Genomic DNA, 69,219 nt, shown 5'->3' on the forward strand with positions numbered 1-69,219 from the left:
AGAAACCAAAAGCAGCACAAACCAGATGGATGGGCCAAACATACCAAAACCTAAAGCGGAACCAACAAGGGAGATGCTTTTTTTCTTCCTTCTAGGAAGCCCTGGGTCAAAGCTCATATTTTTTTGTTTTTGGAACAAAATGTCCCTCTTAAAAATGGAAGAATTAAAAACAAAACAATAAAACCAGTGCAGGAATGCAGGGAAGAGAAAAAAAGAGTGATGAGGATCTCTTTGTAGATGACTGTTTAACAGGCAGCAGCAACTATAAAACAATCGCACATGAATCAGGTTTACTGTACTTAGGTGACCAAGCTGTGCAAAACATACTTTGTAGCTGGCTCCTGTGACCTGCTACTCCAGATGCAAGATCCAATAGGGCTCTGAATTTTGTAAGATGGGTCATAATGTTGGGCAACTGAAGGGTGTGGTTGACTCGCAAATTGCACTGAGCGCGACAGCCGGTGTTACGGTTAGGCTGAAAGGAATGAATAAGAAAAGCACAAAGGAAGAGGAAATCTGCAACCCAGTTCAACAAGAATATCTGGATTTGTGGCCATTTAATAGCTTTGGCTTTGACAGGATAAACATTGGTTTGAAACCAGGTCCTCCACTTCAGCAGGCTGTCAACTGTGCAGTAAGTCTAAAGGAAATGCTTTGCAATTTTGCATAGATCAGAGGGGCCCCATCTCTCTCTCTCTCTCTCTCTCTCTCTCTCTCTCTCTCTCTCTCTCTCACACACACACACACACACACACACACACACACACACACACACAGCGCAACGTTTTTGGAGTACCAATTAAACCCATTACTGGTTTTTTACCTGGTACCTGTGCCAACTTTGAATCAGAGAAGACTCAGTGGGCGGTATTCAATGCTAGCCCTACTCAGAGAAGGCCCACTGAAATTGATTGACATGAGTAACTTAGGTTCATTAATTTCAATGCATCTACTCTGAGTAGGACTTGCATACCATCCACAGAATCATAGAATTGCAGAGCTGGAAGGGACCTCGGGGGTCCACACACCCACCCACCCCCGGCAATGCTGCAATCTCAACAATAGCATCTGTGACAGATGGCATACCTCACTTAGAAAGAGGATCTGACAACACCACGTATGGAATTTTGAAAATGTTAACATGTTCAAAATGTTGGCTTCCTCTGCCCATTATAGGGAGACTGCTGTAATAAATTTCGAAAATGAGAGGTTGTCAAATGTTAAAAATGTGCCAATGTGTACATGCATTGCCCCAAAGTGATTTTATCGTGAGTTAGCAACTTTTTCACCTCTCTCTTTGAAAATTTTCACATCTTTAAAATTCATTACATGACAGAAAAGTTGGCAGGTACTTTATACCTTTTGGTTAAAGGCCAAAGTGTTACTGAGTCCTAGTTGCAAGCAAATGTCATGTCTGTCTGTCTAGTACAGTATGCAAGCAGAGTATCGCAAATTACTTTACACAGATATTGGGCATGTGGTGAAGACAGAAACAGAAACATGAAACGATATAAACTCAGCCATATATCTTTTAATGGCTTTGCATTATACTGCCCTGTGGAACTCCCTTGCATCAGATGTCAAAGAAATAAACAACTACCGGTATCTGATGTTTAGAAGACATCTGAAGGCAGCCTGTTTAGGGAAGTTTTTAATGACTGATGTTTTAATGTATTTTTTAATCTTTTTTGGGAAGCTGCCCAGAGTGTCTGGGGAAACCCAGACGGGCAGGGTTATAATTATAATTATTAATTATTATTATTACTACTACTACAGGAAGTTTGCTGCTTTTATAACTATGACTCTTGAGGCATCCAAGTAAAAATTTACTTCAGACCTATGAGCACCTTTCAGCAAACTGTCACCAGATTTTTCACCAGCTGCCAAGTATTTATTGTTGTTGATTGATTGATTGATTGATTTTCTATACCACTCTTCATCAGAGGAACACAGGTCAGTTTACATCAAGCAAGTTCAAATGTAAGATTTGAGCCTTTACAACATTTGGTTGGAAAGTGTGCACACAGCATTATCATACGCCAATAAAACAAAACTTGTAAAATTGCAAAGAATAATTAATTGTTATAAAACTCATAATAACACACAGGCTTTGCAACTCACCCACCCACCTCTGACTAGTGTAGCAATGAAACTGCTGGCACATTTGCAAAGCTAAGCAGGGTCCAGTATGGTTTCAAATTGGATGGGAAACCCGCATGTTGAGATTCCTACATGGCAGGCAGTTGGACTTAGATGACCACCAGGGCCCCTCCCAACAATTCTATGAGTCTAAGACTGTGAGACAAGGGGCTCCACTGTGCACAACTTGTCCCACAGCCCCACAACAGCCTAAGCTAGCACTGACTCAGAAACAAACCCAGTTGTGCCGCTGCATAATGTGCAAAGCAGCAAGCTGAAAGTCCCAGGTTCGAAATGGTATATACGTAATGAACTAAAGAAAATGCTTTAAAATACTTTTGTTAAAAAACCAGAAGCCTTTTTACTGGGTATAGTGAATGAAGAGATACCAAGGGAAGATAAAATACTGTTTATGTATGCAACAACTGTGGCAAGAATTCTTTTAGCCCAAAATGGAAACAAGAAGTACCAACGAAAGAAGCGTGGCAGATAAATATGATGGACTTTGCAGAACTGGCGAAGCTGACAGGAAAAATCCGAAACAAGCAAGATCAAGTATTCCAAAAGGAGTGGAGTAAATTTCTACAATATTTGAAAGAATACTAGCAGGGTTGTCTGAAGACTTGTAACGAGAAACTTTCCATCTTTCTATATTTACTTCAATTTTGAGCCATTTTGTAATGAGAGTAATTAGAATTGGAAAACGTACAAAATGCAATGAATTATAAAGGTTAATTTTGAAAGCCATGAGGCAGGAGGGAAGTCAATAGGCTCTAAAGAGCCAAAGCAGTAAAGTGGATAATGATGATGTGAATGTAATATTAAATGGAATACACACACACACATACAGCATCTTCAGGTAGGCTTGAGGGCATAGGAACTCACTCGTAGGGGCTTTGGCCCCCACAAAGTTGATGGACATTTTCATTCTCATGGTGTGTGTGCATTTCTGTAAAATTTCAATCTGAAAAACCAAATAAATAAATTTCTTTTTTTAAAAAAAAGATTATGTGGGGCAGGGCTTACGTGCCCCCCCAATATTTTTTATTCAAGTTGTCACCACCCTTGTTTGGGAGATGCCCCTGTCTGAAATCCTGGAGAGCCCTGTAGACAACAATGAGCTATGTGGACCAATGCCCTGACTCGGAACAAGTGGGAGATACTTATGTTTTGCATCTCTTCGTTACCGCTGCTTCTTTTCCTATACTGTAACTTTCTCTCCAAAGGAGACTAGTAGAACGCACTACTGCAGTCTCCTCGGGGCCGAGACCCAACCTTTTGCTTCTTCTGTTCTCCTGCAAAGCGCTGGAGAACAGCAGCATCGCTCAAGAGGAGGAAAACTCTCCGGAGACTCTTATCTTTCCGCTTAGAGAGCGCTAGTCCCTAAGTAAGGGGAGGAGAGAGAGTCTCTCCCCGCGAAACTTCCTCCCTCTCGGTGCAAAGCGACCTCTCCAACCCGCCCCTGGGGCTGTTGCCGGAGTGATCCGGGAGGAGGAGGAGGAGTGGGGTGGGGAGGAGTTAATAACTTTCAGTTTGGGGCATTATGGGAAAGCAGGGCGAGCGGCTGGGAGTTCACCTGTGCCTGCGGGGGGGAGGGGGGAAGACCCGCACAGGGCACGACACGGGGCTTCGAGCCACCCGGGGTGGGGAGCGGCTCTCTAGCAGCCATGGTGAGTACCCCCGAGGGGGAGCGCGGGTTGGTTGGGCTGACACAGCTCCGAGGCTCCGGGGAGCCAGGAGGAGGAACTACCTGCTGGCGCCAGGTGAAGCAGCCTCCGCGCGGGAGAGAGGCAGGTCGGGCTAGGCTCGCCCTTGAAAAGCGCACAGAACACCTGCTTGGCTTTTCCTGGTCCTTTTATTTTTTTGCAAGGAAACGGCACCCGGACGCGCAGTTTACAGGAGTTGAGGGGTCGGTCGGTTGCCCAGTGGGCTTTTCTCTCTCTTTCTGGGCTTGAACCGGCAGTTATAGAGTTAAGAAGGCCTCCCCCCTTCCCTCCCCTTGCGCGGGTATTGAACGCGCGCGCCCTCCCTTTCTGACATTGCAAGGGAGGAGAGGGCAGGAGTTGGGTGGCGGATATCTTCCTCCACCTGTTGCTGGTTCAGGGTCAAGGGGGCGGGGAGATAAGAGCCAAGTGCTGCAGGAACCGGGACCACCGCGCCCAGTTTCTGTGTTCAAGCCCAGCCCCCATTCCCTTCCGCTCAATTCGAAGGAGGGATGTTGGGAACAAACTTTGCTGGAGCAGTGGTCAACACAAGGTACTGTCCCTTAAATAAATCACCTGGACCACTGCCAACAATAGGGGAACGAAACATGATTTAAACTTGCCCCAAAGGACCAAGGGCGTACCCACCATGCGGCAAGTTAGGGCAGCTGCCCTACTCTAGAAGCAGGGCTGGTGGGCAGAGGCGGAGCACAGCCCGGCGGAGCGCGAGTTCGCCATTCCCGCCGCACCGCGCCGCACCCTCCCTCCAGCTCCCCGGCGCGCCCTCTGGCAAGGCCAAGCGCGGCGAGGAACCAGAGAGCGCGGCGCCTCCGCCCACCAGCCCTGCTTCTAGGGAGGGGCACAGCCCGGCGGAGCGCGAGTTCGCTGTTCCCGCCCACTTTGTGGCCCCTCCCCTTCCGTGCCTTGGCCCCTCCCCTTGCCCCCCCCTAGTTTTGATCCTGGGTACGCCCATGCAAAGGACTAAAGCAATCAAGTGCCACTTGGAAGTTGTGCAAGGGGTATCAGGAGAGGGGCTGCCGGCTTTTAGCAGCTGTGTGATAGGCAGGTTTCCATCAGGGGCAGTCCCCCCCTTCAGCTTTGAATATACAGGGATGGTGAAAGCTGTACCTGACAGGTTTCTACCTATCATGCAGGTAAGAAGAGCAGGGGGATGCCACACCTATGTTAGAAAAAAAAAGTTAGCAAAGGGTTTCTCCCCCTCTCCTGCTAAGGTTTGGATGGGTTATTTTATTCTCTTTGTACTTTGGGACACTAGAAACTGCTATACAAAGATACAGGAATTTATTGGAATAAAACTTCCCTGGTTGGGAGTGGGATTAATTGGGAAGATCTTATTTCACTACCTGGGTTTGGGAAATCACCACAGGTCAGAAAGGAACCTTCTTCTAGCTAGAAATGCCTCACAACCTCAAATAGTTTTCTGACAGTGGTGCCGTGTGCCTTGTCTCACTCGCTCCAGACATCTACACCTGTCTGATTTGCATGCACCTTGGTGTGGTGGCTCCTCATTCACTCTGAGCTTCTGCTTGTGATATGCTGTGGCCTGCATATGCTGTGGCCTGCTTGTGATATGCTGTGGCCCTTCAGAGTTTGGACCTCTGTGGCGACCTTCTGACTCCAGATGCAACCCTAACCCCACTTACCTGAGCGGATGTGGTTTAGTTATTTGCTAAAACTAAAATCCATTTTGTCTGCAAAGATTGGGGGGGGGGGCAGGGGCAGAACGGGGCCAATGCATTAATACTGCTCAGGGTGAAAATGTTCAAGGATGAGCAAGTAAAAAGAGCTTATTTGTTGAGCAATGAATGAGGCAGCCAAGAGTTTAGGGTGCCTGACGACATTCCTGAGCTCAAATCAGGTTCCTCCTGGTTCCACTCTTAATGGGCGACCCCTTGGCCTATCCACTTCATGGGTATGTGTAGTACATTTCCTTTGTAGGTTTACTGTCAGGTGGATTTTGACCCTCGATTTGCATGTGGTTTCACTTGCCTCTCCCTTTTCATATTGACTTTGCTTTGTGTAGTTCAAACAGGCCCTTCAATTAATGGTAATGCGAGTAGCTTTATCTAAAATACTAAATACTAAGTGGAGCCTACTTATTTGCTTTTCTAAAGCAGCAGCCTGGTGACGGCTTTCCAAGAGATTTCATCCACGCCCTTGGTTAGATTGTTCCACTTCTCTTCGGAAGGGACTCAGCGCAGTCGTAGAACACCTGCTGTGTGTATAGAAGGCCCCAGGTCCCGTCTCCTGGTCTGACTGGGAATGCCCCCAGTTTGAAATCATGGAATGCTACCAGCCAGCCAGTATACGGCAGCTTCCTACTTTTTCCTCTTTCACGGTTAGGAATGGGAGAGAAGGCAATCACGTTCCTCTGTTTGCGAAGCTGCCTGATAGCAAGCCAGATCATTTGTTCATCTAGCTCAGTGCGTCTCAAACTTGTTGTTGGACTACAACTCCTATCATCCCTGTCCTGCTAGCTGGGGATGATGGGAGTTGTAGTCCAACAACAGCTGAGAATCCTCTATACCAGGCACAGGCAAACTCGGCCCTCCAGATGTTTTGGGACTACAACTCCCATCATCCCTGACCACTGGTTTTGTTAACTAGGGATGGTGGGAGTTGCAGTCCCAAGACATCTGGAGGGCTGAGTTTGCCTAGCCTGCTCTATACACTGGTCCTTTCAGATGTTGTTGGACTCCTTTTCCCTGACCATGGACTCTGCTGTTGATGGGGTTGAGTGGAGAAGTAGTCTAACAAGTTCTTGAGGGCCACAGCTTCTCCATCCTTGGCAGCAGCTCCCCACGGCCTCAAGCAGCAGTTTCTCTCTACTTGGAGATGTCAACGATTGAACTCAGGACCTTCTGTGTGTTTCACCATTGAAAAATGGGCCCTCTCTGCTGTTACATGTAGGCCTGAAGTCCCAATGTGGTGTCTCTCCCAGTTTTTGTCTTTTGTGTAGTTTGGTTGGGGGGGGGACACTTGGGTGTTTGGTCCTTGTGGTTTTTTGTGGGGGAGGCATGTATAGGTATGTTTCTTGTTGCTTTTTCAAGTGTGTGTGTGACTGTCTAAGCATCATCCATTTGTTCTTCTGTGAAATGGGTATTTTAGGTTTCCAGCTGTGCCCCATGGCTCAAAACTCTGCAGACCCTGGATGTAAATTGGATAAAAATGGTTGCTGGTGCAGTTTGTGTGGGGAGGAAGAGACCACCCTTCCTCACTAAGTTGCTTCTACCTTTCCAACTGCAGAGAATCACCCAAGGTTGTATTTAAACTCTCTGCCGTTGGGTGCTCCAGAAGTCCAGTGTGACCCCAGAAACTGTGATTAGCTGAGTCTAGAGGGGAGGATTTACAAAAAAACCATATATATTTTTTCTGTATGCATTGACCCCGTGTCAACTCCTCATCCCATTAGTTATGTTCTAAATGCTCCCCATCCTTAAGCAGCTGCCAAAGATGTGGGGCAAAGCATTGTGTGATGAAATCGGGACATGGGCTACATTTTATGATGTGCTTTATGGCATGGAGAGCTAGTGTGGCAGAATGATTAGACTGCCAGACTAGGACCTGGGAGACCAGGGTTCAAATCCCCACGTGATCATGAAGCTCACTGGGTGACCTTGGGCCGGACACAGCCTCTCGGCCTTGCTTACCTACCTCACAGGGCTGTTGTGGGAAATAACTGCAGAAGGGTGAACCGTGTGTGCTACCTTGAGCTCATTACGGGTGTGGAAAGTGGGTACAAATGCAATGCAACCGATCAGTGTCACAGAGAGGGTGCATATGGCATGGGGCCAGTGCTTTTTTTCCTGGGGGTACGCAGGGGTATGTATACCCCTAAACATTTTGTGAATCTTTGTACTTTTGTGCATTTACTGTAATTATTTCCCCCGATTTGAACTATAAAATGGTGATTTTCTTGAGTCAAAATGAGAGTACCCCTAAACATTTTTTTGAAAGAAAAAAAAGCACTACATGGAGCTTTTGTCAAAAAACAGCAGCCTTCGTATTTTACTGTTGTAAATGTGTACTCTTCTCCGAGAAGCACATATTTTCTGAGCAACTCCGTACTTAAGCTAATATTTGAACCCAAGTCCGGTTCAAACACATGGATTTCTCATTTCATCTGCTTCTCTCTGGGCAACGTAGCACAGTGCTTTCAGGAAAGTGAACTTGCAAGAAAATTTCCTAAGAATTTGCTGATCACTAGTTGTGCCATAAAACATCTAAATGATACATTTTCCAAAAAAAAAACCACCCACTTGATCGATGACTCAGATTGAAAGCTTCCGAACAACTGTGTGAAACTTTGCAAGCTAATAGAAGAGGAAAGGTGGTCATGTTGGTCTGTAGGGGCAACTCACAAAGTCTATATTAGAGCAACCAAAATGTCATCAAAATAGTGTGAAAGCTTTCAAGTTTTGGGTGGGGTTTTTTATTATAGAACTCTTGATCTGGCTACATGTTGACAGGATGCAAAGGGTAAGAATGAGAAAAAGGTTGTTGGTGTTAGTCAAGCTATCCATGTCTGCATCTGGGTAGGTTTTAAGAAGGAGTGACAGGGAGGGGAGAATGAAGCACTTTGCCAGCCCTATACTCACCACTTCCCAAAGTGCCAAGCATGGGGCTGGCAATGCCTCCAACGCTGTGGTTCCCATGCGCTTGGCAGCCAACTGGTGGGTGGGGCAATCCATCTCAGGTGACGTGACATCATAACAATTCCAAGTGGTTGACAGGTGGGTTGTCTTGCCCTCCTGTCAAAGTTGGCATATGAGGTACGTCAAAGAAAACTTCCCTGCCCCTGATCTAGCCTGATGAAAAGTTCTGGCGAACCCCAAAGCTTGCTGGCTATTTTGTGACACTTAGCTCATCCTAATAAAGGTCTTGTTCTAATGTGAATGTTGAAATTTTGCAGACACGTAAACTTTTATTAAAATAAATCAGAATGCGCACGTTGGCTTATGAAGTGTCGACTCTTTTTTGGAAAAGGTGAGCCTCAGGGGAGGCTAAAGCAATCCCAGACATTTTCTGGAGAGATGTAGCAAGGGATTTATTTCCACTCGAGAGTGAGAACCATTGAACTTACTGGGAACTTGCTGCCAAGGAAGCATGCATAGGATCAGGTTGTTGGTTAAGTAATGTTTATATCCTCGCGGTTATAAGAACATCAGAAGAGCCCTGCGGGATCAGACCAATCGCCCATCTAGTCCAGCACACTGTTCTCACAGTGTCTGACCTATGGGAAGCTCACAAGCACTCCCCCATTGCCCCGCGACGTGAAATTCTGATATTCAGAGGCATGCTGCCTATGACAGTAGAAGCAGAACATAATTATTGTGGCCACAGATAGCCACAGGTATCCTTATCCTTTTGTCTATAGAGCCATCCCTGCATCATGTAGGAGCAAAGTCCATAGTTTAATTTTCTCCATACTGTTCCCATGCGCCTGGCAGCCAACTGGTGGGTGGGGCAATCCATACTGCTTGGCAGGGGGTTGGATTGGATGGTCCTTGTGGTCTCTTCCAACTCTATGATTCTATAATGTATACATGCCATTCATGGTTGCCCTTACTCTCATTTTTCCCACCCCTAAAGTAATACCCACATGCCACCCCCCCAACTCCAAACCTTTCCTCACAAGGAGTTCCAGCCTCACGGTCATTTTGGTTGCCCATCTCTTTTTCCCCAGTGTTTCTCAAACTTGGGTCCCCAGCTGTTGTTGGACTACAACTCCCATCATCCCTGACCACTGGTCTTGCCAGCTATGGATGATGGAAGTTGTAGTCCCACAACAGCTGGGGACCCAAGTTTGAGAAACACTAACACAAGTGTTGTGTCTTTTTGTGTCAGGCTCCATCCTCAGACCTTAGTCAGCCAAGGAGAGGAGAAAAATCAGGCCTCCTCCTCTTCCTGTTTGCTCACAGCACCAGGTAGTCAGTGGTACTGAAGGTGGAGATTTGTCTTAATGTAAATTTCATTTAGGGAAAGGCTGGAGAAAACCCTTCTGGTCTGCCTGCTTGATAATTCACAGCTTTATATTCGGTAATTATTTGCCCTTTTACAAATCAGCTGCCTGCCCTTTGATTATTCAAATAAATTTAGATTGACAAGAAGACATGGCCCTTTAGCTCCAGGGAACATGCAATCTCTGTAGGAGAGATAACAGAACTGGAACATACCATAATAGGGGGGAAAGGTGTATGTGTGCGGGAGAGATGGAAGGACAACATAGCCCTGTTGAATAAAACAGTTGCTGCTAGGTAGTGCGATATGGCAATGGCAGTCTGTATATAACGTAGTTGCAATGATCTGATCTTCTGTTATCAGGAACAGTTTATTATCTGAATTTACTGTGTCCTTTGATCCATATGACTCTTTTATTAAAAAACCTCTCTAATGTATCAAAGCATATGTTCATTTGCCTGTTGTTCTTGATTTTTGCTTTGCTAACTTCTGTCTTCCTGCAGACGACATACAGTCCCCCTCGTCCCTGGGCCCTGTGTGAGGTTTTGCTGCCAGCCAAATGGCTTCTTCGCTTTTCTCAAGGGTTTTGCAGCATTTAGTATGACCTTCCCTGGAAGGGAGCCACATGCCTTGCTATATCCCAGTTGTTGATTGTTAAAATTCCCCTTGCATGTACCCAATTTCCACGGGAATCTTGCCTGTCCTTCACTCTGTCATGGAAACATTATCTAATAAAAAAAAAATCTGTTACTGAGCCTGGCCCTCTTTGAGGAGGCCCGAGTTATGCACCAGATCAGCCAGTGAAGGTGGGTTGGGTGGGAGAGGAAGGTCAGACTCTGCAGGCAGGCAAGAGCTTTTGAAAAAAGCAAATATGATATATGTGAAGTGGTAGCAGGAATCCAGAGGGTTCCAGGTCCTCACCCAAGGTTGTGTCTCTGTTGCGAATTGGAGGCACATTGGACGCCTTTAAGAGATATGGTTTATTTTACATACATTTACACCTAGAGCCTTTCCTGGAGGGGGTGCAGAACATTACACCCCAAGCAGCATTCAAAATTTGCCAGGTGCCAGGAGCATTTTGCATCTGGCTATCAGCCACTTGTTAACAAGTGAAGATACCCAGGAGCTAAAATGGCTGCCAAGTCTCCCGCTGAAAAATGCGGGATCAGCAGCGGCGCGGCACCAGAAGCAACTTCCGGGGCCGCTCTGCCCATGTGTGGGCACTGGAAATAGGGCAGAGCGGCATCAGAAGTCGCTTCTACACATGCCTGGTGGCCATCTTGGTGGTGGCCGCATGGTGGCTGCGATCTTGGTGATGGCCGCCGGGCATGCATAGAAGTGACTTCTGATGCCGCTCTGCCCTATTTCCAGTGCCCACACATGGGCAGAGCAGCACCCAAAATAGAGGCTCCCTGACAGGTAGGAAATCCGGATTTCTGGGATTTTTCTCCATTCGGGAGAACAGCGGGAAATGGATTAAAATCCAGAGGTTTCCCGCAAAACACGGGATACTTGGCAGCTAAGCCCTGGGGATCCTTGGATCTTGACTGTTTCCGCACACTTAACAACGCATCCTATAGAACTCTATCTGTTATAGATTATCTGCGCAATCAGAATGAATTTCAGGAACCAGTTGTTTTGAAGTATTTATTTTGTACTCATTGTGTTTCTAGCACTAGGTTTTAAATCCATAATAAAAAAAAATTCCTTCCAGTAGCACCTTAGAGACCAACTAAGTTTGTCATTGGTATGAGCTTTCGTGTGCATGCACACTTCTTCAGATACACTGAAACTGAAGTAACCAGAAGGGTGGTGGGAATGGGTGATTGGCTGATAGGTGTGGTAAACCTGTCGAAGACTGTTAACGACTGCAATTGGTCTTACAGGAAAAAGCAAGGGGTGAGATGGCTAAAAATAGCTTTATCATGTATAATGAGATAAGAATCCAATGTCTCTATTCAGACCAGGCCTCTCCATGGTTTTAAGTTTGGTAATAAGTTGCAATTCAGCAACTTATCTTTCCAGTCTATTTCTGAAATTCTTTTGTAATAAGACAGCTACTTTGAGATCTTGTATAGAATGTCCTGGGAGATTGAAGTGTTCTCCTACTGGTTTCTCTGTCTTGTGATTCCTGATGTCAGATTTATGTCCATTTATCCTTAGGGGTTTGGGTTATCCTTAGGGGTTTGGGTTATTATCCTTAGGCGTAGGGTTTGGCCTGTTTGTCCAATATAGAGAGCTGAAGGGCCCTGTTGGCATTTGATGGCATACACAATGTTAGAAGATGAGCAATTAAATAGTCCTGAGATGGTATGTTTGATGTTGTTGGGGCCAGTAATGATGTTGTCCAGGTGTATGTGACAGCAAAGTTGGCATCTGGGTTTATTGCAGGCTTTGGTACCAGTGTCTGTGTTAAGTCTGGTGGTGGTATTATTGTGGGTGAGGAGTTGTTTAAGATTGGGTGGCTGTCTGTAGGCAATGAAAGGTCTTCCTCCCAGAGCTTGAGAAAGAGAACTGTCATTGTCTAGGAGAGGTTGTAGATCTCTGATGATGCGTTGAACTGTTTTAACTTGGGAGCTGTATGTGATTACTAGTGGTGTTCTGTTCTGTTATTTTCTTTTCTTTTCTTTCTTCTTTATTTTTAAATCCATGTTCACAATGCATATGTATCTTGTACTTTGCTATAAAATACTATCTGATACATTGCTTCTCAATCCGGCTTCAGGCTGATTGGGGTCCTTCCAAATGCATCTCTAGCTAAGGTGCGAACAGTTGTGTGTGTAAGGTCAGACAATCCCCACTGTAAACACTAACAAAAACTAATCCGACACTAGTGAAGTTGCACTGATTAGAGCAGCTGGGAAGGGGAAACTGAAACACACTAAAACCGCACACATCTCCACTGTACTCTAAGGTGCTGATGTGAGCACACTCCTGTAGGTCAGGATTCTTCCAGGCTGTGAGCCTGGCAAACCTATATCTCTCTGATATAGGTATGCCAGTTTCCTTTGCCTCTTCACCCCCTTCTTGCTATTTCCTTAAGCCCCTGCTTTGGTGTGTGTTGTCCTGGTTTAAGGTGTGTTCAGACATAAAGACCAACTCTGATGTTGTTGTTAAAAGAGCATGCTGTAAAAGTGAGCTTCAGACTTGCCTGCCCCCCCTTTTTTACATACAAGGGGGAGAAGAGCTGAGACTTCCACTTGCAGTTTGAACAAAAGCACAAAAACTACAAACAAATGCAGGAAACCGTGGTTTGCGCAAACTATGGACTTTGCTAGATTGGTAAAGAAAAGGCTTTTTATATGCATTGTATATGCATTATAACATTGTGACACCAGATGGTGCAGCGGAGCTCCGTTTTGGCCAACACAATTTCTCATACAGAACAAAGTTTAAAATGTGTTTAACTGAAATGTTTCTTTGCTGTGTCTAGATGCAGCCTGTGTTTAAGTAGGAAGCCAGGAAACCACAGTTTGCTCCTGGAGTGATATCCTGGCTTGTTAACAAAAGCACAAAAACTACAAACAAATGCAGGAAACCGTGGTTTGCGCAAACTATGGACTTTGCTAGATTGGTAAAGAAAAGGCTTTTTATATGCATTGTATATGCATTATAACATTGTGACACCAGATGGTGCAGCGGAGCTCCGTTTTGGCCAACACAATTTCTCATACAGAACAAAGTTTAAAATGTGTTTAACTGAAATGTTTCTTTGCTGTGTCTAGATGCAGCCTGTGTTTAAGTAGGAAGCCAGGAAACCACAGTTTGCTCCTGGAGTGATATCCTGGCTTGTTAACAACTGCTGCCTGTGAAAATTGAAGTTTCCTTGTCGCCGTCCCACTGACCTATTCAAGGCCTCCTTCTCCTTCTCTTGCCATGACAGCTGATCTTGACCCTATGCTCTAGGAGGGTTTCCATAGCTATTGACTCTTTCACTTCAACCTACAAAGTCAGAATGTTGCAATCATTCTAAGGCTGGCCACTTCCCCCAGCAGATGGAATGCTTATGAAAATTTTACACTGCTGAAAGTGGCGCTGGAAAAATATAAAAATAACTTGTTGTGTAGCAGGGATAACGAAATTCTAGTCCTGCCTTTAGAGCTTGTTGATGTGCTGCTTGTACTAATAATGTGAAATGATCTGGAGAAAAAAAAAATAGTGTTAACAGCAACAACAAAAACCTTGATTTTTTTTTGCTGCCCTGGTGGCTTTACTATAAGTAGCTGCTGTGTGTCTCCCATGGCAACAAGTGCACTCTTCCTCCTCCTCCTCCTATGGCTTATGCTCTCTTCCTCCTCTCACCACCCACCTTCCGTATACACAGCATATTGCAAGCAGATAGTGTTACTTCTGTTTCAGAAACGCAAGGTGAAAGTATCCCGTGTAGATGGATGAGCAATCTGACTGAGAGCCAGGAGGCCAAATTAATTTTGACGACTGTTACTTTATTAAGCCACTTGTATCTCCCTTTAAATTATGTCACTGTGATGCACGCTAGGAGAGGGAACAAGAAAGCACACGGTGTTCTCTTGTTCGCTGCTTTGAACCTTTCCTCTTGGACCACACATTGATCGCCTCAGGCTGAGAAATATTGTCAAACAGGTGAAATGTCACCAAACCCAAAGTGACTCAGTTCTTTCAATCAACAGAAACTTTTGCTCAGGTCCAGGGAGACTGAGGCCTAGAGCACAATGCAAGCTTAAGATAGCCAAGAACTCTTGAGGCTTATGCTGCTGGTGTCTTTGAACTCAGGACTGAGCGGAAGATAGACAGGGATTTATGGGTATCTGCTGTAGATCAGAAAGTGGGAAGTGACCACATCCTCTTCAGATGGGCTTCTTGTTATATGCACCTACAGTAATTCTGTCTATCTTCCTGAAAAGCTGAAACAATCTCGTCATGTGCTTCGTTCATCTTGGAGCAGATAGTGGCCTTTGTCATCATTAGACTAGAGCAGCAGTGCACAGCCTCTGGCCCGTGGCAGGGGTCCAAATTTGGCCCACTTGGTTATTTCCACAAACCACACCCACTTGTCTTGTCCCGGATGTTGTATGTGATACGAAGTGGGAGATAGATAAAGTTACAGCCTTCACTTCAATATAAACCACATGGAAACACATTTCAAAAGGTTTGTTGTCACCTGCTGTCATAAGGACATTTGGTGATGGATGGGTAGCCCATGGGGCTTGTGGAGATAAGGATCCAACCTGCGAGGTTGGAAAAGTTCCCCATCCTTGGAATAAAATCTACATTCGGGATGGGGAACCTATGATCCTACAGTTGTTGTTGGACCACAACTCCCATCGTTGCCATTGACCATGTTGGCGAGGGCAAATGGAAGTTGCAGTCTGACAGGTTCCCATTCCTGGTTTATGTCATGTAACAGCCAGTGTCCCCGCTTAGCCATGAAACCTATTGCATGACCTTGAGCCAGTCACAATCAACCTAACTCCAAAGTGTTTTGGTAAGCGGACAATCCCAATGAATAACACACAGACCTTTGTGTAAGCAGGTTGGGATGGAAAAGTGATTTGCTGGGGGTTTTTTTGTACATCATTATGTGTTTTCCACTTGGGAAGTCATGCAAGATATGTTGCTCCTGGAGAAAAAAAGTGGCATCCTCCATGGCTCTAACTGTATATTAAATAAAATGCATTCAATGAAATCCCAAATCCTGCAACTTTAGGTGGCCCGCCCCACTCTGATTGAGGTGCATTCCGAACAATCCTGTTCAAAATCTGGCATCATCTTTTGATAATTGCAGTGTTGGCACTGGGGGTATTTGGGTTTACCCAGATAGGTGTGTTCAGCAGTCACAGGTACGCACTGTTTTTCTGTTCTTTTATGGTGGTGTTTTGTTACTGCAGGCATGAACCTGATAAATAAGGCCATAGCAGGATCTTCACCTGCAGCCTGTGTAAAAAAAACAGCACAGTTGGTTACATGGAAAAATGATAAGCTGAAGATCTTTTGAAGGACTCCGACTACTGTCATGGCTCTGACTGGAAGCAACCAAATGTAGCTGAACTTGCACAACACATGACAATTGCTTGTTTAAAAGTTCAGGAAGACAGGTAGTTGTGTTTGGTTAAAGTACGCAGTCTATGCTATGATTTAACATTACACCTGAACCAACCCATGGCAACCCTAGCGTCTCTTGAAGCTATTATTATTCATCATTTCCTGACCTTTAAGTGTTTTCCTTGAGATCAGGGCAGATATTTTTCACTCAAATGCAGTTTTGTTAATGCAAGTTGTGTTGGTCTTTGTCTCAATATTACCCCAAATGGTTTTGTTTACTCTAGATGCAGTTTATACTGCTCTTCAGCCGACAAGGGAAATTAAGACTCCAGAAATGGTTTATTACACTGCCTGAAAAAGAGAAGAAGAAGATCACCCGAGAAATTGTGCAGATTATTTTGTCTCGCAACCAGAAAATGAGCAGTTTTGTTGACTGGAAAGACCTCAAGCTTGTTTACAAAAGGTGTGAGTAGTTTTACAAGTTGGCTTTTTACACAAAGCATGTCGCTTCCCATAGAAGCAGCGCAAAGTAACAACAAAACAAAATCAATCTAGTTTGTCTGCATTGGCGGGGTGAACTGACAAACAAGAGGAACACCATTCAAAATGTCTGTATTACTTACCACTAGTAGAAAAAAAGGCAGCAGCGTGATCTCTTGAAGGAAGCCTGTGCCCAGTGAAGCCACTGTCCATTCTGGGCAATCTTCTGGGGCTGCATGCCAATGGATGGGACCAGAAGCAGAAGTTGATAATGGAGCAATAAATGTAAAAATGTTAGGCTAGTTTCTATGCAAACTCTCACACACCTCTGTCCTGCATCCAGGCAAGCAAAAGGCACAATTGGGATTTCAAGGACACATTCCAACCATGCAGAAACACTTGAGCGTGCAAAGTAGGGCTGGTGAGGCATGTGGTTTGGGAGAGAAGAGTCCCAAGGGCCAGAGAAAGAAGTCTGGAGGGGTGCATCCCTGTTATAGTTCTAATTTTAAGGAGCATTATTCAAGATAGTGGGGGTGGCAGATGCATCAAGGGAATGGAGTATCAAACAGGAAATTGAAGCTGGAGCCAACTAATTTGGCTAGAGGAGGTACATTGACATCCTCTGGCAGGATGACCCGTGGAGAGGGTATAATATGGAGAGAGTCTCAAGGGCCAGATTTTTAAAAAGGCCACATTTTGCACCCGGGCCTCGGGTCCCCCACTCCTGCTTTACATCACTTAATTGGAGCCAGCATTTGAGACGAGGAATGAACATGGAGAGCACCTCCCTGAGATAATAAAATCTACTGAAGTGCCTTTTAAATGAATGGGCATCAAGAGTTGCCATTATATGCTGGACTCACAATGATTTTCATGGGATGCCAGTGCATTGATCTTCCTCTGTATTGTTCCACTGGGTATTTCTAAATGCTGGAGGCTGTCCCAGTTTTAAAGGAAAGTACAGAAATGTTCAAACTTTCTGAAGCTGTCTTTCTGAACATTGCGTGTGAAAGAACGTTTGGAAGATCATAGCTTGGTGAAACCTTGAAGGCGATATGATAAGACCATTGTTGCTTGTGGCTATAAAACAGATCAATCCCCTCCATATGTTAGGGCCAAATTAACAGGTTATGGTAAACACAGTTTTTGCCCTGTGTTGCTTGTGTTTCCCTTTCTAATTCGGGGGTTGGGGGGGTGGGATGAAGACTGAGGAAACTGCTGTTTATTCTCCAGCACTGGGATGGCGGTGGTGAAATTTGTCAGGGCGATTGTCCAGAAAAAGACAAGTTAAACACACTCCACAGACCTGATCCATGAATACCCCTCATCCATATGCTATTTTGAAAGGGAAAACCAGACCCACAAGGAAAAGGACATATTTAATATAATTTGGAGTTTGATCCTTGGTATGAAGCACTACAAAAACGTATAAAACTTTTGTGTCCATATTGTGTAATGCAACAGGGTGGGGAACAGCCCCCCAGGGCCAAATCAGCCCTCTAGCCTCTCTGCCCTACCACCAGTCCTTGGCCCACCCATGGTGCATCCCTCACTGACCCTCCTGGGCACCTTCCCCTAGCTATTCCGCCTGGCTGGAATGTGTCCTTGAACTGTGATCACTCTTGCTTGCAGAATGGAGGGTAGAGAGTGGTGTTGTCTGGCCTTTCCTACTTTTCCCACACCCACCACTGATATATGGCCCTCAGAAGGCCCCACCCCCATGAGGGAATGTGGCCCTTGGATTGAAAAATGTTCCCCTTCCCTCCTATAACGGGATAGAAAATACGTACGTCGGTGCTTGTAGCAAGGGGGAAATGTTTTTCTGTGACACAGCCTTCAGTTCTTTCAACAGCTGTTGTCTGTATCCAAACTTAAGGTCACAGAAAAGATGTGTGAGGACCAGTGCTTTTTTTTCTTTCTAAAAAATGTTTAGGGCAGGCATCCCCAAACTTTGGCCCTCCAGATGTTTTGGCCTACAACTCCCATGATCCCTAGCTAACAGGACCAGTGGTCGGGGAAGATGGGAATTGTAGCCCAAAACATCTGGAGGGCCGAAGTTTGGGGATGCCTGGTTTAGGGGTACTCTCATTTTCCTACTCATATTGAAATACTGCCCCTCAATGAGGCCAAGCTTTGATTCACAAAATGTTTAGGGGTAAGCATACCCCCGCGTCTGCCCAGAAAAAAAAAGCACAATTATAATAGCATCGGATGCAGAGCTGTGAGAGATTTTGTGATAAAAAGCAAGCTTTTATTTCCTATTCCATTATCTTCTGATTATTGCACAAAAAACTGCCCACGTTTGCATATCTGAAATGATGTTCATCCTGTCATTTTCATTAGTGCTGGCAAGGAAGTCAGATGGATTTATATGAAAGGCCTAATTAATTAAGGGCTATTCTCATTGCTTTTGAGATAAATTGACTCATTATGTGAAAAAGCAACCGGGGAAAAAATATTTCAGGGTAACTGACCATGTAAAGAGCATTAATATTAATCCTGATAGGTCTCAGCTATTTTCATATTTTTAAATTTCAGGTATGCTAGTTTATATTTCTGCTGTGCAGTTGAAGAGCAGGATAACGAACTCTTGACCCTAGAAGTTGTCCATCGTTATGTAGAGCTATTGGACAGATATTTTGGCAATGTAAGTTTACTGTTTCCCCCAGAAACACCCGCCTCCACTTGTTTTCCTTGTCAGATATTTGTCGAGTGTTGTCTGTTGTTTCTTCTGTCCACAGAGCTGACTCAAGATTCCCTGCAAGGTTTGTTTGTGTTTTGTTTTCAGGATAACAGTTTTCGGCCGTTTTCTGTAAAGATATTCTGTTTCAACTGAAAAGAGTTCTTGGAAAAACTTTCCTTTCCCAAGTCTGAAATGTAGGAAGCCCAGTGATTCTCAACCTGCTGTTTTTCTTGGACAGAGACAACCTGGCCACAGTTATCTGTGCTCTGGTAATCTCTAGAGCAGGCATCCCCAAACTGCAGCCCTCCAGATGTTTTGGCCTACAACTCCCATGATCCCTAGCTAACAGGACCAGTGGTTGGGGAAGATGGGAATTGTAGTCCAAAACATCTGGAGGGCCGAAGTTTGGGGATGCCTGTTCTAGAGCATTGACTTGTTGTTGTTTAGTCGTTTAGTCGTTTCCGACTCTTCGTGACCCCATGGACCATAGCACGCCAGGCACTCCTGTCTTGCACTGCCTCCCGCAGTTTGGTCAAACTCATGTTCGTAGCTTCGAGAACACTGTCCAACCATCTTGTCCTCTGTCGTCCCCTTCTCCTAGTGCCCTCAATCTTTCCCAACATCAGGGTCTTTTCCAAGGATTCGTCTCTTCTCATGAGGTGGCCAAAGTATTGGAGCCTCAGCTTCACGATCTGTCCTTCCAGGGAGCACTCATGGCTGATTTCCTCAAGAATGGATAGGTTTGATCTTCTTGCAGTCCATGGGACTCTCAAGAGTCTCCTCCAGCACCATAATTCAAAAGCATCAATTCTTCGGCGATCAGCCTTCTTGATGGTCCAGCTCTCACTTCCATACATCACTACTGGGAAAACCATAGCTTTAACTATACGGACCTTTGTAGGCAAGGTGATGTCTCTGCTTTTTAAGATGCTGTCTAGGTTTGTCATTGCTTTTCTCCCAAGAAGCAGGCGTCTTTTAATTTCGTGACTGCTGTCACCATCTGCAGTGATCAAGGAGCCCAAGAAAGTAAAATCTCTCACTGCCTCCATTTCTTCCCCTTCTATTTGCCAGGAGGTGATGGGACCAGTGGCCATGATCTTGGTTTTTTTGATGTTGAGCTTCAGACCATATTTTGCGCGCTCCTCTTTCACCCTCATTAAAAGGTTCTTTAATTCCTCCTCGCTTTCTGCCATCAAGGTTGTGTCATCTGCATATCTGAGGTTGTTGATATTTCTTCCGGCAATCTTAATTCCGGCTTGGGATTCATCTAGTCCAGCCTAGAGCATCTAGAGCATTGACTACTGCAGTGCTTTTAATGTAGGGCTGCCTTGTAGCTTTCACAGAGTTCTACAATTTCATTGTGCCTTTAGATTGGAACTCCCTTTTTCCTTTCATTGAGAAAGGTGGGAGAGAAATAATTTAATGCAGAATAATTTAATGCATAAATAGCGAGAGGCTCCTGTTAATTAGGAAGGTCTTTCATTCCACAGACCGCCTCTTTTGCAGCAATAAAATCCGCCAACAGCTGAGAAACATCCCACTCCAGCTTTCTGGTACTGGGAAGCCACCTCCAGGGCTGTTTGCCCCCCTCCCCACCATTGCCTGTCTGTAGGCTGATTATTTGCCTCTCTGGTCCTCCACATACAAATAAGGCTAAGCCTTTATAAAAGTCAGAGCAGAAGGAGAGAGCAAAAACAGCAGGGAGCATAAATGGAGATAAATGGGCAACTGAGCAAAGTTCACGTTGAGACATCTGGGGCTGGGCGAAGCTGTTTTTAATTGGAAGGAAGACATGATTAGCGGAAATGCTAAAACAGCTTGGAAATCACCAAGAAAGACAAATGTGTTACAGAAAAAAATGTGAGTGCTAATAAATACGGCACTTTTAAAAAAAATCAGGTACACATGCACACCAGTGAGTTTTGGAGTAAAAATTAATTCTGGCTTTCGTGCACAGGGTGCACTATGTTTAGTACATTATGATTATGACACCCCACAACTGCTTTTGCATGGTGTCACCCATGCCCCTCTACAATAGTTTGGCTGTCTTCCCCTGCAATACCTTCTCCTCACCCAGTACTTAAAGAGCCTCTGTGGTGTAGTGGTTAAAATGCAAGACCAGGACCTGGGAGACTAGGGTTCAAACCCCGACTCAGCTCATGGGGTGATTTTGAGCCAGTCACTGTCTCTCAGCCCACAGGTATATGAGTTGGAAAGTGGAGGCAAACCAAGTACCAGTGGTACTTTGGTTGTTGAACAGCTTGGCTTCTGAACAAATCGACTCCCGAGTGCCGCAACCCCACAAGTGAGTCTTCCAGTTTGCAAAGGTTTCTCGGAAGCCGAACATCCAATGCGGCTTCTGTGGCTTCTGAGTACCATGGAGGGGAGGTGGGATAGAAGTCACTTAGTGAGTGACAGAGGAGTTTAAAAATCAGTTTGGGCCATCAATGGGGTAAATCGTTCTGGGAAGCCTATGCACTGGGCATTTCTGGAACATTGCAATGCCAGAGTATGATGAAGTCAATTTAATATGGCATTGTTTTGGTCTAACCCAGGGTTTCCCAAACTTGGGTCTTCAGCTGTTTTGGACTGCAGATCCCATCATCCCTGACCACTGGTCCTGCTAGCTAGGGATGATGGGAGTTGTAGTCCAACAACAGCTGGGGACCCAAGTTTGGGAAACCCTGATTTCACCCTATACCTATAGGACAAAACTGATTGAAGGATAATCCAAGCCCTGAGTGAAAGGTCAGAGGTAACTTGGTGCACGTGTGTGCAACTGAAAAGGTAACTTGGTGGTTAAGGAAGTAAAATGATCATGGGATCCTTTGAAATATTATCATGTTGAAACCTCCTTAATGCTTTCAGTCCTGTGTTTCCATTGTTCTCTGCCTGCCACCAGGGTGCATACACAGAACAGTTTTTTGATGAGCCTGTGCACATAACCACACTCAATGCTATAATAAGTGTGCCTGAATATTTCTCTCTGTAATCCTTACCAGGTGTGTGAACTGGATATTATTTTCAATTTTGAAAAGGCGTACTTTATCCTTGATGAGTTTCTGATGGGAGGGGAAATTCAAGAGACTTCCAAAAAATCTGCAGTGAAAGCTATAGAAGATGCTGATATGTTACAAGAGGTAAGAAGAGATAAGAGAGATAGGGGAGAAGCTAAATCCAGGTCTCTCTCTCTCTCTCTCTCTCTCTCTCTCTCTCTCTCTCTCTCTCTCATTATTTTAATTTTACTCTTGATGCCCAGCTCGACTCAAGGTTTATTGCTTGGGCTGTGGGTCACAACCAAATGAAGTCTACAAAGTCACTTCCGACGTAGAAGGAGGTGAGGTTGTGGGCGGGCCACGAGCCCGAGCACGCGCTGGGAGAATGAGTGCCATTCTCACAGCCCATTGGCTGGCTCCCAGACGCGGCGCTCCCTTGGCGTGCCCAATTGGGACGCTCCAAGGGGGCATGGCTCGCTAATTTAAGCGAGCGCGCGGCTGGGATTCAGTCTCTTTCCTGATCCCAGCCGCTTCGCTTTCTCCCGCCCACCCTCCCATTAGGCAGGGCCCTTCCTTTTGAATTGCTTTGAATTGGCTTTCGAATTGGCTTTCGAATTGGCTTTTGAATTGGCTTTTGAATTGCTTTCGAATTGGCTTTTGAATTGCTTTTGAATTGGCTTTTGAATTGGCTTTTGAATTGGCTTTTGAATTGCTTTCGAATTGGCTCTGGCCTGATGGTTTTCGCCTACCTCTTACCAACTCGTCACAACTTTGGTTTTTTGGCGGTAGGCATTGGATTATCGCTGAAAGGTTACAGGTGGGGGGGAGGTTGCTGCCATCACCTCCCCCAAAATGCTGAAGGGTACTCCCTTAAGGAGTCCGGGGCGTGGCCTAGTCCGAAGCCGTGGTAGGTGAGGGCCAAAAGGCACGGCCCCTAGCGGTGGCCCCAGGGTGAGTCCTAGTTGATGTGCATCGCAGGACTCGCCCAACGGTGGTTAACCCTTCACAGACTGCCAGCAGAACGGGCTGGAGTCGGATATAGACTGTTAGATCCAATGCCTATGCCAATACCTCTCTACATCCGTAATCAATAAAGTTGTGGCCTTTTAATGCCCATTAACCTTATGCAATTTGTCCAGTGTCCTTATTTACTCTGGGAGGGATCGGGGTATCGCTACACAAATGCCAGGTGAATGGAATAAGGCAGACCACAAAAATGTACAAAGCTACAAACAAACAAAACCCCATTAAAATAAAATATCCTTAAAACAGCCTTTCCTAACCTGGTTCCTCCAGATGTTCTTGGACTCCCCCACTCCCATCTGTCCCAGCCAGTGTGACCAATGGTTAGGGAGGATGCACAATGTAGTCTAACAACTGGAAGAAACAAGGTTGGTGAAGACCGATTAAAACAATCTTCATTGTAAATATTCATTCATACAATGTAAACTTGATTCCCACCCCCACCCCGGTGCAGGTACAAATGACGTGAATCTTCCAATAATGTGCTTGATTTTATTTGCTAATAAATGTTCTGCTGACTAAGTCAAAAGTCAAAGAGCATTAGGAGGTGCATGTTTTACAGCCTATTTTATCCATCTTCACTGAGAAATCTCATGTTCAGTGGAGTTACTCCTAAGTAAATGTCTTTCAGTTTTCTGGTGTAAGTAGAAGCTTAACTCTTGCAAATTATAAATAGCAGACTGTTGGGCTGTGTGATTTCCTACCCGCATTTGGCATTCTTTAAACCCTGGCTCGAGCTATTCAGAAGCGCTTTGTGTTGGTTGTTTTTCTTATAAAAAAAGAAAAAGTGACCACCCTTTGCTGAATCCTTGATGGAATGTTCGTTTCAGCCCTTTTAGTGTCTAAAAAGTGCTTGGCTATTTTTACTGATTTATTTTGCGCAGCAAAGTGGAAGCCTGCTACCTTCAAAACCAGCCGAGCTGTCTGCGGCAACCTCAGTTCTGGGCCAAAAACAGACCTTGCGGTAAATCCCCCTTTGAAAGAGAATAGAGCAGGCATAGGCAAACTCGGCCCTCCAGATGTTTTGGGACTACAGTTCCCATCATCCCTGACCACTGGTCCTGTTAGCTAGGGATGATGAGAGTTGTACTCCCAAAAGATCTGGAGGGCTGAGTTTGCCTATGCCTGGAATAGGGCCTGTTATTCAAAAGCCTTGTGGGAGTGTTGCTCCCTCTTTAAACAGTCAAATATGGCGGACATGAACTGAAAGTGCCATGAATAAATAAATGCTAAGGGAGATGTTTTCGGCACCTTTGCTCTGGTCAAGCTGGTTATGGACAATAAGCCAGCAGTATCCAATGCTTCACTTATGTGCCATAGAGTGGATATCACTGGAATAAGCTAGCTGTGGTAATTGCAACTGCTGGCTGTGCAAAATGGGCAGTTAGACAGAGAGAGCACAATCCAGAACACATTACAAATTCCTAAGGAGCTGTTCATACACTAAAGTTCCTGCCCATCAGAGTGGCTAGCCTTCCCAGGCAATGTGTTTTGTGTGGATGGAAGTAAAAAGGGATCTAAATGCAGGGGCGTACCCAGGATCAAAACTAGGGGGGGGGGGGGCAAGCCATGGTTGTTAGGTTGTAACATTTCAGCATGGAAAAGGCGAACGAAACCAAAATTTTATTATAAATAAGGAAAACGGGAGGGGAAACAAAAATTAAAACACAACCACACAACCACCAACGCAGCAGAAAAGAAAGATAGGAAGAAGAGGGGTGGGGATGTAGATATTTGCTTAGATGTCAAAAATAAATTAAAATGAAGCACCAGGGGGAACAGGGCCGTCTTAAGCATATCTGGCGCCGTGGTGCAAAGATCCCTTTCCCATAGTTGTCGACCTTTTTAGGGGGGTGACCCCAAGGTTCCCCAGAGTTCTTGACTTTTTTTAGGGAGCTGACACCACGCTTACACTTTATCTCTGCTTGGGAAAAGAAAACAGGAAACATAAACAAACCTCAGTCAGTAAAGCATGAGACTCTTAATCTTAGGGTTGTGGTTTCAAGCCCCATGTTGGGCAAAAGATTCTTGCATTGCAGGGGGTTGGACTAGATGACCCTGGTGGTTCCCTTCCAACTCTATGAATGGTTCTGTTGTATCTGAAGGGTTGTTCACAGGGAAGATGGAACAAACTTGTTTTGTGAGAGATGCTTGTGCTGTGATTCCTGCACTGGAGGGGGTTGGTCTAGAGGACCCTCGGGGGTCCCTTCCAACCGTCCAGTTCTCAAGAGAGTGGCTTGCAAAGGGCACCTTTTGTTTATCTGAAACCAAAGAATGTTACGGATTTGCAAGATGCAAATTTAATACCTGCCCCCAGGCAAATCTACTGTACTTGGGGTGCAAATTGGATTTGAGCTCACAGCTCCTTCTTTTATGTGGCTGGGCACAGGAGGAGGTGCTGCTAAAAAGATATATTAAAAAGCAAAACTTTTGAGGCCATTTATCGTAATAATTTTCACAACTTGCCAGACGGAAGTGAACTAAAGAGTGTCACAAGAGGAAGAGGGGGTTAGGATTAAATGCTCCTGGAGATAAAAGACAGAGGGGGGGGGGGAGAGAGATTGCAGCAGATCCCTCACCTTAATGGGGCAACAGCAAGGATCACTCATCTTTTTTACATGCTGGAGCATTGCCGGCCAGCTGCTGGGCGAGGTGGTGTGTGTGTGTGAGTGAGAGAGAGAGAGGCAGAGAGAGGCAGAGAGACAGAAAGTGAGAGAGACAGAGAGAGACAGAGAGAGAGAGAGGCAAGAACCACCTGCAAGGATCAGGCCAGTGGCCCATCTAGTCCAGCATCCTGTTCGCACAGCCAGCCAGATGCCCGTGGAAGGCTTGGAAGCGAAAGCTGAGTGCTACAACAGTCACCCCTTCTGTGGTTTTCAGCAACTGGTATTCAGAAGCATACTGCCTCTGGCAGAAATAGAGCATATCCAGCTACCTTTGTAGCCACTGATGGCCCTTATGCACCAGGCCCGGGGGCCGGATGCAGCCCAATCGCCTTCTAAATCCAGCCCACAGATGGTCCGGAAATCAGCATTTTTTTACATGAGTAGAATGTGTCCTTTTATTTAAAATGCATCTCTGGGTTATTTGTGGGGCATAGGAATTATTCATCCCCCCCAAAAAAATATAGTCCGACCCCCCCTACAAGGTCTGAGGGACAGTGGAGCGGCCCCCTGCTGAAAAAGTTTGCTGACCCCTGAATCCTTCTATATAAAAAAGCCACCCAAGTTGGTGACCATCACTTCCCCTAGTTGGGAGCAAATTCCATAGCTTAGATATGATCTGGGTGAAGAAGTACAGTCAAACCTCGGTTCCCGAAGGCCTCCGTTATAATACGTATCGGCTCCCGAATGCTGAAAACCCAGAAGTAACTGCTCTAGTTTTTGAATGATTTTGGGAAGCTGAACAGCTTCCAAGGAATTTTCTTCTTTTTTCTCTGTTGACTTTGCCAACCGCCCTTTGGTCCTCGGTTGTTGAACGTTTCGGAAGTCGAATGGTCTTCCGGAACGGATTACGTTCGACAGCCGAGGTTTGACTGTATTTTTTTCCGGCAGTCATATTCATTGGACCTCCATGAGTTCTGGTGTTATGAGGCAGGGAGGGAAAAACCATGGATACTTTTATACAAAGGTCCCAAATTGTGTAAGCTTTCCTTAGGCTGGCTGCTGCATCTGTTTGATCGTTTTGGTTGGGCAAAATGCCAGTCTCTTGGACTGGGATATCTTTGAACCCTCAGCCAACATAACAGAAGTTGGTGGGAACCGTATCCATGACTCTGTGGCTAGTGTGTCACATTTATCCCTGAGGGCAAGTATCCAAAGAAAGTCAGGATGCCTCATGGGGGAAATGTCTTCTGTGCAATTCAGCCCTAAGTGTGGTGGGAATCAATGTAAACGTAGCAGTTAGGACAGTAAAATGGCTCTCAGACACACTTTAGGGTTTTAGGATTTATTGATATGTATCTCCTCCCATATAGATAGATATCTCACGCATGCATGGAATTGTGGATGTCTTTTATTATATAGGAAAAAATAACTAAGGACTTTAGTACAAGCAGCTGAAAAAAATTGGAACTAGGTTAGACTACTGTATTGTAAACTGAGCGAGCAACACTTACTGGTAACTGGGCCAAATACACCTCCCTGTGATTTTTGAACCCTTGGCTTGATAGACAGCCCACCTGACTGGGACACTAAGCTGGAGAGGGGAATTAGTCTACTTATGCAAGTATTCATACAAATTCTGTTAATGATCTCCAATTAGCTTCGCAAATTAGCTGCAGTGCTAATCTAGATGTTCATCATTTCCAAAGCACCTCTTGGTACCAAACCAATTGCCTTGCTGTCACATTATAGTCTATGCATAATTTTAATAACTGAGTTAATAGTTGATTGTTCTTTGTTGCAGACAATGGAAGAATATATGAGCAAGCCTGCCTTCTAACTAGAACCTACATAAACGGAAAACGAGGCTGCATACCAATGGTATATGCAAAAATCTGCCTGCTCCTGGATTTTATTTAAACAATGAACCCCTCCCACCTCAAACCCTCCTGAAGGGGGCTGCCTATGCAATAGTCAAGATGAAGGTCAGCCACAATAGTGCAAACATGTGTTCTATTTTATAGGAGCACGATAGTAAACTTTCTTGGCTGTCCTGATTGAATGTTTGTTTCTACGGCAATTTTTAGCTACCTGCCTTTCACTTCCAAGGAACGGATACTAGAACACTTGAAGGATATATTTATATGACTTTGGGTCACTTTTTGACCAATTCAGTGTAATTTTGTAAAATAATAATGATAATGATAATGAATCAACCAAAAACATTTATTTTGAATGTGGTCATTTTTCTTGGATTAATAATAAACATTTTGCAAAAATGTTGAAGTGCTGATGGATTCTCATTTTCGGATTGCTCTGAAAGCAGGCTTCAGTGCCGGATTTACGTATAAGCTAAACAAGCTATAGCTTAGGGCTCCACTCTCTTGGGAGCGCCCCCCCCCAATTTCACTATTAATATACGGTACTACTTCTAAATTGTATTTCAGTTCAACAATTACTTTGCTAAAATACATATTTTGTTATGTGCAAATGACTTTAGATACCTATTAGGTCCATAAATTACCATATAGCATATATTCAACACAAAAAAACAGTGACAATTTGTTGTTGACAAAGGATGCCTTCTAAAGGTCTGGTAATTGTTGTTCTCTTTGACCTCTAGTGGGAGGGCATTCCACAGGGTGGGTGCCACTACCGAGAAGGCCCTCTGCCTGGTTCCCTGTAACTTGGCTTCTCGTAGTGAGGGAACTGCCAGAAGGCCCTTGGCACTGGCCTCATCAAACCTAAATCCGGCCCTGGCAAGCTTAATTGATTTGTCAGTGTGATTAGTTATAATGAGAATGTTAGTACGCTACACACACACACACACACACACACACACACACACACCCCTTATAAAAAAAGACATTTCTCACAACTAAGATAGAACTAACGTGGGTTGGGCTATAGCCCAAAAAGTCATGCTGCTAGCCCAAGGACTTGCACTTGAATAATGGAACTTCTCCTCTCCCCTGGCCACCTCCCAAATCTCTGGAGCAGAGAGGGAGGAAAGGTTGTAGAACAATAATTGCCAGAGCCCTCCTTGGAATAATGATCAATTAATTGCCTGGAACAGAGGTGGCAAAATGTTCTCAGTGAGGCCACTTCTTTTAGTTCACCCAGCTCTTCCTCACCGCTGTTATCCTTACCCATTTGCTTTTCTCTTCCTCTTGGTCCAGTCCACGGGAACTTTTTACAACCTGGTGGGGATGGGGTGGGGGTGGGGTGGGGAAGCAAAAATGATTTGAAAGCTGGCATGTTCCAGTGCAGAGAGTGCTGGGTGTAAATCATGGAACGCAAAGCTCAAGTCTCTCTGCTCAGCTATTATTTCAATTGATGCCTTGGGCAAATCACTTTCAGTCTTGTGTTCGTAACTGTGAAAAAGAGGAATAATCATGATCTCCTTCCTAGGTTCCTAAAGAGGCAGTGTGGGTAGTGGCTCATGGATCAGGGAGATCTGGGTCCAAATCCGCTTTCAGCACGAAGCTTGTGGAGTAACTTTGATCCAGTCGCTATTTCTCTGCTTAACCTGTCTCTGTGGGTTTGTTGTGAGGGGGAAAATGGGTCACCTTGAGCTCCTTGGAGGAAGGATGGAATGCAAATGTTAATAATGATGGGTCCTGCTTGTAGCTTCCAGAAGCATCATATAACTTCATGCATCACTTCTTTTCTTGCCGCTATTATCTAAATTCTCGGGAGAGCCTGTTCTGCGGTTTTAGCATAATGCTGCCCTTGGTAAAAAAAAAAAAAACAACCCCCAAAAACCCTTCCATCTGTTTCTTCCGTATTATGTCAAAGGAAAGCTTCCAACTTCTTGTGGTGTTTTTTTTAAGAAAAGGGTTGTGCATAGTTCCCTATAAATAACTACCGATTAACATTTGGTGCGTTAAAATGTGCAGATGCTTATTCATGAATTGGAAACAAAGTCCATGTGTTCAAGTAAAAATGGATGATGGAAGCCGGAACTCCCTGACAGCAAAGGAATGATTAAGCAAAAGTAGGACCGCAGCAGATATTTTTAGCGGAACTATGTCAACCCGCCTTTTTAGCTTTTCTTCTTTTTCAGAACTGTAAAATTGTGGGCTAGAACACCCTTGTTTTGTGGGTTGTTGGGAGCAGAAGTCCTGAATCCGTCATCCTGATATTGAGGATGCATTTCCAAAAGACGTCTGCCCCTGAGACCGTTCCCCTCTGCTTCAAAAGTGACAGCATCGTATGTTCTTAACTATGCTAGTTAGATAAGCACCATAAACATAACTTACCCTTTAGGTGAATTTTACAGGTACACATTTTCCCTGACTTCATATGAGAATATAAAACCACAGGCTTAAGATGTGAGATCACAGGTCTGCCATCATTTGACTTATCATGCCCAAAGGAAGGAGCTTGGGGCTTCCTAGATTTCTCACTGCTTTGTGAATTTCACCTCCTTCAGCTGCCCGAATCTCAAATAGCTAAGAAAAACTAGCCAGAAATCTAGGAAGAAGTCCTCAACATCTCCCTTTGGCATGATGGTATGCTTTTGCCAGTCTCTCGTTCAAAATAAAACAAATTGAAATGGATCCATCAAAGTAAGAGTGAGATTGCAGTTCCTTGGGCAAGAAAGCTGCATATTCTAGAAAGAGAAGAAAGAAAGAAAGAGAGAAAAATAAAATTGCCTGTGCCAATTATCTGGGTGTCAGGGGAGGAAAAAAGAGAAATAATTTAACACACACAAACCCCCATTTTCAATTTGCTTCTTGTTAATTTCAAAGTATGAGTCTGAATCTATGTGCATGCTAAAATGTTGTTCTTATGGTAGGATGCATGACCCAGTCTTTGGGGTGGGAGAAGGGAGGTATTATGGGCACATCACACAGTTCTCAATTTCCTGATCACCTGGTTCGGACATCACATTAAGCCACAATTAAAGCAAATTGGCTTCATGTGAGCAAGCAGTGGGTGCACACTGCTGAAACTGCAGGCACTTGGCTTCTTCTCTACTGCTTCTGTGCTTCCATGGTTTAGCTGGTCATAAGGCAGAGGGCCTTCTTGGTAGTGGCACCCACCCTGTGGAATGCCCTCCCACCAGAGGTCAAAGAGGACAACAATTACCAGACCTTTAGAAGGCATCTCAAGGGCAGCCCTGTTTAGGGAAGCTTTTAATGTTGATGGATTTCTGTATTTTAATGTTTTGTTGGAAGCCGCCCAGAGTGGCTGGGGGAACCCAGCCAGATGGGCGGGGTATGAATAATAAATTATTATTATTATTATTATTATTATTATTATTATTATTATTATTATTATTTTGTCCAAACCCCCAGGCACATGACCCGTCTTCTCTCCAAAGAAGATTTGCTCTTGGATTGGCATTCATGATTGGGGGTGGAGGGGAGAGAAGTCACAAGCCTGGGTTCAGTCAACATGACCAGCCAGATTAGGTCTCATTTACCAGCAGCACTGCAAGAGAAGGAACAAAGCACCTGCAATTTCAGCTGTGCATACAAGGACACTACTCGTTCACATTAAACCATAGTTAAAATAATGTGATGGGTGAACCAGGCCATCGTGTGTATCTGTTAGCTACAGCAGCATGGGGGGGGGGGCTGTTCACATGAGGGATTTGATATCCCTCTCATCATTTTGTCAGCAAAAACCAAAAGAGCTCAGCTTATTTAATGGAGACCTCTGCTTTGCTTCAATGGCTCCAAGAGAGAGAGAAGGAATAAATACCATTGTTGGTGTTCCACAAGATCTCCAAAATAAGCTATTCTTCCCTCACTTTCTATGGGAAGGCTGTGCTTTGTATTATTTTGAAACATAACTTCCTCCTAGACAGTTCACAAGGTCTAAAGCTGCTTCCTGAGATTCCAGCCATGGAGACAGCCAGTAATTTCACCCTTCCATCAGAGTACAACGCTGCTCAGCAAAGGCAAAATAAAAACACGGTCTGATGTGTCCATTTGTTCAATTGTCCATTCGCTTCTCCTGTAGCTTGTGAAGAAACAGTATACAGGTCTCTATTTTTGTCAAGCCAGAAGATCACCCTGAAATATCCATGAAAGACGGAAGTTCAGAGTCAACATAAAGGTTGGCATTTTTCTAACGGCAGAACATTTTCGATTCTGCTTTGTTCCTTTTGCCTGCTGTCATGGAAACCTGTGGGCATGGAGAATGACTAATGAGGTGCAGGCTAAGAGGAGAAAGTGCCTCCACCAAACAGGACTTAGAGGAGACTGGTAAAGTACGGATAATGACAGAAGTATAGTCATTCCCTGGTTCATTTGTGAAGGATGCAAAACAGCCCACAAGAAGACAACGACTTATGCCAGAATCAGAGCAGCATATTTGCATTAGAATGTGCCTCAAAATTCTGTGATAGGAGTGAAATATAAACATGCATGCTTTATTCTCTTGGCAGAATCTGTTGGGTTCTTTGGCCCCTTCATCTGTTATAAATATACAGACCTGGCAAATGAGGAGGAGCAGGGAGAGAAGAGCAAGGCCTAGATTTGAGTCCATGGGTTAATAAAATCGCCATAGTCTACTTGGCGAAAACAAATGGGGATAGATACACAGAAAGATAAATGGGCGTTGATCCATATTGGATAATGCACATTGAGATGGCTCAATCAGATGTGGTTTCATCTGCACTGTGGGTGTAGCTGGAGAAGTGCATTTTGCATCTTCCTTAGAATCCAGCTGTGAATTTGCATCTCTTCCACTGGTGGAAGAGGGACCATAGATCAGTGGCGGAGCATATGCTTTGCATGCCAACTGTTTCAAGGTTAATCCTGGAACTTCCAGTTAGAAGGATCAGGGAGCTGGTAATGGCAGAGGCCTCTGCCTGAGTGCCACTGCTGTAAGAGTAGACAGCTTGCAGCACCAGGCCAATTGCCCATCTAGTTAAGCACCCTCTTCTCAATAGTGGCCGACCAGGTGCCCGTGGGAAGCTTGCAAGCTCTTCTTGATGACTGAAAAGGTGAGATGTATCCTACCTTGGATCTTGTTGCCCAATCGTACCAAGCTGCTACTTAACAAGGGGAGACAACCTGGGAGAGAGAACAATTTTCCAGAGGGGTAACTGACTGAAATCCCATGCAAGCTTCTCTGGGAGCAAGTCGAATTGAACTCAGTGAGATTTGCTTCAGAAAAGGCAAACGCACAAACGTGCAAAGGTCTACTAGCACCTTGAAGACTGACTTTTGTTGCAGGCACCACTCCTATTATCAGAGAAGCAGGCACTGGTTAAAAAACCAGTCAATGCAGTACAAAGGAGTGATATATATATATATAGCAAATACACAGCAGTTGTTTGTTATTTGCATCCACAGAAGTGAAGTTTAGACTAGGAAAGCTTATGACACAACCAATTTGCATGAGCACAATCCAATGAAATAAGTTTTCTTTTTCTTTGTACAGCTAACAGATGTATTATGCCACTGTAAATCTGCTGGTCTTATAGATGCTGTAAGTTGCCACAAGCCTTCTTTCGCTTGCGTTTGAATTAAGTGAGACGGTGATTGGGCTCCACACATTCATACAATCAAATGGCAGCTGCAGAGATATGGAACACAGCTGTGTGCCATTGCTTTAAAACTCTGGAGCAGCTTTTTCTGCTCCCCACCCAAATAGTGTCAGTCTTAAACTCCCATTTCAGTTTTGCATTGAATTACACATGCAGCAGCAGGATTCTCATCCTCAGGCAGGCAGAGGGGATGCATTTGAGGGTAAGAGGGAGAAGTCAGACAAAGCCCTGAAGGTTAGTTATGTGACCACAGGCTCCAAAAGACAATGGGAATTAGGAATCAACAGGCAATTTAAGCCAGAAAGCCAATCACCTCTTAAGGATGTGGTAGCTGCTAGGAATTTCTCTCCCCCTGTAGCCTTATTGGCTTAATAATGGTTCCTTAAGTTGCGCCCAGGCAGGGACAGAGATAGTCAATAACGACACTGAGGGTTGAATTCAGAGAAAGAGTTTAATCTCTATATAGAGAGACTCTTGGTGATCCATATTTCACGACAAGAGTAAAGAAAGACAAATTTGCAAAGATTCTTATACACGTCTTGGGCTCCTTCCCCCCCTCCTCAGGAATCCACTCTGTAAGAGTGCGCACGCAAGAGGGTCATAGGTTACAAATACATATATGGATCTTCCTGTGTCCGGTCCTTCTCATAAACACATGCTGACTCAACATGCTGACTTCAGTAAGGCTAGTTTGTGCATCAAGCTAGCAACTTCCTGCGTCAGGCTGGAAGTGCATCATCCGCTGATAAGCCCCTCTATGCCTCTCGTTCTGTCTTCCAGACAAGGCCAGCTATTTGGCCTTGACAGCAAGCAGGGCATCCTGTCTCACTGTTGAATGTTTTCATTACACTTTGACACAGAGGCACACAGGCAAAGAGAAAAGCATTTTAAGGAGAAAAGCATCCAAGGAATATGGGGGCTAAGCCACACAGTCAGAATTATACAATGCAGGCAATGCGAACTATAGGATCAGATTTAGCTCAATAATACAATTAGCAAATCTCTCTCCTCCACCCCCACCACAACCCCCCTGGGATCTTTAGATGAAAGGTGATGTACAAATTCAATAAACAACAACAACAACTTGCAGTGCCCTAGGGGAAGGTTGTGTTTTTCTGCCTAGTCTTGCACCAACTGGATATAAATATCATAAATACAATAGAGTTAAAATTATATGACTGAAGATGGTCATGTGTGAGTGTTCTTAGCAGAGTACAAAAAGCTACCTTTTACCTTGTCAGCCCAACAATCCATCCAGCTCAGTGACTGTCAGGGCCTCTCCAGGATTTCAGACATGGCAACTTTCCCAGCCCCTACCAGACTGTTAGTGCAGTCGGTAAAGCACGAGATTCTTAATCTCAGGGTTTTGGGTTCGAGCCCCATGTTGGGCAGAAGATTCCTGCATTGCAGGGGGTTGCACTAGATAACCCTCATGGTCCCTTCAAACTCTATGATTCTATGACAGAAATTGAACCTGGGGCTTTCAGTGCGCAAAGCAAATACTCTTGCGCTGAGCTGCAACCTTTTCACTTTTTATTTTTTTTAAAAAATTTTTTGGCAGGTCCTCCAGGGCATTAAGAGACATGACTTTGTTCTGAGGGTAAATTGTGGTTCAACCTTGTCTTTTGATCTGAAGGGAAGGCTTGTGAACTTTGGAAGCTTGTGTCTGACATTTTAGAAAGTCTGCTCCATCAAAAGCGCCTTCTCACAAGTCTCTCCTCAGCTGCAGCAACATACCTTGAGTGGCCTGTGGAGTGCTAAGCAGGTCAGTTTATGTATTTAGGAAAATTCATAAACCACTTAATAAAAATAAATAAATCTCTATAGGGTGTACTTGAAACAATATAAAATAATAATCAGTCATGCCCACATACAATCAGCAAAATGTAGGGGGAGGGAATATACTAAATTATGCTAAACAACTATCTTATGAGACCAGATGGTAAAGAATGGGTAAGAAACCAAATTAAATAAGAAGAGCCTGCTGGATAAGGCCAATGACCCATCTTGTCCTTCCTGCTGTCCTTACAGTGACCAGCCACACAACATAATATACCAGTAAATAATATAACTGAATAGACTTATTTATATTATAATAAAAACTTGCCACTCCTTGGCTCTATTCAAACTAAGCCTGATCACAGTAAGGCTAAATCACTTTGAGATGTTTTTGGGGAAGCGATTCATAAATGGAGTCAAATAAATGGATAAATGTGTGGGGAGAGCTTGGAGCGTTCACACCCATCTTGCCCCCTACATGGCAAGGTTGGGTGGAAAGGTCTGCCAGAGTGTCCTGCACTATCTGAGTTTCCAGTCAAGAGGAGTTTTCTGAGCGTGCTCAGTCGAAGGTGCGCAGAAGCCCCTTTCACATACTCTCCAAGTGTCCTGTTTTAAGCGAGACATCCCAGATTGATGGAAGGGCTTCCAACCCTTGGCTTCTGTGCTCTAGATGGGCATTTTTTTGGGCTCCGCACTGTGGTGCAAATCAGTTGGCTCACACCAGAGCATGAGACCAAAAAATGTGGGGGAAACCCTTACCTTGACTCTGCCACTCTTCTTCCTCTATCTGTCATGGTCTGCAGGGCTGGTGAAGGAAGACCAGGTGGACACCAGTGGACAAAGGTAGGAGGGGGGGGGTAAGCAAGAGAGTTGGTGGGATGGTGGGGGTGCCCCGATTCCCCCTCTTTAAATGATGGGGGGTAGGCTTTCAACACAAAGTAGGGGAGTGGTGATGGAGAAGATGTACTTGGCTACAGTGAGGACGGAGCCAACATACTGGGCCCTTGCACCTTACACCCATTTAGGTTTCACCTGATGAGGATGAATGATTGGTTAATGGGCATGTTTTGGGGCTGGGCCTTGATTCATCAGCTGCAAGTGGGAGCATCCCAAATCTTTTCCAAAGAAACTTAACTTGATCCAGTTGATAGCTGGCAGGAATAATCATTTCCTCCTTTCTCTTGAAACTAAGGCTTTGGTTTCTTGCTAGATTTCAGCTGGTCATCTGACAAGCTGAGAAGGCAGCCAATTAGTCCCCACGTGGGCGGGTGAACAGTTCCCCTTAAAGGAACCGCCTCTCACAGCAAACAGCTGAAATGTCTAGTGGGGTCATGTTTTCTGTTCCTTTTCATCTAGACAGTATTTTCTTCTAATGAGGGAATGTATAATTTATTGGGATCAGGGAGATGTTCTTCAATTTGAGTCTGCCGATCATCCTTGATGCTTGCTGGAACGGCTTCTGCCTAGAGAGCACTCGCTCCACAGCTTCCCTCCACCCTTCCACCTGGACCAATTCCTTCTGTTGAAATTGATGAAATGAATGTCAATAGCCTACCCCCAAATCGTCCAAGTTTGTCTCATCTTAAATGCGAGGGACCTAAAGTTTTTTTTATTTCTTTGAGCCTGCAAGGATCTCCTGATCGAAGTGGAATTTGTTCTGGGAATAAAAACGCTTTATTAATATATTAATGCACATTTTTAAATGCAAGCGGATTGGCATTTCATCTTTCCGTCTTTCTTTACATACCATAATGTGAGGCATTGATTGGAATTTTAAATTGCCACTTAAAAATTAAGAGAGACGTTGACTAAGGAAATGCTTAAGCATGTTTAAAAGGTCAAGGATGGAGGAGAGCCCAGTAATAGTAGATCTCCCAGCCAGGCAGGCTACACTCTGTGGGCCATGGCTGCCTTGTAAGACTGTCAGCTCTGGACCCAAAGTCTGAAGCCAGTCAGGTGACCTGACAAGTCAGGTGGCACATCAATCCATATAAAAACCTTTGCTGCCATTTCTTCAGTCTGAGAAACTCGGAATACAGGGTGGCAAGCAACACAGGAGAGGGCCAAGGATCAAAGGTAGAACATCTGCTTTCCATGAGGAACATCTCAGGTTCAATCTCCAGGGAGCGAAACCTTGGAGAGCCATTGTCAGTCTGGGCTAGTATAAAATTCAGTATAAAAGAGTTTCTGACATTCCTAACACCATCTTTCTGTCCTCGTCCCATCCAGCCTTGCCTGCCTGCCTGTTCTAATAGCTGACCTCCAGCTCATCTTTTATCGGGTCATCTTGCTGCCTCTGGCTTTTCTGGACTTGTGCTGTATTCAGCTAACATTTATATATTAATTTATTTTATTTAACAGCATTTGTATACCATTTGATTACAACAAAACCTCTACATGGTTCACAAGAAATATTAAAAGTTACCATTGAAACTTTCCCTCAGAGTAGACCCTCTGGAATTAATGGACCTAAGTAAGTCATGATCGTAAATTTCAGTGGGTCTAACTCTGAGCAAAAAGTGAGCTGACTAGAATCCCTTGTTTGCCTGACCTCCAGGCAGTCACCTGTGACCACATTGCCTGCCTCTGGTCCATTCAACTGTCACCCACCCAGGTCAGAATTGAATCCCAGCCACAGCCTGTTAGGTTTACCTAATCCCCAGACCCCAAGTGGGGCAAGACACCAGAAGACCACCATTTTAATCAGCAGCCCAGTATTTCTGATATCTTAGTTCCACACTGACTCTTTGCATCTGGCTCCTTTTCAAAACCATAAACAGTATTCTGTTTTGAGGTCCCATCTGCACTATTCTTTTAAAGCAGTTTCATACCACTTTAAAAAGCCATGGCTTCCCCCAAAGAATACTGGGAGTTGTAGTTCGTGAAGGGTGCTGAGAGTTGTTAAGAGACCACTATTCCTCTCACAATACTACAATTCCTAGAGTTCCCTGGGAAAAGGGATGGATTGTAAAACCACTCTGATGATTGCAGCTCTATGAGGAGAATAGAAGTCTCCTAAGGATCTTCCGCACCCTTCACAAACTACAGCTCCCATGATTCTATGGGGAAGCCATGACTGTTATATGACTTTGCGCTGCTTTAAGTGTATAAGACAGATTGTGCCTGTAACTGTATTGCCGTGCCTCAGTTTTTGCCTTCCTAAGGTAGCACAGCAAAGTGCTTTCGGTTGCCTGAAGCAGAAGCCAACAAGCTTCTTAGGGAGATACCTGTGGTTTTCTGCCACCTCTCTAACTTTGCTCCAGTCTGTCTCAGACATGATCCATTTGCCCAAAATTTAAACAGTTTTGTCTTGAATTTGGATGTTTACACTTTGACCAGCATGTACGGTGAGCAGTAATGGGCAGACAGACACTTGTGTGTTCCTTTTCCTGTCAATCATTGCCAATCATTGGTTGTTTGGTATATTCCTGTGAAGAGCTAGCAAATCTCCCTTCTACAAAGCAGTTTGGGTGACCTCTGGAAACAAGCAATGCTCACTATCCCGTCCCACTATTACGCTGTATATCTGAGAATAGGAAAAGAGAAAGCTTCCTATTTATGAAGCATTGCCTGAGGGAACTGCCGTCTAGGTTTTATTGCTTCGCCAAGAACGGGAATGAGGCATGAATACTGTACAGCATATACATGTTTGATTTCATATCATTGCAGACGTGGTATGAATGTCATAGATGCGAAGCAAAAGAATTACTCGCAAGTACTGGTTTTTAAAATATATGCTTTCCTCTCTGGCCTCCCTCTTGCTGTCTCTCCACATTCACACACTATAGTATTTTGTTTTGTCAGCTTTTTCACTGACTTGCACAGGAGTGGAATCAAAATGAAATGTATTCACGCCTTGGTCCTGGTTTACTGGTTATAAATTCTATTGTGTTCATGCATTTAATTTTAAAGATGGGACTGTAGCTGGTTTGAGCTAAAATAGGCTGTGCTGCAAATCCAAGTACCAGTACAGTTCGTATCTATTGTATGTCCACATAAGAATTACTCTTGGGCAAAGTATGTTCAACTGGGTGTCTGATCTCTGCAATCTTTTCCTGCCTCCCAGAAAGCATTTATCCTTTTGCTGACCTACTGCTCTGACCACTCAGCTAAGGTAGGAATGGAAATGAAATCTGGTGAACTCGGGTTCTGAATGGAACTCAGCAGCTCCAATTCACTTGTGGTTGTTTTGAGAATCGACTGCTCTGCCAGATTCCCTATATCGGGTGGTCCAACGGCAAGTGGCTACCACAGAGGGCTTCTGCTGCCATTTGCACCTTGAAGAATGGATAAAATTTTACCCTCTGATGCCATCACTTCGTGTGTGCGTGTTCTATTTGTTTCAAGGTGTAAACGGTGGCAGGAGTCCTGTGTGCTAGCTACTCATCCCCATCAATTAGAAAGCTCTCAGATCACCCCATCAATTGTAAAGAAAAGAAAAGAAAGTTCCCAGACCATCTTACAGTTCTCTCTCTCTCTCTCTCCCTCCCTCCCTCCCTCCCTCCGTGTGTGTGCACATGTGCTTTTTAATTTTCCCCAATAATTATCCTAAAAAATCTGAAAGCTAAAATGAAACAGACTTGGGTCACTGCATCTGTCCCAATATAGCTAACAAACACTTTTGCATGCATTGTGCAGTCTATGACCAGGATCCATATCATCATAGAATTGAAGAGCTGGGAAGCACCACAAGGGGCATCTAGTCCAAACCCCTGCAATACAGGACTCTTTTGTCCAAATTGCATCCACCATCATTATCTTTAAGTTGTTGCGATGTAGGAAGGGTGGTTCTGCAGGGGAAGAAGAAGGATCTAACACCTGTGGGAATATGGCACTCTGATCACCTGCTTGGGGACTTTGGTTTCAGCTACTCTCCTCAGCACCGACAAAACAGATGGTGGCTTTATTTCTTTGGCAGGAAAGGACCGCTTGCAGAGTACTCTGTGTGCAACTTGCCACTGCGCACAAGGATCTGGATCGGTTCTTGCTAGGATGGTTTGGGGCCATAGCTCAGCTTTGCCTGCAGCCTGTGCTAGTTCCCCGTTGAAGAGTCAGCTGGCAGGTGATGGGAAAGGCCAGTTGCCCAAGATCCACTGCCAGTCAGTGCAGAAGACAAGGAAGCACTGGATCAGCCAAGAGTCTGAGATGGTAGCAGGGAACTCCCCATGTTCCTTCCAGTGCAAGATACCACTTACCCCTTTGCTATGAATTATGGAATTGGGTGGGCAGCTTCCACATGGACACAAGCTTAAGTTGACCAAGAAGCACTCACTTAAAAACAAAACAAAACACACACCAAAGTTTCTCCCATCCAGAGCTACAAATCCATACTATAACGCAGAGGTGGGGAACCTCACATCCTGGGTTCAAATGCACCCCCAGGCCCTCTCTATGTGGCCCTTGGAACTATCTCCAGGCCTCCAGTCCACACCACCTCCTCAGACAGAAAGCACTACTTCATACACTTCTTGAATGTTTTTGTTTGGAAAATTGGAGGATGGAGGGTATGCGGAAACCATACCCTTCAACTCCCGGTAAGAAAAATCTGAGATCACCAGCGGCGCGGCACCGGAAGCCACTTCTACGCATGCCTGGACGCTGCCTGATATCCGGTGCCCAGACATGGGCAGAGTGGCACCTGCTTCTACATGCGTAGAAGCGACTTCCGGTGCCGCTCTGCCCGATTTCCGGTGCCCAGACATGGGCAGAGCGGCACCCGAAATTGGTTCTGCGCATGTCCAGACATGCGCAGAAGGAGCCTCCCTGGCAGGTAGGAAATCCAGGGGATTTATGGGATTTTTCTCTATTGGGGATAACAGCGGGAAACGGGTTTAAATACAGGGGTTTCCCGTAAAAAACAGGAGACTTGGCAGCTATGGCGGAAACTAGCTTTTTGTACAGAGGTAACATTTGCATCCATTGCTGAGCCCACCTTTGCTTTTGGCCCTGTCCACCTCTGGCTTGTGGCCCCTGGAAGGTTGCTTATGTGGGAATGTGGCCTTCAGTGTGAAAAAATGGTTTCCCCTACCCCTGCCATAAAGTAATTCAGCAGTCGTGTCATTACTTTACAGCACCATCATTAGCATGGCATTATTATTGCTGGAAAATTAGCAGCCACAGCATTAACTTAATAAAATGCTGCAGTGCCAATGTATATATTTTGGAATTTTGACAAGGACTTGCATTAGCTTGCAAGTGCCCTAATTACCAGGCTGCATTGCATCATATAGCATAGCTTATTTTTAGCTGTTCTCCTACCCAACTGCCCCACCCCATTTTAAGAGGCCACACATATGCATACCAGCCTAAAACTCAGGAAAGAACCCTAACTTTCTATGCACTATTAGAATTATTACTTTTTTGAAAAGAAGAAGAAGAAGAAGAAGAAGAAGAAGAAGAAGAAGAAGGAGGAGGAGGAGGAGGAGGAGGAGGATTCGGGAGGTGAAGGTGGATTTTTTGATCAGGTTTTATTTTAAGACTGAAGAGTCCCATGAGATATCAATATGTACTGAGCCAACATCAAAAGTTGCTGGAAAATGTAGCAGACAGATGCATATTTGAGTCTCACTTTCAGTTTTCACTACTTCCTTTGGCTAAAGTTCCAAAGACAAGGGGCCCCAACAGAAGTCGTATTATTATTATTATTATTATTATTATTATTATTGCACATTCATGCTGATTTGTGCTCTTGACACTAATAAGGTGGTCACGCATGATGTTTAAGATAAATTTTTTTTGTTAATTTTGCTGCATTAAATGTGCATTCTGTAGCTGCCCTTCTTTGTAATGTTTTATTCTGAAATCTTTAAGAAATCTTCGAACTCTACCTAAATGTATTTCAGCAAAGACCTGAAAGAAATGGCAAAAAATTATAGTAAGCTTTATTCATCAGGGCAAGAGACCTGGACTGTGACTAACTGTACAGTATTGTATCAAGATTCCCAGAGTGGGTTTGGGTCTACCACATTTGCAAATATACCATGATGCAGCCCATATACAAAATGTCATTAGTATGATATACCATGGAAAATAGAAGATATGGATACAATTGGAATTTGATAGACCTGTGCAACACAGAATACCAGGCATCCCTTTTCTGATTCATAACAAAACTATCTTAGAAATGATAACAAACCCATTTACAAAAGCAGAATTGAAGATCTGGCAAGCCTGGATATCAAAATTAACACCACCTGAATCACCATTGATTCCTCCTTCTACACTCTTGATAGAAAACTGATGGATATGAAATGGAAAGAAAAAGGCTTGTACGGATTGATTCATTTTAATGAAAATGACATTTCTCTCACAGCAGGACAAATCATGGAAAGAATGGAAGGATGTAATGTGAATAGGCTATTAATCTATCAGGTGATACATTTTACCTCAAAGTCAACAGTTAAATCTCAAGCAGCTAACACCATTGAAAAACTGATTCTGAATATGACTGAACAGCCCCCAAATACTATAAGTTTTATACAAAATACTCATTGACTTAGGCATTGGGCAATGCTCAGGGAAAGGACCTAGGTATAGAAATCAAAGAAGCAGATTGGAGCAATCTATGAAGGCCCCCCTTTAAAATCAACATCAACCTGCATAAGCAAAATTATGAACCACAATGTAAAAATCAGCCCATGTTTAAGTTTATGAACAATTTTCAAAGATTACACAAGGAACTTTCCATTTTTCTTCTGGAAGGGGCAGAATTACTTACAGGATCTTCTCTGTGGTGGCACCATGATTGCGAAATGTCCTCCCCTCTGTGCAGTGACTAATGCAAATGTTTATTGAGACTGTTTTAAACTTTTTACATGATGCTTTCACTTTTAAATTTATCTGTCTTGGGTTTTGATTGTGTTGCATGGGCTAGTGCCTGAGACTTAGATTATGTAGACCCAATGGACTGCCAACCATTTTAATCCAACCAGTTTAGGCTCCGAAGAAGAAGAAGAAGAGATAAGTAATACAAATTAAATCAGTATCTCCCTTGTGTTCTCCCCTCCAGATATTACAGTGAATGAAAAGCAAAAGTGCAAGTCATTCATCTACTGTGCTGCATAACCCCTGAGGCCACTCTCGGTTATGAATCAGAGCTTCGGGTCATGGAATGTTCCATTGCCAATCAATTTTCAAACCAGACAAGAAGTCGAGGCTCTGTGCACATGTTACAGGAAGTTGCAAGTTCTTAGGTTATGATGTTTTGTTTTAAGCTCTCCTCCTTTCTTTTCAGAAGTTTGACGTCATGTACCGGTGAGTCACCGCTCTTAACAGGATAGCAAGCAGTGACTGCCTGCGCTGTTTGCAGCTTCTGCTCTGTTAGTCATTCATGGAAGCCTCGGAGAAAGCTCAAGGGGAAAAGCTTGTGTGAAAAAGTAATTAAATTTCTATTTTCATTATAAGAACTCATTCGATTTAGGTGCAAAGCTGAATATGGAGAAGGAATCTTTCAGAGGACTCTTCTCTTCACACCATTATTAATAGCTCCTAGAGGGACACAAATGAGAGCTCTGTGCTAAGCAGGTTACACAATTTGGATTTTTATAAAAGCTCTTGTCCTATCAAAGATGCTAGGTCCGTGCCTTTGATAAAAGACACCTTTGCCCAATTAGCACCGTTGTAATGATGTAAACAGGAGTGTTGCCATTGGCTTTAGTGGAACAGAGGAAACTGCTTTATAGTGTTATGAAGATTCACCATTTCTCATTTTCTAGCCAGTCACTCTAGTCGGCTCTGCAATTTTCACCCTTTCCAAATGAATCCATTTGAAATTCTAAAGGCTTTCTCTGCCTTAAAATATAATAATAATAAAATAAAGTTGTAAAATGAAGTGATATTTTGTTTTTGTTTTTTGTTTTAAGAAACACACCACAGGGAGCTGAAGGAATGAAAGAAGCCCAGCTGAGATGACTAGGAAGGGTCTGGTCATGACCAAAATATATAGTAAGCCATCATTCCTTTCTGGGAGAGATTAAGAACAATCTTCGGTTCTGCAAAATGTGCCATAGGATCTGTGAGGTGTGTGCCACACTCCATATGATCTATTCATTTCTAAAGAAAATGTATTCAAGCTTGCAAGCACAAAAAGTTACATCCTTAACTGCCTGTTCTCTGGACCTCATGCTATGCTCTCAGTGGGGCGTCCACCAAAGCCAGACAACTGCGGGATGAGACATAATACTTCAAGATGTATGTGATAGAAGGTTGATTTTCTTTCTTTGGGACACTTTACAAACCTGCTGAGGGCATTATCTAGCTGATATCAGACATAAAGAACGTAAGAAGACAACAACCGAATCATCAGAGCATCTAGTTCAGCTTGGAGAGAGCCCATACCATCAAGAGTCTGCTCTTAATGCTCAACCAAAATCTACCCACTTGTCATTTAACCCTGCAGATCTAGTCCTGCCTTCTGGGGTAGCAAAGAATGAGCCATTCTCCACTTCTGGGCATTTGAAGAGTATTGTTATAAGTTTGTGGGTACCACAACTTTCTAAATCCTGAACCTGGCAAGTGATAAGATATAAGCCAAGCTAGCTTCCTGATGAGGAGATCACCTTGAATGATGAGCCATGAACCATATATATATATCCTAAAGACACTACAGTCTCCACTGTGCCTCATTTCCAAAAGGGAACATGAACCCTGCGTAAGCGCCAGGAATCTCGCACCGCTTGGAAATTGGGATGTTGTGCAACACTATTATTTGAATCTCTGGTTCAACAGATTGAAATGACATACTGTGACTATTCTACCACTGTGGTGAAATCTGACTCGGCAGTGAATCAGAGGGAATTTGGTTTGTTGTTTTGCTTTGTATTTCGAGACCACAATAGTAGTGTTTCCCCCCCTGTAAATGGAGCAAGTAACTACAGCACCTGTAAAGAGCCACAGTGGTGTAATGGTCAGAGTGTTAGACCTGGACCAGGGAGACCCAGATTCAAATCCCACACTCACTCAGCCATGAAGCTCACTGGGAGACATTTTGACCCACCTAATTTACCTCATGGGATGCTCTGGTTCACCAGAAGCGGCTTTGTCATGCTGGCCACATGACCTAGAAGCTGTACGCCGGCTCCCTCGGCCAATAATGCGAGATGAGCGCGCAACCCCAGAGTCGGTCACGACTGGACCTAATGGTCAGGGGTCCCTTTACCTTTAATTTACCTCACAAGGTTGGGTAGCAAAAGTGTGTGGCAGTTCTGTAGGATTCACAGGTTTGCTATTTGTAAAGTAGATGTTGTTAACTTTCATGGGTTCATCCACACAGTTGTTTAAAGCTGATGGCAAGCTTATTGTAGCTCTGTTGTCCATATAATGTTCTCCTCTAAATCATTGCCTCCCCACACTTTCCCCTCAAGCTGGATTTTCTTATACCCTCTCCTTTTTGGAGTATCTCTGGTATGAGAGAGGGGGAAATGTGGGAAGGCTGTGATTTAGAGGAGAACACCATATGGGCAATGGATAAGGCAATATTTTGTTTCGACTAACTCTAAGCCAAAGTGGTGTTGGAAACATAAGCTCGGACAACCATCCCTAACTTGGTGCTGTCCAGATGTTTTGGACTACAACTCCAGTCATCTCTGACTTTTGGCCATGCTGGCTGGGACTGATGCAGTTGGAGGATAGCTGGCTGCAAAAAAGCCTTTGCAGCTGTATTGGGTGTTTGGGTTAAAGTTAGGAAGCTTCCCAGAGCTTGGCCAGGCAGCTTCTGTGGTTGTGCAGATGCTTTCTCCCAAGGTTTGGAAATCCTGCTGGATCCCAGCTTCCATCAACTCTGACCATTGATCACGTTGGCTGTGGTTAATGGAGTCCACCCCTCCCTCAAGCCTTGAAAACAATCAAACCTTCGGGTATTTGCTTAGCTCTGTTTTAAATTAGATTCATTTCTGAAGCTGAGGGGAGAAAACATGGTGTTGATTGTGTGCACGGTATTCATTTAGTTTAAAATGCCATTTAAAAAAAACAACAATTTACTAGAGTGCAGCCAAGATTGTGAGTCAATTTAGAACTCTCGGTTGTCTGTGTGCAAATAATGGATTAGCCACCTTTTCAGCACTCAGTGAGAAATAAATGAAAGCAAAGCAATGCCAATGGCCAACCATGTCATACAGCAGCAACAAAAAACAGAACAAAACACCAGCACAACAAACAGGTGGCCAGCTTCAAACAAAGAGAGAGATGCATTTGCAGCCCAAACGCCAGGTAGACCAATGTAGAGGGGGAATGCATCTTTGAGCCACAGGGCAGTTCTGTATAAAGCTCTGTTGTGACAGACTAGCTCCATCAGGCTTCATTTCCTTCAACTGTCATCTGGAGGGGCATCAGACCACCTCAGCAGGAAAGATAGGAAGCAGGGCTCATTCTATCAGCTCTGCTGAAAGCCCGGCTCCATCAGGTACCTCCTGTCCAGAGGAGGAGGAGGAGGAGGAGGAGGAGGAGGAGGAGGAGGAGGAGGAGGAGGAGGAGAAGAAGAAGAAGAAGAAGAAGAAGAAGAAGAAGAAGAAGAAGAAGAAGAAGAAGAAGAAGAAGAAGAAGAAGAAGAATGTGCCTGAGAAATTGGTGTCTGAGTTGGAGTTTGATTTTCCTCTTCCCGCCCTGTCCCTTTCCCCTTGTGTGGTGGAGATTGTAAGCCTGTGGGTAGGAAGTGTCTTGTTTTGGCTGCCCATCCTTCATCAAGATAAGTTTTGGGAACAAAGAGGGAGATCTGGTGGTGGTGGGGTGCACCAGTCATTATGAGGTGAGCCTAACCTCTGGGAGTGTTTAGAAACTTCTTTGGCTGTTTCCCCTCTCCACCAAGCTGGGGGACTTTGTTAACTCAACAGCCAGCCACATTTCAAAATTTGGTGATGGCTGTATCTGAGATAGACTAAACTGGAGTGCTGTTATCTTTTAAGGCACACACAAAATGAAATAAAAGCAATAATGGCTTTTTGGTAAATTCCAGTCACCGCCCCCCCCCCCCCTTAAAGGTGAACTTTGCAGCTATCATCATCAGGAGTTATTTCATTAACTCTCTTTAGAAAATTTAATCAAAATGGAATCTAGTTACTTGGGCTTTTAAATAAAGTGGCTAAATGCATTTTGGGGCACTCAAACTTAAATGACTCATTTCCTTCAGCTAGTCATTGAGTCAGAGCTCATCTCAGGGCTCCACAAGTGCATGGAAATGAGCCTGGTGTTCTTTCACTGCATGAACTTCAATATACTCCCCACACATACTTCAACTGCATTCAGATAAACAGGCTGTCCTTCACCTTCACAACTTGAAGGAAGTATGGCTGAAACAATTGTACATGCCTTTTCATGTATGGACACTGGCACTTAATAAACCTGCCAGACTTGGAGGAAGAAACTTGGATGGAAGACAGGCTAAATCAGTTCTCATTTCCACCTCAGCTAATGGCCTTGTTCTCTGCTTTCTTCAACTATGGTTTATTAACACATGGCTTAGCATTGTGTGAACCTTGACTAGTAGCTTAACTATGGTTTGTTTACTGCCAACAAACTACAATCTGTAGCTCTGGTTTGTTGTTGGCTTATAAACCTTTGTTTGTTTTAACTATGGCTTGACATTATGTGCAAATCCAGGGCCCCACCTGGGTTTCTTAACTATCGTTTTTTTTTTACCATCTCACCCCAAACCAAACTATAAAGGCATGAAGGAAGGGCAGCTAAAGAAGAAACCAGACTTTGAAAAAATGAGCCATTGTTTGTTTGATCATCTGCAGAACAGCTTCCAGTTAATCCACAGTTTTTAAACACACCGTGGCTTAAACAAACTATGGTTTACCATTACATGTGAACCAGGTCAGTGTCAGAATAATGACAGCATTCTCAAAACATGCAAGTCTTGTTCAGGAATTCACCTCCTCAAACAATTAGGATTGCAATTAGAATCACATGATGAGGGATTGCTCTGCCTCATTAGTCATTTCGCCACTGGTTTGCTCCACTACCCGCTACACACTGGAAGCAAAACATCTGCAGTGGGAAGGGTAGCCAATGTGGAACCTTCCAGATGTTGCAGGACTACAGCTCCCATCAGCTCCATCTGGCATGGCCAATGGTCAGGGATGATGAGAGTTTTAGGGGAATGACACATAGAGGGCACCACATTGGCTAGGTTGGTGGGCATCCATCTGTCTCGGAAGACAATGGAGGAGTGTGACTTTGGGAGTGAGGTCAAGCTGTTGGATGGTTGCTGTGGTTGTAGAGACTGATACAGGAGAAACATGTTTTGTTGCAGGTGGGGCAGATGAAGGTGCCCAGTTGTGCTGCTGTTTCTTCTCTGCGCTCCTCCCAGCGGTCATTTCTCTTCTGGTCACTTCTATGGATACACAACTTGATGGCCTGTGTCCAAGCACTGCAGTCATCTGCAAGGGATTCCCACATGGCGGGGTTGCTGTCGCCAGCCTTCACAACTCATTTGCAGCTTACAGAAACCAAAATATCATAAACCTTAAAGAACTATAAGCCACGAGAAGTATAAGACAACACAAAAACTTCAGCAGCAGAGAATTAAAGTAGTATAACAAAACTCACAAGCAAAACCAGAGAATATTAAAAAGTAAACAAATAATAGTTTTAAAAGACCTGGGAAAATCAACAGGTCTCCCATCTGATGCTGAAAAGGCCAAAGAATGATCCCCAGGCAAGCAGTGCCTTCCTGTGCTTTTCAGACTCTGGGTGCTTACAAAGTTGCTGTTTTCAGGTGGGATTCTGCCACACTGGTAAATTCGTGTTGTGAAATTAAAATTGATTTGGAGCCCTTGCACACCAAACCCACTTTCTCGTAAGATTGGACTTTTCACGATTTATTTATTTATTTGCAGTATTTCTAGCCCGCTCTTCATTTAATGTTTTCAATCCTAGAGCAGGAAACAAAGTAATAAAAATAAAGAGAGAAAAACAATATACAGAAAATTACACAATCCTAGAAACAGGTCCAATAAACAAGAATTCTATCATAAGGTAAGCACGAGAAACTACAGCAATAAAAATTCCAATTTAACCAAATAACGACATCAAAATAAACAAAAACAAAATCTGGAAGCAACTTCTGTTCTCACTGAGGTGGAAAACCTGTGTCTGAGTGGGACCTCTACATATTGCATGTTCAGGTCTACAGAACTGAGTGATACTACCCACCATCCCAGTTATCTTCACACAGGAAATTGGATGGCCTTGAGAAGACTACAAGCTGCTCCAACTGAGCTCCTCCCGCTTCCTTTCCTAGCAACAGCACTTTCCCTTGTGGTGGCTCCTGGGGGCTAATTGTCTCTGAATCCTTTACTCTTGCACCCTCAATGAATGCCAAGTTCTGGGAGGGGTGGTGGTGGTCAGAAAGACTCTCCAGTGATAACATATCAGCTGGCTGCTCTGTCTCTCCTGGCTCTGTCTCCCTCCTCCCTCCTCCCAACACCTCCCAACTCTTCTGTTGGCCTGTCTCTGAGCTGTGACCTTCCTCCAACCACAGCTGTAATTCAATACTGCCTTCTTCTCCTCTGGAAGCTCCAGGAGAAGAGCAGGGGCAATCTCCACCTCCCCAATCTCTCCCCCTTCAGTCCAGTTCCGGACACTGGCAGGCAGTAAGTAAGAGGGGGGCAAGTGGGAAGGAAGGAAGGCCTTTTAGCCTGGGCATTAGGCTCAAAGGGGAGTTCAAATTTAGAAATTTGTACACTAGTTTCAGGGTGTCCATGGCTTGGCTTTTGAAAAACAGTACTTATTGGGAACCACTGAGCACAAAGTCTGCCAATGTTATGTTCTTAGGCTATTGCACAATAGGGGGAAATTTCCCAATTTGTTCATTCATCTCCTACCCACTACTCTTGATTCCTCTTTGGAATCCACAACTTTTTGCTATCTCATATTTAAATTATAGCCATATCTCATTATACGCAGGACCTTGATTTCTCACCCCATCCTTCTGAAATGAAAAGCTGAGGAATCAAAGTCGGGTGCCTCATTAGCAACAGGCTGTGTTTCCGGCACATCATCTTTTATGTAAGGGAATGTGGCATCCCTCAAGGCGCCCAGATTGGTGGAGAGTATCGAGGAGGAAGAGCTCCTTTAGTAAACAACTTGCCCGCAGCCCGGATGGTGTTATATACTTGACTGCATTCTTGATGAATAAGAGCTCAAGTGGCACATCTCAAGAGAGGTCATAAGCAGGAAACAGCCACAAAATGAGAAGAATAATTTTGCAATGATGATTTGCTCTTATTCCATAGATGTGAGCCTTTCTATGATGCGAAGACCAGCATCGGTACCTGCTAGCCACAATGACCATGTTCTGCCCGGGCTGTTGGAGTCAGCATGTCTCTGAATAGAAGTGGCTGGAAATCACAAGTGGAGAGAGGTCTGTTCTTCTCAGGTCCTTCTTGTGGGATTCCCATAGGCATCTGGATGGCCTATAACAGTGATGGCCAAACTTGGCCCTCCAGCTGTTTTGGGACTACAACTCCCATCACCCCTAGCCAGTGGTCAGGGATGATGGGAATTGTAGTCCCAAAACAGCTGGAGGGCCAAGTTTGGCCATCACTCACCTATAAGAACTGGCTGCTGGACTTGATATGCCTTTCATAGGATCCAGCAGTGCTTTTCTTAACCCACAACTCATTGAAAAAATAAGGAATGGCCCCAGTTCTCTCTCTCCTTCCTTCCTTCCTTCCTTCCTTCCTTCCTTCCTTCCTTCCTTCCTTCCTTCCTTCCTTCCTTCCTTCCTTACCTCACCCCCAGCATCTTCCCTCCTTCCCTCTCTCCCTCCAGCTGCTCTCACTACCTGTGCTGTGGCTCCCATCTTGTGGATTTTCCTCTTGCCTGTGGATGTAGTCTTCAGTGGAGCCATTGGGCCAGAGGAGGAATCAGTTCCTCTCACAACCTCAGGCAACTAAACTCCCCTCACCTGCCCTTGTCCTTTTCGGGGACCGTCTCCCTCTCAGCCAGTTTAAGATAAAGTATGAGCAAGGGTTGTGGCTCAGTGGTAGAGAATCTCCTTGGCATGCAGAAGGTCCCATGTTCAATCATTGGCATCTCCAGGTGGGACTGGGAATGTCCTCTGCATGAAAGTCCTTTGAACTGCTGCCAGGCAGTTGCAGCAATATTGAGCTGGATGAGCTAATATGCTGACTCAGTATAAAGCAGTTTCCTATGTTCATAATCTGTTGGGAATGAGAATTTGACATGGACAACTCCTGCAAGGTTTCCCTTCAGACAAACGTCAGTTTTGCTCCACAACAGATGGGTAGGAGAGGGAGTGCAAGACCTAGGAAAGGACAAGGGGGGTGGGACGTCTCCTAAGGATGCTCCCAATATATGCAGGCTCCTACCTGGGCCCAAAATGTGCATCCAGTGCCTCAACATGCTCAGCCCACATTTTATTAATGGGGCGAAAGCCAAAGGATTTCTTTTCACTTTCTCCTGACTATTAGCTATGAATATTGCAACACAGGGTGTGTCAGTTGCTGGCTTGCAATATGAAACTAACCGTAATGAACGACTGACTTAATTTCATCTTTGTTTAATTAGTGAGGATTGGAATCTGAGCGGCTCCTGGTTCCGGTTTCCGCCTGCAGGAATGGCGGACCTGTTTTCCATCCCTCTGACCTTCGTAAGGAATTTGGCGGTTGCTAGGGGAGTAAATGGCAACCTCTCCGGGGGTTACGGAGAGGGGCCGCTGGCCCGCGATGCCCCCAGACCCACTCCGACTGTTTATGGAGTGGGGGGAGCTTGGGCTGAAGCACTTACGAGGGCCAGGACTCCCGGACGCTAATCTGCATGGCGGGGATTTCCATGATTAAAGAAGATAATTAGGCTTAAATCTATGGACATACTTCAGAAGGAGGGGCAGAAGCGCTGTTTACTGCCGAGAAAATCTATGCTGCTGAGGGTGAGGAGTTAAAGGCTGTATTTCATCTGGAAGAAGGATTGATGGGGACGGAGCGATAAGGGAAGCGAGTCTTTCTTTTTTATTTTTTTTCATATGAGTTACTTTGTACCTTCCCAGACGTGATGTCCTGGCTTGTTTGGAGTGAAAGAGAAGCAAAAGACTGTGTGAGTTGAACTTTATAAACTGTTGTTATTGAGTATATTTTTTGAAGATGAGGAGTTGCTGACGAGAAAAGCCCCCGTCTAGTTGGATGGGAGGAGTGCCTGGACGCGTTCGGAGGATTTATGAGTTGTGACGCACTTTGAATTGGAGCAGCGACCTGAAGCTAAGTTCAGCTATAGGGCAAGGAGATCCATTAATTTACCAAGAGTCTATGCATGGTGTGAGGTCTGGTTCTTCTGCCTGGAAAAGCTGTAAATTTTATAAAGATTGTTAATCTATGAGAGAAAACGAAAGTGATTTGAGTTTTTTTAAGATGGCGCTGCTTCGTGTTGAGAGTCGACGCAATAGGGACGCTCCAGACCAAGAAGATTTATGGGGAGGCTGGACTGATTAACTCACACAGGAGAAAGAACATTTGTGAAACTTTGTTTGACATTTATCTCAGCAGCTGGGAAATAATCGGTTGAAAGAGGAAAACATCTATGTGACTGTAAGGGAAAGATCTGGATTATTATGAACTCGGAGAGACGATTTGAACTTTAGAAAAAAGACGGCAGTGGACGGTTGCGAGGAATCCCCAATTTCTTGAAGCATGGGAACCCAAAAAATTTTCTAGATGATTTGGCATAACATTCGGTTTGATTGATATATATGTGTATAATTTGAAATAATGAATGTGATATAATTGGTTTTAATTGGAAAATTAATAAAAATATTTTTTTTTTAAAAAAAGAATCTGAGCGGCTCCAGCCTAAAGTGCTCTCCAGGATGAGTTAAAGTGCATTTCCAGGTTGAGCTGTTTTGTAATGCCGTCAGCTATGTCTGCAGAAGGAGGAAGAAGGGAGGCACGAGATGGAGAGCAGCTTTCCCATATTCACGAAAGCTCCTGACAGACTCTGTGAAGAATAAGGTGAGGAAAGCAGCATTTATAGCAAGGGAGAGACGCTCTTAGTCTGGAGGATGTGCAACTAAGGGTGCATATCTCCTGAGGCCACCCAGCCACCCCATTTAGGCCACGAGCTGCAGATTCAGCTGCTCACATGCACTGGCAACTTAAGAGCAGTGTAAGGGCAGGCCACTGCTTTAAGAATGATATGGCATGCATCACCCTGTGTTTCTCAAACTTGGGTCTCCAGCTATGGTTGGACTACAACTCCCATCACCCCTACCTAGAAGGACCAGTGGTCAGGGATGATGGGAGTTGTAGTTCAACAACAGCTGGATACCCAAGTTTGGTAAATACTGAGGCCTCAGCTGTATTGCAACCTGGCATTCCTGCATTTTTGGTAATGCATCATATTAATGATTTCATTTCAGTTTTCAGATAATTTCTGAGGTAGCCCCACCCTATGGTCAATTTAGCACAATGCACATTTTAGCATAACCACAAGGGAAGGATTTCTGTTCTGCACTAGAACAGTCTTGGAACAGAATAAGCACTTTGAGCTTATTCTTATGATTCACATTGATATGGGATCATTGCAGGGGGGCAGTTTTCAAACTGGCAGGGGGTTGGACTGGATGGCCCTTGTGGTCTCTTCCAACTCTATGATTCTATGAAATATTGTCTTCTGGAGGCTGAGGTCACTGCAGATCCCATGCTCCAACATCAGGAAATGGGGCTATGGAGCACACTCAGGAGGTGTGGCCTTGTTGGCAACTCTTCTGGGGGTGAAGTCAAACAGCTGTATTAGCATCACTGAAGTGACTTCCCTTGCGTGGAAACCTGGGCAGTGTGTATGGAGGTCCTGGGCTGCCTCTTGGCTTTGCTGACGTGGTCCAAAGGAAAGCAGAGCAATACATTTGACCCCAGCTTGGCTACAGGAATTGCTAGAAGGAGGCGTGCAAGGCCCCATCCAACTGTCTTAGGGACTCCACTCTAGATTTGTGTAGGGTTTACTCCTTAGCCCTTTCTTCTCCTGAAGATATTTCACAAGGCAGTGGGATACCACCCAGACACCCAGGAGTATTATTTCCTATCAAGGAGACAGTGTCAAGCCTCTCCACTCTCTAGCAAACTACCTCCTATGCCAATCATCTCATCCTCCTTCTAAAGTGTAAGGTGGTGGTTGTTGTTGTTGGAAAATGGGGAGCAGGAGCAGCAGCAGCAGAGGTATGATAATGTCAGTAAACCTCATTATAAGCCACAGCAAAATTCAGAGGGCTTTGGGGCAGTTCATAATAGGGTGTCTTCTGAACCGAATGAGTTCATAATTTGTCTTGGCATAATCAGTGAAACTACCCTAACCCTGTCCGCTTCTAAATTTCACTAAAAGTCAGTGTCACATAGGCTCTGTTCTTGGAAACATTGTGCTGGTGTAAACACTGTTGAAGTGTGCATATTGATCATTCCAGGAAGTTGCATGAGAATCAGACTGGTCATTTAAAAAATCCCATGATGCTTTTTCTGGCATTCTGGATATGGTCCCATGGTCTCCGCTCAAGAGCACAATGGTAAACATAATTTTCAAGGATCTCATTGCCAAAGCATGTTTGCTGAGCCAGCGAGGCTTCCAAATTCTGTTTGCAGTGGGAAACAGGGTGAATGAGCTGTGTTGTGTTTCTGCTTTATGAGAAAGCTGCTTTCTGCCAGAAAGCTTTCCTACTGTGCGAGCTGCCAAGCTTTGGCAATAGTTGCACCGAAGGTGCTGTCAGTTTGCAAAGTTGTCCATGCTGCTTGGGCAAAAGCTGAGAAAGGACACTCTTGTTGCCTGCATGCAAAGGGGATAGATTGCCTTCTGTCTGCCGCCTGGGTGAGCTTGGTTGCTAGTGGGAATAATCAAAACCGAGGAATGGGCCATCGGCTACAGCAGGTGTGCCATGTTTACCCCAGTGGCCATTATATGGAATGAGCCTAGGTACATAGTGCTTCCCAGATAGTCCCATCCCATCCATTTCTCAATGCTCAAGGTGGCTCATGTAAAATCATAACATCATAAAATGCTAAAACACTGATTAACACAAGAACCAGAACAACTAATGGAAAATCTGCCATCAAGGACAGGCTTGAGGAAAAGAAATTTTTATCTCAATGAAAGCAGAGATGGAGGTTGGCGGAACCTCAACCTGTGGGGCTCCTAGGAGGTCATGTGGGTGGTGCCTAGGTCCCCATCTCCCTCCCTCGTAATTTTGTTGTAATACAGTAAGACTGCAACTTACACAGGGGTTACATTCCAGGGATCGTGCCTAAAGCCAAAATCATGTATAGTCAAACACTTTGGGTTTAATGGCAGGAGGGATTGCCAAAGTCATTTTTCCAGGAAGCTTTCTGCCCTGCCCCCCCCCCCCGGCCATCCGCTTAAAGCTGAATGCACACAGTTGCATAAGTTGCAGGCTTATTGTACTAAGTCAACCATTCTATGGCTTCTTTCCTTGTTCAATTAAGGGAGGAGCCTGATGCAACTGACTCTCAGGTAGATGGACAGAGGATTGCAGGCAGCAAACTTCATTCATCAAAATAAAACCGTAGAAATTACCCCGGTGTCATATAGTGAGCATCATGGTTGAGTGAGGTTTTGAACACAGGTCTCCCAGGCAACTTGGTCATCAAAGTTGGACCTCGAAGCAATTCCCAGCCTTCCCCTTAAGCCAGGGATAGGGAATGGGCTTGGTCTCCAACTCCCTTTGACTCCAGCCAGCATGGCCAATGGCCAGGGACGATGGGAGTTGTAACACAACAACATCTGGAAGTCTTCAGGTCCCCCATCCTTTAAGGGGTGCAGCCCATCTGGAAGAATCTGGTCAAATGAACTAGTGGTCAAGTAACAGTACTCGTGTCTTGTCTGAATTTCTGCCAATCAGAAAAATTACTAGTCCAGTTTCCGCTCCCTAGAAACTCTGAACTTACATTCCATTTCAGACGTGTTGTGTAGAAAGGCTTCATTAGATGGTGCATATTCATAAACAATATCGTGAATAGTTGTCGGCTCAAGATTAACTTGTAAGATATCCCAGATGCTTCAGAATCTCAGGATTTGCGACAGAGGGAATTTGGAGAGAAGAGAGCAAGCTGCATATGGTTTTTCTCCTGCATTTTGAAAAAGGATTCCTTAACATTTTCATTCTGCAGAGATTTGTAAGAGGATTATTTTTAGTACTTCTATTTTTATTTTGCATGTTAAAAGGTGGCAAATCATTGCAGCATTTGAAAAAAAACGGCATATGCTATTTTTCCATCAGAAAAATATATAGTCCAACAAATTATTTGTGTTAGGAGATCCTCAAAGACAACAGAAGGTTTGTCATTAAAAAAAGGAACTTTCTTGAGTGTTTGTCTAATGATTTGCTTGGAATAGAATTTGATTTTTGAAAGCAAACCAACATGAGAATATCCAAAATTATAGCTGCCTTTTCCTCAGATGCCAATGAATAGACTAGCAAAGGCATGGCCTGAACTGACCTGTGAACCACTTCCACTGACTCAACAGCCCTCTGTGGAAACTAGGCACCTCTTCTCCCAAACTAGGCACCAGTGCATTTGCTGGAAGTCCTTAGAGGCTCAGAAAATAGGAAGGAGCATTCCTTCCTCCTTGCCCAGAGCTGTGATGAGGAAAGGAGGGAGAAGCTAGGGAGAATAAAATGCAGTACCATTATTGATGCTAAGTAGATACTGACCTGAATAACAATGCCTGGATGAAAATGAAACCAGAACTGTGATGGCTATTTGCCTTTGGGGGGAAATAGTTGACTTTTATGATATTGGTTCAGGGAACTGAGGTTTGCTTTTATTTATGCTCAGAACTGTCTGTGATACAGTTAATACACCTGTAAGCACATCGATATCACAGCCACACAAAACCTATCAAGTCTGGAAACAGGATAGACAAGCAGAAAGCCACCAAATTCTTCAGCTGAAGTGTAGAAACCTAATTTTTCTGACAAGTTAGTAGTAAATGTGAATTACTACCATGTTTACTGTTGTCTTTGTCAACAGGAGGGCACAAGGAGAAGGGGGAGACAGAGGAAGAGATGGTTGGACAGTGTTCTTGAAGCCACGAACATGAGTTTGACCAAGCTGCGGGAGGCAGTGGAAGACAGGAGTGCCTGGCATGCTCTGGTCCATGGGGTCACGAAGAGTCAGACACGACTAAACGACTGAACAACAACAACAACACCATCTTTACTTGGGATACATTTTATTCATTTTCCTGTTGGGAGCTAGCTGCAGATTTTTTTGGGTATAGCTTAACAGTTAAATCAGAAAGCAACACATAAAATCTACTACTCAGAGACTTCATCTGGAGATCTAAGTGAATTACTTATCTATGTGTGGCAGTTTACAGCATCTGGTGCAGATGCAATATTGATGCTCTTCTTAAATAAATCTAGCTTTCATGGGTTAGCCTTGTCTGGAAAAAAAATGACATAGGGACTATTTATTCTTATATATAGTACGTTCATATCCACAGATAAATGCCAATTAAGGGATTGATGCCGCTGGACAGAACAACTATGTCAGCAACCTTTTCCAGCAGGGGGCCAGTCCACTATCCCTCAGACCCTGTGGGGGGGGGACTATATTTTGAAAAAATAATAATGAACGGATTCCTATGCCCAGAGATGCATTTTAAATAAAAGCACACATTCTACTCATGTAAAAACACCAGACAGCCCCCATAACTAACCCAGAGATGCATTTTAAATAAAAGGACACATTCTACTTATGTAAAAACACCAGACAGCCCGCACAACTAACCCAGGATGTATTTTAAATAAAAGCACACATTCTACTCATGTAAAAACACCAGACAGCCCCCACAACTAACCCAGAGATGCATTTTAAATAAAAGGACACATTCTACTCATGTAAAAACATGCTGATTCCTGGACCGTCTGCGGGCTGGATTTAGAAGGCGATTGGGTTGCATCTGGTCTCTGGGCCTTAGGTTGCCTACCCCTGCTATGTGATCTGCAAATGATCAAATCCTCTAAGTGCTCTCCTTGGTTCCCCCCTTCTAAAATCAGTCCATTTTAGAGCCAACTACCTGTCGAGTCTCCGGCCAGCCTCACTTAGATTCGCTTTTACTGAGCTGCGTTTTCAAGCTATGCCATCAGCTATCCTATGCCAGGAGTGTCTGGCATGCTCTGGTCCATGGGGTCACAAAGAGTCGGACATGATTAAACGACTAAACAACAACAATCCTATGCACACCACCCTACCCCACACAGATTAGTAAGGGAGAGCTTTCATATGACTAAATCAAAGGAGAACATGTCCTTAATGGAAGTGGGAATTAGACAAGGGGCAGCACTTGATGAAAATTCCCTGTCTATCTATCTATCTATCTATCTATCTATCTATCTATCATCTATCTATCTATCTATCATCTATCTATACAGTCCTTATGCTTCCTTTGCATCCAGTCGCCGTAGAGATATTTGTTCCTGTAGTATTTTTTAACATAGAAGCTTTGTGCACATGGAAAATAATAATGTTCTGATCACTAGCACCGTGAGGTATGTGCTGCAACAGCAAGTGGAAGAGGCAAGCAAAGAACTTTCCGTTACCATATATAGAATGAAATCACAGTATTTTCTCTAATTGTATCGGCTGTACCTACCATTTCAGACCTTCCACCAGAACGAGATATAATTTAGAGCTGTGGATCCGAACTGTTATCAGTGTTTCTTATCCTCAGAGAGCGATTTGGGGCACCACGTGAAGATCTTGCTATCTTCACCGGTCAACATATCACCTGTCAGCTGAGCAATAACTGAACGAGAGAGCACTCATCGGATTTTGTCTTATTGCCTGAGTGATGTGCTACCATTGAGATTTTCCTCCTTAACAATGGTGATTCTTATTAAAGAAATCTCCAAGGGAATCATTTTCACAGACACACGAGCAACATTTTGAATAACAAAGAGGCAGGTGGCTGAAAGAGAGGCCTTCTGGGGAAAATTGAACAACTTCACTTAGAGCTTCAAAGAGCCCTGCTGGATCCCACCAAAGGTCCATCTAGTCTAGCATCCTTGTTTCAAGATGTCCAACCAGATGCCTCTGGGAAACCTGCAAGCAGGACACGAGTGCCACAGCATTCTCCCCACTTGTGAGGAGTATAACTCTGATGAGGAATGGTGGGAGCCTACCCCTCATGGCCAGGATCCCGAAAATCCACAGGAGGAGTGGAGTAGTGTTGATTTGGAACAATGGTTTGCTGAGGGGCACAGTTCAGAAGACAATTGTTGGGCAGAACAGGGCACTCTGCCCTGAAGATAGTCCACAACCATCATGGCTAGTAGCCACTGGTATTCTTATCAGCCTAACTTCTCTGGTGACCAAAACCCCATGTAAATGACCAAGTCTTGGTACACTGGATAGCTGACTGAGTGGTTACTTACTCTAGCAGTGCTGGCTGGCACCCATTGGGATTGGTAGGGTAGAAGGTGGGGAGAGCAAGGGCAGGTGGAGTCAGAGTCAATGGCAGGCAGAGTCAATGAATTCTAGTTTCATTCATCCTCCTTCCTGCAGAGTTCTACATGGTCCACACTGAGGCTAAGGAGGATGAAGCTGACAGGCAGTGCTGCCCCCTGGCCTGGTTGCAAGAAAGAAATCAGGCTGCTGGTGGTTAGCTGAGTTAGTGTAGCAGTGCCCTAATGGACCAGCCTCCAAGGAACCCTAACCTGTATCCAGAGAAGCAGGGGCAGAGTTCTGCTTGTGGATTGGAGCTTTCCCACCCCTTCCTTCCTGCTGTAGCCCCTTGTGCCCCCTGAAGAGCTGCTCTGGATAGTCAGAGAACCAGACAGAATGGCTTGGGGTTGCAGTTAGAAGGAGAATCAGCAGTAGTGAAGAATACCCCCCTGTGAATATAAGCATATGTGCCTTCTGCTCATTTAAGAAGCTCTTTGGATCGCACCCCTAAATCTTTCCAATCAAACCTCCCATCCACCCTCTGGCATGAGTTTGTAACTTATGGTTGCATTCTTCATATCTTTCCCATGAATAATAGCTTCAGTTCATTAGTTTTCAGGCCACTTTCACTTGATAAATATTATGGGCCAGGATCAAAATGACAGAGAGGAGAATAATGAAGTAAGAATGGCATGACTCTGGAATTAAAGCTGTTTATCTAGAGAAGAATGTGGACCGGCCCTGGTAGCCTGAAATGATGCAGAGTTAATGGATACAAGTAATTCAGTGCCTTTGTAATTCTTAAACGAGTCAATTAAAATAAATGACTGTCACCTGGAATAAAGGCCAAAAAGAGCCATATCTAAAAATAATTGAATATTTCAAGTTCTGCAAATCAAATGTGCCAATTTATAAGGCTTCCATGAAAAGACAATATAAAAATCATGCCCCCCCCCGGGTTTTGCAAAGCATAGTTGCTGCAAAACATTTGCAAGATCCATATGCATGGCCAGAGCTGCAAAGCTATTCATTAGTTTTGTGTTTCACCAGATTATGATGGTCAGGAAGAACAGTGGAGAATTTTGTGTGGCGATGCCCCGAGTCCTCCCCGCGAGAAATAAAGACACAAGACACATTGCATAAGGTTAATGGGCATAAAAGGCCACAACTTTATTGATTACGACTGTAGAGGGGTATTGGCATAGGCATTGGATCTAACTGACTATATCTGACTCCAGCCCGCTCTGCTGGCAGTCTGTGAAGGGTTAACCACCATTGGATGAGTCCTGCGATGCACATAAACTAGGAACTTATCCTGGGGCCACCATTAGGGGCGTGCCCTCTGGCCCTCACCTACCACGGCTTCGGACTTGGCAACGCCCCGGACTCCTTAGGGGAGTACCCTTCCGCATTTTGGGGGATGTGATGGCAGCAACCTCCCCCCCCCAACACCTGTACCTTAGCCAGCTTCCCATGTGTCTATGGAGCCCCATTTCCACGTTTCTACCTTTGCATGATTAAATACTAATCCTATGGCAGCAGAATACAATACAATACAATATAATATAATCCAAGAGTTCCTTTGTGCATTCCCTCCAGCATTGCAGCCTGGTGGGGGTACCTTTCTGTTTGGGGGAAACTCCAGTGCAGTGCAAACATACCTTGCAAGGAACTTATGGGGCCATAAGGATGGTGGGTACAGGAGGAAAGTAACCCAGTGGCCAGTTGCCCCACAAGCTAATAGATAGTGTCGGCACAACATTTGCATCAGCAGAGTGTGCATGTGTTGTATTTGTAGACCGGACTGAAGCATTTGATTTGCACAAGAGCAAGATGCTTTGAATTATCATATCTGATATCGATACAAAAACTCCTGTTTCTAGTCATATTTTGCATTCCATGAAACATTTGAAAGCTTTGGTAGGCTTGAGAGGTCAATTGACTAATACAATTTCAGCATCCAGAGGTGTCAGGCGGCAATGCCTTCTGGCAAACTTTAGTTGGAACTGTTATGTGAACAATAAAGTTAATGGGGTTTTAATGTTTATTTCTTCCACTGTTAAATCTCCCTGTTATTTTATGCTGATGGTATTGTCCTTATCTCAAACAAGGAGGTTTGGTATGTTTGTTGAACAAGGTTTCAATGTAAATGCCGTACTATGAAGAGTAATAAGTCCAAGTTGGTTGGGTTTGGCAAGAGATATAAAGCCAGTAGATGTCTGTACTGTTGGATATGTGGTTGGTTTTTTAGATATATCAGTATCTTGTTTCATGAACAATCTTCATGGAAAAGCATTATGCACTTACAAAGATTTATAGATCTTCACATGCAATCTTAACATTTCATTAATAGAATCATAGAATGGTAGAGCTGGAAAGAACCCTGGGGTTGTGGTGCTCATCTCGCATTATTGGCCGAGGGAGCCGGTTTACAGCTTCCAGGTCATGTGGCCAGTATGACAAAGCTGCTTCTGGCGAACCAGAGAAGCACACGGAAGCACCGTTTACCTTCCTGCTGTAGCAGTACCTATTTATCTACTTGTACTTTGACGTGCTTCCGAACTGCTAGGTTGGCAGGAGCTGGGATCAAGCAATGGGAGCTCACCCCGTTGTGGGGATTTGAACCGCCAACCTACTGATCGGCAAGCCCTAGGCTCTGTGGTTTAACCCACAGCGCCACCCGTGTCCCGACAATGCAGGTAGCATTCAGTAAATAAACCTGCAACACTGAAGTCTTTCCAAATGACAAGGGACAGCCAGATAGGTCAACGTCACTGAATGTGTTATTTCTGCTTTTCAAGGTAAAGGTCAACAGCCTTTTTCAGATCTCATGTGTTCTATGCTGCACATCTATCTCACTGGAATTAGCAGTCGAGACTGTCAAATATGACCTAATGCATATTACATTTCTTCAAGGCCCAATGCCAGATTCAGTCATTAATTTCTCTCACTATTGACTCCTACATAGCATTCCCTTAGTCATCATGTGTACTGAGATTTATGTTGTTTTCTTGAATTACTTTTCCTTTCCTTTTTTTTTTTTGCTTTGCTGATCACTATCTGCAGCTTGGTTGTCTATCCATCTGTAGGGTCAGGCTTTTCCAGTCCATCTTCATATCACTTCAAGCAGCAGAAAAACACATGAAGGACTAAGGGGCAAGGGGAGAACAGCACCCTCACCCCTCCCGGTATACCTTGCAATGCAGATCTGTTTGCTTTTTATTGCTTTTATTTAGCAAAAATTGTATACCTCCTATTCATCAAATCCTTTAAGTGGGTGATAAAAAAGGATAAAATATACATTAACACCATCAATAAAATCAGCAGATATGATAAAGGATCAAGCTGTGTCTGCTAGGGTTCTTCTGGTTCTGGGAGACCAGAGGGGAGGGGACTTTGTTGCAGCAGAAGGGGGAGACACCTGTGACTCTTCACCAGCCAAAATCATATCTGCCTCTTGGTCTTCCTCCTCCCACTCTCCTGCTTCAGCTTCTGCATCTGATTCTGGACTTCTGTCTGCCACAGACTCTCCCTGCTCACTAAGCCCTGTTACATTTTGAGCTTCTGACACTTCCTATTCCCAGTCTTCTCCCTCTTCTCCCATCATTGTCCCACCACCACTTACCTTGATGGTTCCCCAGCTGGTTCCTCCCACCATTCTTCTGCATCCAACCAGTCCATGACAGCACCATTCTAGAGTTCAGCCCTAAAAATTTAAGAAGCAATTAAACGAGCCATTCAGGATACTGGAATATTGTCTCTGTGTGCCTGAGAGCTAAATATAAATGCTATTTTGATCTGAAGAAATGACTGCATCAAGCCATTTCCATTCATTCATGTTTGCTGCTTTACTTCCTTATAGTCCCTGCATCTTCCTTACAGCATGACTCAGGATTTCTCATTGTCTTATCCCTTTCTCTGCTGTTTTGACTTTAAATTCAGATGTCTGACGCAAAGCTGCACTGAAACCATGACAGCTTGATTCAGTCAAGTTCCCAGGGGACTCTTGATCTTTGCTAAAGCTTGCTCATAGCAGCTATGCCGAGTAGATACGGATATGTATATTTTCTCGAGGTAGGACGGGCATGCCACGGTTCTTGCAAAGGAGCTCTCCGAAATTAGATAAAGGGAGGAAGGTGGGAGAGAAGGAAGGTTTAAAAATACACCCTAATTATAAAAGATGACACACACACTAAAAACAAACACCATGTTGTCACATGCTGACTTTGGTTTGTACATGCTGAAGTGAAACTTGAGGCTTGAGACAGGGAAAGTCCTTTCCTATGGAAACTTTTCTCAGGCACCTGGTTTTAGGCAATGTTAGCATGCCAGAAGCTCATGCTAACACTAATATATGTATGTGCAAGCATATGTGGTAACAACAGCAGCAGCAGCAGCAGCAACAACAACAACAACAGGGGGGGTACCCCATTCACTCTGAGCAGCTTCCAACCCTTGAAACTAGATCTCAGTGTCTCGGACTGAATGATGGGGGTGGAGATGCTCCTTCTGGTATACAGGGCCAAAGCTGTTTAGGGCTTTAAAGGTCAGCAGCAACACTTGGAATTGTGCCCAAACACATATTGGGAGTCAGTGTAAATCCTTTAGGATAAGTGCATTTAAATATGATTTAGGACACACGAAACAGCTACACAAATAACGGTGCTACCCCTGACCCATGTCCTCTAGTCTTGCCTTAGGGTTCTAAACCTTTGGTCCACTCCCATTAGCCCCAGCCGGCATGGTCAATGGTCAGGGAAAAATGGAAGTCCAACAACATCTGGAGGGCCACTGGTTTACCACCCCTGTTTTTGGAAGGGCGAGAAGGCTGGTGCGCAGGCTGTGCATGCAAAAGGACTCAAGTTCAGTCCCTGCCATCTCCACATTGAGGTCTGGGGCCTGCTCTAGGCTCTCCGTGGTGGGTGTTTCACAATTACAAGCTGCCAATGAAAATTTCCCACAATGCCTTGGAGCAGCCAGCACAACATCACTCCTGGCTATTCTAAGAAGTTTTAATTTGTGGCTAGCTACCCAGCCCTCTGCTGCTACCACCAGGTGAGGGCATGAAGGTTTCGGACTGACATAGGAGAGGGTCCCTGAGATGGCACTCTTTTGACACAACCACAGCCAGCTCTGCAAGGTGGCATAAACATCCAAGCAAGCAAGCAAGCAAACTACTACCTTACTCTGTATTGTCTACTAGCTCAAACCAACCTCAAGACTTACCATGGCAAGTCAGAGAGATGTTCCTGTCCTGACCACACACCTTTCCTTTCCCCCAATTTAAATGAAAGGCTGGCATTCACTAAAGAATATAGGAAAAACCTGCTGGATCAGGCCAATGGCCCATCTGCTCCAGTAACCTGCTCTCTCAGTGGCCAACCTGTTGTCTGTGGGAAACCCACAAGCAGAATTTGAGCACAAGAGCACTCCCCCCCTCCTGTGGTTTCCATCAACCACCAATCCCATGATGCTGATGCTGCAGCAGAATGTCCTCCTAGCAAGTGTGGAAACCAGTCTTTAAAAGCGTAAGTTCACACCAACAGCAGTGATAGGGTATTTGCTAGCAAAGCAATATGGGAGAACCCATGACCCTCCAGATGTTGTTGGGCAAAGGTGAATGACTCTCCAAAGGCTGTCCAAAGGAGAGTGAATAGTCTGGAAGCTAAATCCTTTGAGGGATGGTTAAAAGAGCTGAATTCATTTAGGGTGGAAAAGAGAATAATAGAATCATAGAATTGTAGAGTTGGAAGGGACTCTGAGGCACATCTAGTCCAACCCCCTGCAATGCAGGAATACGCAGCAGTCCCATTTGGGGGATCGAACCTGCAACCTTGGTGTTATCAGCACCAAGCTCTAACCAAGGTTAAGGGGAGACTTAACAGTGGTGCTCAAATATCTGAAGGGTTGTCACACATAAAATGCAGCAGAATTGTTCTCTGTTGTTGTTTTGGAGAGCAAGACAGATGGGTGGAAATTGCAAGGATGCAGGTTTCAGCTAAAGAGTAGGAATGAATTTCCTAATGGTAAGATTTGTTTTGACAGTGGAGCAGACTGTATTGGGAAGTGGTGGGCTCTCTTTCACTAGCGATACTTAAGCATAGGCTGTCTAGCTTCCTACCAGGGATGCTGTAGTTATATCCTGCATTGCAAGGGAGTTTTGGACTAGATGACATCTGAGATCCCTTACTACTCTATAACTCTATGAAATACTGTGAATTCTCCACTGTACCATATGCATTTTAAATGTTATTATTGATGTTGTCAATGTGCTCCACACTTACATTGGAATGCATTTATATATTTATTTAAAAAACATTTAATAATATTATAAATGCACCAGTCAGGGTAGTTGACAGGCTATAAAATTACAGTTTCATGGGATATCATCTGATCACTGAGCCACACTGAACTCTGGTTGGAATTTTTTTTTTCAATCTTGTTGGGTAATACAGAATTTCTCCCCTTAAACTTGCATACTGGTTGTCTGTCCCACTTGGCTACTCAGGTCTAACGTGCAAAGACGGATGTTTGGTTCGCCGCCGTGAATCAGATAAATGAAAATCAAAGCCTTTTTATTGTGTGTGCGTGAAGGTCAGAGGTATAATATTTGCATACAAATATGCTTGATCTTTCATGCAGGAAAAAATGTGTTGAAATTAAGTGGAATGAAATAGCTGCCTTCCCAGCTGCCTTCAGATCATCCTTGCCTGGAGTGACATGTTATAATGGAGGGGTGTGTGTGTGTTTTAAATCAATCAAAAAGCTGGGACTATTTTTTCTTTTTTTCTTTTTTCTTTGGTAAAGAACATTCTCAATGTATATACACTGACATAAACTGTGTATCTGAAGTAAACTGCAGATTATTTTTTCACTGTCTTTCAAGGGACATAGATGCATTTTCTTTCATAAGATCCACAGCCTTTGGTTTATTTTTAAGCAGCACTAACCTTGGGCAACATCAGTTACATAAATCAGGAAATTAACTATTCACAAACTGTTAGATCCTCTGAATCTGACCATTACATTTACATAATTTCAGTGAGCTGAAAATAGCTTATTTTGGCATCATCAGAAAGACACTGCTGAAATGAAATTCCTTTTTAATAGAACCTGTATACAATGGCCCTATCTATCCAGCTGTATGACTCTTCGCTGTGTGTATCTTGATTGATTTTTGTATGCTTCTCATTTATAATGGCTATAATATTTGCGTGGACAGGTGGAGTCCCCCCAAACCCCAAGCAACCCCTGAGTGGAATAAAGACTAAAGACAACGTGTTATGGCCCATGGGATTAAATTGGCCACAACTTTATTAAGATTCAAGTGTAGGAAGACCTTGGCTCAGGCATTGGGCGTAATCCTTCCCCAGCCCCCAGCCGGGGATCTGGGAGACTGCAGGGTTATCCAGAATGTATGGGGGTTGGGCTAGCTCTGGGGAACATATGTTCAAGCAGAGAGAGCCCACCCCCGTTCGCCGCCACTGGAGGGGGAAAGCAATGACATCCACTCGGTGTATGGCCAATGCTTCCCCCCAAGACCTCTTTAACGGGGGGAACCCTGATCTTGACGCCGCAAAGGGGGTGAGGTCACCACCACCTCACCCCCCCTCTTTAGGAAGATAGCCAAAAGGATAGCCCCAAGGCCTGAAACCGCCAAAGTTGTGATGTATTGCTATGGGAAAAGACAAAATCTGCCAATGCAGGAAAATTCCATTCCGGCCCTTCAACAGTGACCCTGACATGTACCTGTGGATAAAAGGTTAACCTGCAAAAGAAAACTTCAGTTAGAGTGTGGAGGGTGGGAGAAGCTCTGGAGCCAACTGGTGCTTGCAAGTAAGATTCAAATTCTATTGTGTGAGCTGGACAGTCCCTCCCCTTTACCTGGCCTGTCCCCTGGCAACACCTCCCCAGGCAGGATTGGACGATTTGCTGGGGTAGGCGGAGACCCCATGTATCCAGCCTGGAGAGGTAGTGGCCAGATCCAAACTACCAGGTAGCCGCTGTGTGGTCCAGGGGGCTGCGCCGACCACGCAAAAATCGCCCCCTGTTTAATGTGGGGAGTGGTCATTCCTAAACATTTAAAAAACCTTCCTTACACACTTTCCACTGCAAATTCAGCTGCAGAAAGAGTTACAATTAAAATTGCAAGCCAGAAGCAGTGTGGTGTAGTGGTTAGAGTGTTGGAACTGGGAGACCAGCCGCTCAGCCGGGAAGCTCACTGTGTGACCTTGGGTCCACCACCATCCCTCAGCCCAACCTACCTCACAGGATTGTTGTGAAGATCACCACCAATATCATTGTTTTACTTGTATGTAAAAACCATGCTCAAGGCGGCTTACAGCAGGACAAGATTTACACAATTACAAACATAACAAAAGTAGTAATAAACAGTAAATAAAACACATTAAAAAGTACACAACCAAACTGAACAATTTCCATGTAAATGATAATAAGAGCAAAAAAGGATACCAAAAAATAGAATAATATCAATAACAGCAATGAAAAACCCTGAACAGCCCAAGAGTCTTTTCAGTAGACTCAGGTTTTGTAGTTGGAGTCAGTCAGGGTCCTGCCCTCCCAGCCAGGTGGAGAAAGGCCTGCAAGGCACAGAGAAGGTCTTCCAGGACTCACAGCCAAGGTGGACTTTCGCCTCTTCTTCAGCATAAAATGAGGCAGGTAGAGAGGCTGCACATCACCATGAACTTCTTGGAGGAAAAGTGGGGTGCAAATGTAGTAAATAAATAAATACAAATGGGAAAAATCAGTTAAAAACAAAGCAACCCCCCCCCCACATGCAGATGAAATTATAATAAATAAGCACTCATCGTGGCATTAAACTTCACAAAGACCTGTGAGAATAACTAGGTCTTAGGAATAGAGGAAGCTCAGTATTGTCTACACTGCCTGACAGCAGCTCTCCAGGGTTTCAGTTAAGGAGTCTTTGCCCAGTCCTACCTGGAGGAGCTAAGGATTGAAGCTGGGAACTTCTGCATGCAAAGCAGATGCTCTGCCACTGACTGACCACTTTTCCCAGTTAGCTCTGAATGCTCATCTTAGAGGGAAGAGAGCTTGGGGGCCACCACCAAGAAGGCTCTCCCTTGCATTATCACATGGTGAGCTTCATCTTGATGAAACTGGACTGGTCTATATGGGAGCAGGTATTCATAGAATCATAGAATCTTAGAGTTGGAAGGGACCCAGGGGTCATCTAGTCTGACCCCCTGCAATGCCGGAATCTCAGCTAAAGCATCCAGGAGAGATGGCCATCCAACCTAAAACCTCCAAGGAAGGAGAGTCCTGAAATGTATAGGGCTTTATAAATATCGATAAGTCAACTTGAAGAGGGCTCAGTAGTTCCTTCTGTTTAATATAGTATTTATGGGATCCCCTGGCTTTAGAGTTTGGGGCTGGAATCCTATGAACACTTTCTTGGGGCTAAACCTCAGTGAACACACAAAGAGACAGGCATGTCTGCAAATGGCTTGTGCGGCCTCATTCATCGATAGGAATGCCAGATGGCTCAAAGGCAGGAACAGAAAAGAGAAAGAAAACGGCAAGATAGCAGAGAAACTTGGGTCAAGTGGAGAGGGAAGGGACTCAGGCGAAATGAAAGAAAAAACAAGAGTTGGGAGATGGAAGCCTCTGCTGTGAGGACCAGAATGTACTCAAAGTTGATTTATGTGAAGGAGCCAGCAAGGCAGGGACTTAAGAATAAAATAGGCATAATGGCAATAAATGATGGGAAAGAAAGATGATTTCAACAGAGGCAACCGGAGTCTCACATCCATCAATCCCTCTTGTGTGGGAGTCTGCTAGAGCAGAACTATTCAAGCTGCTGTTTTCAGCCATCAAAACTGGGAGCTGCAAGGTGCTTTCCAAGAATTTTGAACAAAGAG

At 44.4% G+C, this 69,219-nt stretch overlaps 1 protein-coding gene across 4 annotated transcripts; it reads left to right on the top strand.

Moving 5' to 3' along the window:
- The first annotated feature begins 476 nt into the window (after positions 1-476).
- AP1S3 (adaptor related protein complex 1 subunit sigma 3) lies at positions 477-28,324 on the top strand. Of its 4 annotated transcripts, none has more exons than XM_060274551.1 (5): positions 477-634; positions 16,130-16,308; positions 18,864-18,972; positions 22,011-22,148; positions 27,435-28,324. In XM_060274551.1, exons 1-5 carry the CDS (start codon positions 485-487, stop codon positions 27,468-27,470), a joined length of 612 nt encoding a protein of 203 aa, XP_060130534.1. In that variant the 5' UTR covers positions 477-484; the 3' UTR covers positions 27,471-28,324. The 4 variants fall into 4 exon arrangements, with proteins under 4 accessions (XP_060130534.1, XP_034989592.1, XP_034989593.1 ...); XM_035133701.2 differs by lacking the exon at positions 477-634 and adding an exon at positions 3,683-3,809 and having other exon boundaries at positions 27,435-28,306; XM_035133702.2 differs by lacking the exon at positions 477-634 and adding an exon at positions 3,818-4,395 and having other exon boundaries at positions 27,435-28,311.
- Positions 28,325-69,219: the final 40,895 nt, after the last annotated feature.

This window comes from Zootoca vivipara, chromosome 5, assembly GCF_963506605.1.
Source record: "Zootoca vivipara chromosome 5, rZooViv1.1, whole genome shotgun sequence".
NCBI lineage: Eukaryota > Metazoa > Chordata > Lepidosauria > Squamata > Lacertidae > Zootoca > Zootoca vivipara.

What these genes read in the sequence shown, in the direction of transcription:
- AP1S3 (XM_060274551.1), top strand. Translation starts at nt 485, where the DNA reads ATGAATAAGAAAAGCACAAAGGAAGAGGAAATCTGCAACCCAGTTCAA. An exon ending in TGGACAGATATTTTGGCAAT is followed by an intron (nt 18,973 to 22,010) that starts GTAAGTTTACTG and finishes AATCCTTACCAG; the next exon opens with GTGTGTGAACTGGATATTAT. An exon ending in ATGCTGATATGTTACAAGAG is followed by an intron (nt 22,149 to 27,434) that starts GTAAGAAGAGAT and finishes TCTTTGTTGCAG; the next exon opens with ACAATGGAAGAATATATGAG.